The sequence below is a fragment of the Biomphalaria glabrata genome, chromosome 7, assembly GCF_947242115.1.
Source record: "Biomphalaria glabrata chromosome 7, xgBioGlab47.1, whole genome shotgun sequence".
Lineage (NCBI taxonomy): Eukaryota > Metazoa > Mollusca > Gastropoda > Planorbidae > Biomphalaria > Biomphalaria glabrata.
Genome location: NC_074717.1, coordinates 6,735,462 through 6,807,550, shown reverse-complemented (window position 1 = coordinate 6,807,550; position 72,089 = coordinate 6,735,462). Strand labels below are relative to the sequence as shown.

General features: G+C 36.4%; 4 protein-coding genes across 6 annotated transcripts; 3 read left to right on the top strand and 1 right to left on the bottom strand.

Moving 5' to 3' along the window:
* Positions 1–6,561: 6,561 nt before the first annotated feature.
* On the top strand, positions 6,562–11,591 carry LOC129927354 (basic phospholipase A2-like). The gene is made up of 4 exons (XM_056035952.1): positions 6,562–6,754; positions 8,418–8,592; positions 9,593–9,696; positions 11,115–11,591. Exons 1-4 carry the CDS (start codon positions 6,715–6,717, stop codon positions 11,234–11,236), a joined length of 441 nt encoding a protein of 146 aa, XP_055891927.1. The 5' UTR covers positions 6,562–6,714; the 3' UTR covers positions 11,237–11,591.
* A 13,404-nt stretch (positions 11,592–24,995) lies between these two features.
* LOC106077390 (basic phospholipase A2 PA-12A-like) lies at positions 24,996–31,865 on the top strand. Its single transcript, XM_056036314.1, has 4 exons — positions 24,996–25,153; positions 28,164–28,338; positions 29,359–29,462; positions 31,331–31,865. Exons 1-4 carry the CDS (start codon positions 25,114–25,116, stop codon positions 31,450–31,452), a joined length of 441 nt encoding a protein of 146 aa, XP_055892289.1. The 5' UTR covers positions 24,996–25,113; the 3' UTR covers positions 31,453–31,865.
* A 7,476-nt stretch (positions 31,866–39,341) lies between these two features.
* LOC106072631 (basic phospholipase A2 caudoxin-like) lies at positions 39,342–46,534 on the top strand. Its single transcript, XM_013233042.2, has 4 exons — positions 39,342–39,486; positions 41,931–42,114; positions 45,214–45,320; positions 46,304–46,534. The coding sequence occupies exons 1-4, from the start codon at positions 39,450–39,452 to the stop codon at positions 46,429–46,431; spliced, it is 456 nt and encodes a 151-aa protein (XP_013088496.1). The 5' UTR covers positions 39,342–39,449; the 3' UTR covers positions 46,432–46,534.
* Positions 46,535–54,256: 7,722 nt separating this feature from the next.
* Positions 54,257–66,213, bottom strand: LOC129927292 (uncharacterized). Of its 3 annotated transcripts, XM_056035668.1 has the most exons (5): positions 66,116–66,204; positions 63,217–63,359; positions 62,065–62,556; positions 61,083–61,199; positions 54,257–58,112 (listed from the first exon to the last, which is right to left on the bottom strand). In XM_056035668.1, exon 5 carries the CDS (start codon positions 57,965–57,967, stop codon positions 56,600–56,602), a length of 1,368 nt encoding a protein of 455 aa, XP_055891643.1. In that variant the 5' UTR covers positions 57,968–58,112; positions 61,083–61,199; positions 62,065–62,556; positions 63,217–63,359; positions 66,116–66,204; the 3' UTR covers positions 54,257–56,599. The 3 variants fall into 3 exon arrangements, with proteins under 3 accessions (XP_055891643.1, XP_055891642.1, XP_055891644.1); XM_056035667.1 differs by lacking the exon at positions 62,065–62,556; XM_056035669.1 differs by lacking the exons at positions 61,083–61,199; positions 62,065–62,556; positions 63,217–63,359 and having other exon boundaries at positions 66,116–66,213.
* Positions 66,214–72,089: the final 5,876 nt, after the last annotated feature.

Sequence of the window (72,089 nt, the reverse complement as noted above, 5' to 3'; positions counted from 1 at the left end):
CAAGGATTTAGCCGTTGTCTGCTACGAATCGATTTATATAAACTGTCATCTGTCCCTTGACTTTCATCGTAGGTGTTGCTGTTTGCGTAACAAAATTCCACCACTTTTCACGGTCAGCAGCTGTTCTTAGCAGGATATCAAGAGAGAGGCCGGTCCGTTCTTTTACGTTGTCATGCCAGCTTTACTTTGGTCAACCCTTTCTTCGTGCTCCCGCCACTGTACCTTGAAGAATGATTTTTGACAGTGAGTACATTCTTACAGCTCAGCTTTCGTCTCTTCACAGTATTGAGGAGTTCTTCCTTTATTTTTTTCATCCGGAATGTCGACCTGTAAAAATACAAACTCATTTGTAGATTTATATAAACTACAATTATGCATTAACAGTTAGTATAGTTTCCCTTTCAGACCTTGCGATCTATTGTGGAGCTGATTTAAAGGTGACCTATTTCTGTGGCCTATGGTTAACGAGGGTGTCATGTGGGCCAGCACAACGACCAACCGCCTTTACTTTTCCACGACTAATGTCAGGTACCTATTAGAGCTGGGTGGATTCAGGTGCGCCCAAAGATCCCGAAATTGAAAAATCCTCTTCACCATTACTCGAACCCATAATGAAGGGATTACAATGAGAACGATTCTTTTTCTTCTGGTGAACCATCTCGGAACGTGTCCTACACTCAAACTCCGGCGTGATTTGTTTTGCTGTTTGGCTGCTACCTCGGTTACAACGATGCCACGAGTATAACCAGGCAGTCCTGGCCTTTATTTCTTCCTCGTTCTCTTTGTTATGTTGGAGCGTTCAGATGACTAGACCAATATATGAGATGAACTGTTGGAGCGTTCAGATGACTAGACCAATATATGGGATGAACTGTTGGAGCGTTCAGATGACTAGACCAATATAGGAGATGAACTGTTGGAGCGTTCAGATGACTAGACCAATATATGGGATGAACTGTTGGAGCGTTCAGATGACTAGACCAATATAGGAGATGAACTGTTGGAGTGTTCAGATGACTAGACCAATACATGAGATGAACTGTTGGAGTGTTCAGATGACTAGACCAATATATGAGATGAACTGTTGGAGTGTTCAGATGACTAGACCAATACATGAGATGAACTGTTGGAGTGTTCAGATGACTAGACCAATACATGAAATGAACTGTTGGAGTGTTCAGATGACTGGACCAATACATGAGATGAACTGTTGGAGTGTTCAGATGACTGGACCAATACATGAGATGAACTGTTGGAGTGTTCAGATGACTGGACCAATACATGAGATGAACTGTTGGAGTGTTCACATGACTAGACCAATACATGAGATGAACTGTTGGAGCGTTCAGATGACTGGACCAATACATGAGATGAACTGCGCAGTGGCTTCAAAAGCATTGAGCTCTCCATATAGTTTTCTTTCTATTGTGGTGTTTTGGGGCCAGTGTCTTGTTCTGGCCTCTTGGTAAAGAATGCAGTTTTGAAGGACATGGTCAGCATTCTCTAGTGACACTCCACATGGGCAGATTTTCACTGATTCCGATTTCGATACATATGTTGTCTCATTCTGTTGTGTCCGGTCCTTTGTCGAAAGATTAGACTTTGGTGTCATTTATTTTATTCACAATTAGTTTCTTCTGGCCTTTATTGTTATGTTGAATTTTCCCCTTTGGTTTTTCTTATTTAAAAATTATTAGTTACAGCAGCCCCCTTCATGTATTCATATTTTAATTACTAATAATTAATCGACTATTTGGTTAATTGATTGATTTTTCTTTTGGGGTTCAATAAAAAAATCGTGTAAATTTTCAACTTGATCCTAGAATATGTGTGGGGGAAATAACGTGTACAGTTATCTAAGGGGACAAAACCCAACTATTTAGTTATATCTGTTAGGACTAAAGGAGCCCTTGTTGAAAACAAAACAATTAATTACCAGTGATTAATTGATTAATTGGAAAATCTGTTTGATTGATTCGTGTTTATTCAGGTACAATAAATAATTATGGACAATGTCAACGTGATCCAAGAATGGATTTCATAGAAATAACGTGGACACAATTGGGCGCAGACAGACAGACAGAGTGACTTTTTTATAAAAAAATCTTCCCCCCCCCCCTCAATGTTTATATTTGGAGTGTCGCTAAGTGTTAAACTTTTTCAAATCCTGTACTGTAGTTTGACATGGGGCGTAGGCACCAGCAACTCTAAATGTGTTTTATCAACAAACAGCACAGTGGCGTAGCAACTGTGGCGCGAAGGGGCTCATTGCGCCAGGGCCCACGACATTTGGGAGCCTATTGGAGCCTCTAAATAAAAAAACAAAAACAAAAATTTTGATTTTATTTAAATAGCCTATTTTTATCATCCTACAAGTCATTTCTGGATTGAATGTAATGACGCTAATACTTATGCACATACAGGCACTAGCGTATCCAGAACTTTGGAGTGGGGGGGGGGGGGCGATTTTTTTCCAAACACTAACGCCGAGAAAACCCTAACCCTATGCATAAACGTGCATACAGCTGCAGCATATATATATACATATGAGAATAAAATAGAGCAGTGTTTTTCAACCTTCGGCGAAAAAATAAAAAAGTCATCTTGAGGCCTTTCTCTTGCAAGCTTGGGGGTATGGCGGAGCGCTGTAAGATTCCCCAATAAGCGTTTTCTTGCATTTTTCACTTCAGATACTTATCCTTCTGACATCTACAACTCATTTTTTATCAGTGGGGTTCGGGGCTAAGACCCGACGCCAAAAGCAATTTCTTGCATTCTTCACTGCATAAACACATTTTCCATACATCTACAGCTCATTATTTATCAGTTCGGGGCGAGGCCCCGTAGCCAAAAGCGTTTTCTTGCATTCTTCACTGCAGAAACGCATTCTCCTGACATCTAGAGCTCATTATTTAATACATTGCAAATAAAACCGATTTGTTCCTTGAAAAGATAATATACCCCACATCTTTAGATTAAGGCTTTGAGGATTGACGCCGAAGAAAAAATTATTCGATAAATAATATTCAATAAAATTCAAGTATAAATTGTGAGTTCTAGTCCTAAACTTATTTAACTAGAAAAATATCAGATTGAGTAAAGGTTGTAAAAAGGCGACTAGGAAAAGATCATCTGGGTTTAGAGCTCATCTCAATCGTGACTCTTATACTGAAAAATTTCGTTTGAATTATAACTTTTCCAAAGCAAAATAATTAAAATAATTAAGATAAATTCATGTGAAATTACATAAACTCTGGAAAGGGGAGGGGGCGATAGAGTGAAAATGATTAATCCTCACTCCTTTTTATAATTTATGCTAATGATTGCATTTGGCATTAAAGAATAGGGTTGGGGCGACTCGATATAAGAATTTGATTTTATAGAATGTATAAATTATATTAGTGACAGATTTTTTTAAATTTTGTAATTTCTTAACTATAATACAAAAAGAAAAAGTATTGGTTTGTTCCATGGGGGGAAGGTGATGGCATGTATCGCCCCTCCCACCTGGTACAACCCTTTTTCATTTTATATTTACTAATGATAAAATTTGAGATTAGAGTGTGGTGCGACATAATATACAATGGGTTCACGTAGTTTATATTATATACATATCCAACTAATTTTGTTCACTAACTATGATTTCTCCATAAAAATAGGACCGCCCCCCCCCACACTCAGAGGGTTATCACCACCTACCCCACCAAATCGGCATAAATACCTGAAGGAGAGCGACATAATATAAAATTTATATATTAATTCAACTAATTTTGTTCACAAACTATGATTTCTCCGAAAAGTAGGACCCCCCCCCACACACACACACTCAAAGGTTTTAGGTGGGAAGGGCAGTAGAGGTATTCGCTCCCCACCCATTGGCCAACAGGGGAACGACATAATATAAAGATCAGTTAAAATACCAATAACAAGTTTTAATCATATAGATATTCAATTGATTCTGTTAGCAAGCTGTGATTTCTACATATAAATTGGACCGCCCCCCCCACTCGAAAGTTTATGGGTGGGGGCGGAATTGATGCCATCGCCCCCTCCCGACCCCACCATATCGACCAATATACTAGAGAAGGGGGGGCGAAATAATATTAAAATAGGTTGAAATATAAATAATTAGTATATATTATTAACATAAGTAATAAATTCGTATACAAATTGTGTAAATTCTATACTAAAATTCGTCCACCCCCCTCCCGGGGGAAGAGATTGGCGGAGTGGGGGGGGGGCGATCTCCCCTACCGCCCCCCCCCCTGGATCCGCCGGTGCATACAGGGTTACCAGACACAAGCACACGCAAAGGAGGACAGAGCCTTATCTTATCTTATCTTAAATAATACAGACGTTACTTCAAAAAAGAAGATGATTACGTCCTACGCGTCATGCATTTAGTCATGCATATTAACCAATGACTTAAATTCTGCCGTCACTGGTTTTCCTGGCTAGCTCAGGCAACCCATTCCATGCTCTAATAGCACTAGGGAAGAAGGAACATTTGTACAAATTTGTCCTAGCATATGGGACGAGGAATGTGCCTTTATCTTTGTGTCTTTCAGAGTATTTTATTAAATTTTGTTTTTGTATTTGAAGATTATGGTTCAGTGTTTTATGTATAATTGCTACTTTACTTTTAAGTCTTCTGTCCTAAAGGCTTTCTAAATTTAGTGATTTTACTAAAGGTGTTACTCTAGTCAAATGTGAATATTCATTTGTTATGAATCTCACTGCTCTATTTTGTGTCTGTTCCAGTTTCTTAATGTTTTCTTGAGTTGAGGGGTCCCAAACGGAGGATGCATATTCTATTATTGGCCGAACCAAGGTTAAATAAAATTTTAGTTTTATTTTCTTATTTGATTTATAGAAATTTCTTTTAATAAATCCTAATACTTTGTTTGATTTTTTTATAGTTTCATCAATATGTGGATTCCATGACAGTTTTTCATTTATTATAACACCTAGGTATTTTGCGTTTTTAGTCTGTGTTACTGGTTTGCCATGAATAAGATAAGTGGAATTAATTTGTTTTAGTTGTTTTGTTACTCTTAACAACTGACATTTTTCTGGGTGGAAAGACATGCTCCAATTTGATTCCCATTTCTGTAATTCATCTAATTCTCTTTGTAAAATATCTGTGTCTTGTGTTGTTTTTATTGTTCTATATATTATTCAATCGTCTGCAAAAAATTTGACTTTTGTTCCTGAAGTAATGCAATTTGGTAAATCATTTATGTAAATTAAAAATAGTAGTGGACCCAAGACTGTTCCTAGAGGTACACCTGAGTTTACTGTTATCGGTGTTGATTTAGAGCCATTTATTATTACAGTTTGTTCTCTCCCTATCAGAAAATCGTTAATCCACTGATGCAGTGGTCCATTAATGCCAAAATATTTTAATTTTTTAAGCAAACTATGGTGGTGAACTTTGTCAAAAGCCTTAGAAAAATCTAGTAAGATACCATCTATTTGTTCACTATTATCTAAACCTTTTGAAAAATCATTAATTAGTCCTTAAAAAGGAGGACAAACTATAAGTAAGACAAACTCACGTAGGAAATTTTAAAAACTAGATCTAAGACTAGTAAAGAAAAAGTAAAGTTTTCCTTTCAGACCTTGTGTTCTATATGGCAGATTCTGTGGCCTATGGTTAACGAGGGTGTCAGGTAGCCAGCACAACCACCAACCGCCTTTACTTTTCCCCAACTAATGCTATGTACCCATTAGAGCTGGGTGAACTCAGAGGCGCCCAAAGCTCCCGAAATTAAAAAACCACAGTCTTCACCAGGATTTGAACCCGGGACCCCTGGTTCAAAAGCCAAGCGCTTACCGCTCAGCCAGATCTAGGATTACACTGTATTAAATGAAACATTTCCGCCAATCGAAGACTGTAGAACTCCACAATATTTAGAATCGCAATTCTCAGACACAGCTTTTCCCAGTTGTACGTCATTAGCGCAGACGTGCGTATGAAACTCCATGCAGGGCATTTGTTCAGATTGTACATTATAAGAAAAAGTGCATCTCACTGGCGGATGTATTCTCCTCTTTTGGCGACTGCTTAACGCCTTTTCAACTTGATTACTACGCATCGAAATGCAAAATAAACACTAGCAATTAATCCAGAAGATAGGAAGGAATAAAGCCGATTGATGGATAATATCCAATTGCTGTGAAAAAGCCGGATATTTTTATACTTAAGTTCAATGCCTAACGGACAGAGGACAGGACCACGTAAAGGAGGACATGGCCTCCTTTTGCCGGACGTCTGGTAACCCTATGCTCATACTGGTATGACATATTCCGGGATAACTCGATTTGGTTTAGTGACAGTTAAGGTACCGGAAGGGGGTTCTCCATGGTAGTCCTGAACCCAGGCCTATGGGTAGCTTGTTACGCTATGGATTAATAGCAGCGTAAGCTATGTGCGTAGCAGAGTTTTCAATAAATGCGATTCTAACGTATTTCCTTATTTAAAGCATTCTTGGAAAACTTGGAGTAATGCCACCACTTATACACACACACTTGAACAACTTAAACTAACTCTAGTGGACACTATTTGTTGGGTTGTTTTGGCATAGCTTCTCCACGTCTTATCCACGTCTTCACTGTTATCCTCTGAAGGATTGTAAAACATTCTATTTGGATTCAGCCTTAACTCCGCAAGACACACACACATAGGCTGCAAGGTGTGACCAGTGATTGAAAATGTGGACCAGTCAAATGATTATTCTATTCGTATTAGCAGGTAATCTGGTACATCCGATCATGTACCTATATAGTATTAGAGCGATTTACATAAATCTAAATGGTTAATAAAAGTAGGTATAGGACTCAAGCATAAATGTAAAAGAAACTTTAATTAAAGAATGAGAATATAAGCATGCTTGTCTAAACCAGACAATGGAAGAAAAAGTCCTTCAAAGGAGAACAAGGCCTTACAAGAAGGACCCATAAAAAAAAGACAAATTATACTTAAAAATACTAGGTTTACAATACATTTTCTTTGGATTGAACGTGAGAAAAATGACTGCCACTTTCACTGGGTCAATCTGTTTCTTTCTTTTTACCACTGCGCGTTGATCAGTGAAAACGCCATTTCAAAGTTAGGGTCATGCGTGGGAATTAAAAAGTCACAGATCTCCACGAAGGAGTTTGTTTCGAAATTTATCTTTCTGACATTTTTAAAACATGACAATGCGAGAGATTCGATTCATGGATAATGTTTTATTGCAATAAACAACATTTTGACGCCTTAGGCTAATGCTTGCCGGACGAGGGACACGAATACAAATTGTCACCTTACTAGTTGTCTATCAGTGAGTTTGTCCGGAAGGTACGAAGGCATAGAAACCGATTGATGGATAATATCTAAATCGAAAAAGCAGGACATTTTTATACTTTAGTTAAGTCAATGCCTGGACAGGACCCCATGAAGGAGGACATGACCTCCTTTTGCCGGACGTCTATAGCCCTATGCTCATACCACTATGACATATTCCGGGATAACTCGATTTGGTTTTTATGACATTTCGAAACTTATTTTTCTGACAATATGAAAGATTTGAATTCGATTGATGGATAATAATGTTGACGCTTTAGCACTTTGGACAACGCTTGCCGGACGAGGGACACGAATAGAAAAAATGAAGAATTACTTTTTGCTGGATGTTTGGTTAATTACAGATTTTTTTTAAAACGGCGTCTTTATCAGGATCACATACAGCTCTACAAGTTCGAAGATCATCGGGCTCGAAGATAATGTCTTTATATTTATTTATAGATGACATCATGACGTACATTAAACCAATATTTTCTAGTCGTCGATTTAATTTAATTTCCACTGTTGGTCGTCTGCGCTTTTCTTCGCTTCTTCGTTTCAATCATTTCTAAAGCCTTGGTTTGAGTTTTTATTTATTTTTTTCAGCGTTCTGTCACTGCTACAATTTATTATAGCTTTTATATAGAGCTACTTTCATGCTTATAGCATGCTCAGAGCGCTTTGGTCCAATCTCATTTGTGGACCAGGGGGGGGGGGAGGGGGTATCTAGGAGCGCCTTTAGGCGCTCAGTTAACACAACTCTGCCCGAGTCGGGTGTCGAACCTCGAGCCCCCTTCTAGATAGCCAAGACAAGCCAAGTTCAAGCGCACTTAGCCTCTCGACCACGCTTCCCACAATTCAATAAGGAATCTAATGTTTATTTTCTTAAAATTGCAGGGTCATCCTTGTCATCTTTTTTGAATGATTCCCCATAACGAAACAAGCGTAACTCCCTACAGCTGTGTGACATCATACAGAGAAACACCAGACGTAACTGCTTGTCCTATAGTTTCTATGGCTGCTTCTGTGGTCTTAGAAGCTGGGGGAGTATTCAATAAGGAATCTAATGTTTATTTTCTTAAAATTGCAGGGTCATCCTTGTCATCTTTTTTGAATGATTCCCCATCACGAAACAAGCGTAACTCCCTACAGCTGTGTGACATCATACAGAGAAACACCAGACGTAACTGCTTGTCCTATAGTTTCTATGGCTGCTTCTGTGGTCTTAGAAGCTGGGGGAGTAACCCACTAGACTCTTCAGACAGGTATAAACCTCTCTTGTAAACAAATATTTTTCTCTTGTATCATAGAGGCTGATGACGTAGGTAACGGGCTTCAGTCATTAGCTTCTTAGCTGCGAGATCTGGGCTCTAGCAGAACAACAGTGACCTTCTAGTCCAGTGGTCTTCAACCTTTTTTGTCCCTTCTCGTATTTTTCTTTTTAAAAATCCGCCCTAACCCTCTCTAAGAAAACCACTTATAAAGAAGCGTGAGAAGGCAAATTTGAACAAAATGTCATTTGTTTTATTAATTTTTATGCTGTCAATAACAGTTATCCCGCATGGGAGACGACCACATGGCAAAGGCGATCTTCTTTGGCGAGCTTAGAGGAGGACGGCGTTACAGAGGTGCCCCCACGTAAGCGCTATAAAGATCCATTCAGGCGCCATTTCGCCCTCACTGGCATAGAGGAAAGTACCTAGCATCATTCTCTGGCTGCAGATGACCTCTGAGAGAGACAGTTGAAGAGCTCTCACAAAAGCTGCGGGACAAACATTTGAGACTCAAAGAAAAGCCATTATTGAAGACAGGCACAAAAGACGGAAAGAAAACTTAAGTAGACAGCCAGCAGACGGCTTTGTCTGCACGAAATTTGGGAAAATATGCAGCTCGCAACTGGGTTTGCGTATTATGTGAAACACTGCACTCAGCCTTAATCCTCGGAATCGAAGACATTGCCATTATTATCATTATACAAAAATTATGTCAAATAATTTGCAGTGGTCTCTTGAAACGTATGTGCTTTAGTTACCTAGGATTAAAATTGTTATATATATATAATATATATATATATAATATATATATATAATAAGGCTTGTCTTCGAGTCCGAAGATGAATGAGGAATGTAGTATTTCCAGTGGCTACGTGTGTAAAATTTTTATAATTTGTTAGAAAGATTATTTACTGAAAGTAATTAGCTGTCTAGTTCTTGCATTCATTCTTTCTTTCTAATTTGTATTTTACATTCTGTATTTCCCCAAAAGTTGTTGTCGCCAACATGACAATTGTTTCTCCAGTATTGGCAGATCTGGACTACCATTTCTTACCTACAGTTATCATTGTTCTGGTAATTCCTGCCAATGCACTGGTCAGTATCTCCATTTAAACATTTCATTTTTATTTAGATATTTAGCTGTCAAAATAAAAGATGGGTCTCGTGTAAATGGTGCATTCAACTTTAAGTTTGGAGCAAAGCTTATATGTTTTATCCTAAAGAGATTCTATAATTCACGGGTCGAAATGTATGTATTTTGGGAGGCTGGAGGCAGTACACTAAAAGAATGTGTTTGGAGATGTTATAATAAAATGTTTGATTTGTTTGTAAAATGTTTTACATGTTTCAGATGTTCCTTCAGAGTTAAAGATAGTTTACTTCCTAGTCCAAACCTCCCGCAGGACGACGGGCGATAGGAGCGGGAAAGGTTTGAACCTTGGACCATCGATAAATTCAAACCACAGTCCAGCGCGCAAACCGCACGACCAGGCAGCCAATATCTGAGCCACACGTAACGGCCAGGAGTCGGACTGTCCTGTTCTATGAAAGTAAACGTAAAGAAATCAAATGTGACACCCAAATTTTTTAAAAAAAACAGCATATTTCTTTTGACCTGCAAGTAGCATAAGTGACCTGAGACAAATTTTAAACAAAATAGAGGAAAAGAATTACCGCTATGGAGAATAGTTTCTGAGTACTGACAGCAGTGCCTGCATATGGCATATGCAAGCTAGGTAGCCGCCCAGGCCCTTAGATTGATTTGAATTCCATCACTTATTCTTTTGTTTTTGTTCAAATTCATTCTCTTTTGGAAGATTACATAAATCAAACAATCTGATTTTCGCTCAAGACTGAGATATTTTTTTTAGAGAAAAATAAAAGTGAAATATAGACGAAATCTCAAACAGAGCAGAACTCTATGGCTCCATGTCTACTAGCCTCGTTCTCAAACAGAGCAGAACTCTATGGCTCCATGTCTACTAGCCTCGCTCTCAAACATAGCAGAACTCTATGGCGCTTTGTCTCCTAGCCTTGCTTTAAGCCTCTACTATAATTCAAGGTTTAGATCTACTTATTAGTCAACATATGTTCGAAGACCATTGTTTTTTTTTTCCGTTAGGTGAAACGCCGAAACGTTATTTCTAGTCTGGTAATCATGAATTGTCTATGTAGTACATCCTTGATATGTGCGCTAACTGAATTTAACTTATTTGTTGATTTAGAAGTACATACAGGAAATATTTTTTTGGACTTAAATTTGTTTTGTTTTTTCTATTTAATTTGGGGCCACCCTATTCACTTCGCCTAGGGCCTCCAGTAACCAAAATCCGGCCCTTTTGAGAGTGACGAGGAGAGACAAGTAGGCCTAGGAGAAAAAGGAAGAGAGGGGAAGAGAAAGAAAGAGGAAATAGAAGAATGAAAGGGAGAAAGAAAGAGAAGCCACAAAAAGTAATTTTGTTATTTAAAGTATTTGGCCTTTAATTTGTTGGTTATTTCTGTCTTTCTTGCAGATTCTAACAGGAATTCGGCTCAATATAGGTCATGCCAGTGTGACGTCCAGTTTGGGCAGTGTCTGAGGAACGCCAACTATAACATACTTTACAATCTGTACCCCCAAAGTCGCTGTCGCTAACAAGTCACATACGCAAACATGTTACACAAACATACAGAAAAGTCCGCACATAAACACACATTATATTCTAATATAAGACATTATATACATACTCCTACACTCGCATAATTTTATAGCTCTACTGAGCTGTTTCATTGCATGATACACAAGTGACTGCTAATAAGCTTACAATATTCAGTTCACAATCACAATATTCAAATGTTATTTCTAGGGCACTTAAAAGAATTTAACTAACCACAATAAATATATATAGGCTAGTGATGAAGAATCGCTATTTTTTTTTCTTAATATTTCGTAATTCTCTTCTATCTTGAAGTATCGTCTGTAATTTATAAGATAAAATATGAAAGAGACATTTGTTTTTGTTTATTTTTTTTTCTTCTTTTTTTAAAATATGTGTGTGTGTGTGTGTGCAAATGTTATTGTGTCGGTGTTTAAATATGTGTGCTGTTATTTTTGAGAGTATGTGTGCTAGTGTGTAGTCTTAAATATTTTCCCACCACGACTAAGAAAGCGAAGTAAATGCTTATAGAATCGAGTTCTGAGTTAGATCAAAGTCATACAATCCTAAATTAATAGCTTTGATACTGCTTGCCAGCATCATGCGCAAGTATTGGAAGCTTCTAATTAGCCATTGCATGTTTAATTATTGGTCTAAGAAATGAACATGTATCGACCCCTTAGGTATATCTTTATGACTTTCAATGTACCTTCTTGTGAAGCATGTTTATTATGTTATGTTATGTCAACACAATATTGTGTTGCGACAGTATTTGCAAACACACCACCGTCAGTAGGCCTACAATGGTTGAGCTTGGTTCTGTTTCAGCGGATCATGAATTTGATCTTTATAGCAGGATTTAAGGGTTATTAACTCAGGTGAGGACATCTTATAGAGCAGTGATGCCCAACCTTATTCGGTCTGCGGGCCATTTTAATTTTCGGCATTCGTGTCGCGGGCCATATCACCAAAAAGAAAAAAAAAATACAATATGCTATTTTTAATAGTTTTATTTGTGGATCTACTTACATAAATTAATGTGATGCATGAAGTTTATCCAAAACCATCTTCTGAATATCTGGCTGCATAGATAAAACACCAACTCGGAGCACTAAATCTAGATGTTTATCAGTGAGGCCATTACGTAACTTGGTTTCCGGCCGTTTCATCATTGAAAAAGTTTGTTCATACAAATAAGTGCTTGAAAACATTGTGATCATCCTTAGTGCGTGTTTTCGAAGATTTGGAAACGCTTCAGCAAGTAACATGGAGTAGAAGTCAATGGTCTGCATCACTTGAAATTTGTCAAGCAGGGATGTCTGGTTTTGTAAGTCAATCAGTTCCAGTTGTAGATCTGTCGGGGTACTTGATACATCTGCAGCAAACGGATTTTCAAAAAGACGGATTTCATTTTTTAAATTCTGAAAATCCACAAATCTTTCACTGAAATTATCCATCAAGAGCCTCAGAAGTTGGATCATTCTTTCTTTTGGGAGAGACATATTTAGCTGCTTATCATTTTGTAGAGTGGTACAGGTAGGAAAGTGGACAAGATGCACCCTTTCCGCCTGTTGAATGTAGAGTTGCAATTTTGTTTGGAAAGCACATATGTCTACATACACATGCGAAATCAATGTGTCTTTCCCTTGGTAGTTTGGTGTTAAGTTTAAATGTTAAGTTCATTTAGATGTGATGTCGCATAAAATAGCCAAATCCCACAACCATGAAGGGTCGTTCAGTTGTTGCACTTGTTTTGATTAAAAAAAAACGTTTTAACACCTTTCCTCGACTTTACCAGACCCCCCCCCCCCTGCACTTCACTGTGAAATAGAACGTCTTCATATTAGGACTCTATTTCTGTCAGAAAATCTTTGAAAGTTCTGTGATTCAACGCTTTTGTGATTTGATGAAATGTACAGTACTGAGCACAATCATCACATGGTCCAGATTCAAAACCTTTCCACAGAGATTTTGTTGGTGAATGATGCAGTGAAGCCGCAGGGGTTCAGTTCCAATTGACTCAACAAATTTTTTAATAACTCTTGCTGTCAGTCCGCTGTGACATCCAACCATATTTCTAGCGCCATCAGTAGTCACTCCAACTAATTTATTCCAAAGAAGAGCAAGGTCCTCCATGATGGTTGACACTTCTTTGAACAGGTCTTCTCCAGTTGTTGTCCCATGCATGCTCCTCATAGCTGCTAACTCCTCTGTTATATCAAAGTTGCTGATTGTACTGCGAATAAATACCAAGAGTTGCGCAGTATCAGTTATGTCAGTGGACTCGTCAGCAGCAATAGAAAACATTTCGAATTCTGCTGCTCTGTCTTTTAATTGTGAATGAAGATTTACCCCCATATCTTCCACTCGCCTTGTAATTGTCATGCGAGAAAGGCTGACAACTTCTACTGCATTCTTCTTTTCAGGACACATTTCTTCCATCACTGCTAGCAAGCACTTTTTTACACATTCGCCATCTGAAAAAGGCTTCATTGCTATACTTAGGATGTGAGCAACTCTGTAGCTGGCCCTTATCGAAGACTCATTTTCTTGTCTCTTTTTGTTAAATATTCTTGTCAATCTCCCAATCTCTAGTCGTAACTGACAATCTTGTCTTCGCGGCTCAAACCAAGAATGCCACCATATGTGTTTATGTGTTTGGCTTCGTAATGCCTTTTAATGTTATGTTCTTTAAAAACAGCCACACTTTCTTTACAAATCAAACATGTTGACTTACTATCATATTCCACAAAAAAGTAAAGATCTGTCCACTTTTCTTGAAAGTTTCGACATTCAGAGTCCACTTTTCGTTTTTTAGGCTCTCCCTTTTCATTAAATCACAAACTTTCAACACTACGGTACCAATCGCTTTGACATCAAAAGAACACGACCCAAAACGATGCATCAATGATGCTCTGTGTTGCACACACAAGGTGTCAAGGACACGCCTAGCTCAAGGCAGTAGCCGAATTTTCCAAGAATTAAAAATAGCTGTCTAGTTTTATCGCCATTGAAAAAAACAACACTTGTGTTCTTACAATACAAACAAATATTTACTGTGAATATTAGAATACCAAACATAAAGATGAAATTCATCAAAGAATGAGTGAGAATCCTAACTTAAAGAGAATATTTATTCAACATTCTAATTTTTTAATTTAAAAAATCAAGTTTTTATTTTTTTTGTTAACATTTTTTAAATTTTTAATTGTTTTTTTTTACATTTTGTTCCCATGCGTTGGCGGGCCGGATAGAAGCACGTCGCGGGCCGGATCTGGCCCGCGGGCCGTAGTTTGGGCATCGCTGTTATAGAGAATCTGGAAACGTCAATTAAATGAAATAAAAACTGAGTAAGAATTCTTTAAGAACACGGACATATTACTAGAGAATAAAGTGGGCACTTTTAGTATGTGTAACATCATTGCTTGAAGATACACATTTTAGGTAGTTACTTTTTTCCTTTTTTTTAAATGTAATTGTCATTTGAAAGTTGATATTACAACAGTTACATACAATATTGTCATTGTCGCAGGATAAATATTTTTGAAATTACTGTCCATCAAACGCTTTGGTTAACTCCATTGCGGGATCAAACAATGTTTCAATCGTGAAGATTGTAGCAAGTCGCGAAATTGTTTCCTAGTCCATGGTGTTGAAGGTAATATATCCATTAGGAAGCATCTCATGACCATGGATCATGGACGTTAGATAGGAACACATGATGACGTTTTGTCTGCGGTTTGGTTCAATAGTTCAAGCAGGACTTTGAAAAATCCGATAATTCATTTGTGATGAAGTTCTATCTGCCGAATGTATGAAGCCGAATAAACTGAGACGTCTAAGCTATATGAAAAGGACGTCCAGTAATTATAATTTTTTTTGTTTTCAAACTAAATTCAGACGTAATTCTGGTGGCAAACACCATAATCCAAACATGTGGCCGTTAAGGCTTCTTATTCGGTAGCTCTCAACAATTAGTCGAGTTATGATTGGAGTCAAATTCGTTGAGTGCAATTTCCTTATCTAATGACACTGTTCACAGGACAATAGTCTGCTGATATTATTGATCATGCATATCAGGAAAGGATCTCTCTTCTCTTCCTCTTCCAATATTAAGCATCCAGCTTGATGACTTCAGAAAAGGTTGCAAGTTGTTCACTATTACAGGTTTAAGAGATTTTAATTAAAGACGGGCTTCTTGTAACAAAGTTTACCTTGAGAATTCCAGATCCGGTGGAACAGAGCCAAGCTCAATCTATGTACTGGCGTGTTTGCAAATACTGCCGAAACAGTATTGTGTAGCAACAGTATTGTGTAGCAACAGTATTGTGTAGCAATGTAGTTTACTGAATCAACGACTGTAAGGTAGCCCTACTTTTCAAATGATTACTTAAGTCTGCATTAACATAATAAACATGCTGCACAAAGAAAAGTAGAATACTCATATATTGTGTGTAGGACTATTTTCTAAGACGTTCATGTGTGAGGGGGACAATGATATTGGTAATTGAAATGCCAAAAAATATGAGTTTACGAGGGATAGGTTCATAAAGCCGGCTGTACAATTAGATGTGACAGATACTAAAATTCAAATGTTTAAAAAAAAAGGAGGGGGGGGGGCGGGCGAGTGTGTTTGGGTGGGCGATTTAAAGCGGGCCGTTCTAGTAAACGTAAAGTTCCCCTTTGAGACACTGTGGTCATTATGGCATGTGATGTAAAGGTCATCTGTTTCTGTGGTCTACGGTTAACGAGGGTGTCATGTGGCCAGAACAACGACCAACAGCCTTTTCTTTTCCCCATCTAATGTCAGGTACCCATTAGGGCTGGGTGGACTCTGGCGCCCAAGGATCCCGAAATTAAAAATCCCAGGATTCGAGCCCGGGAACGACGAACAACCTGGCAACTAGTGGCTACTACGAATCTGATCTGTTCATGTGCGCCATCTAGTGCTTCTACAACGCTCACTGTACATGCATTAAATACGGGGAAACAACTCGGGAGATATGATATTGTATTCATCTATATTTCGGTTTATTCAGAACTGTAAAATGCCAATTCTATGTAATAAATAGGATATATTCAATGATAAATTTATAGTTGTTAACTATATGAATGATACGTAGGACTGACTACTCAGTGACTACATCAGGGGTTCTTAACCTGTGGATCGCGACCCCCTTGGGGGCAGTGGCGTAGCAAGGTAGTCGCGGGCCCGGGTTCAAGTATACCTAAGTGGGCCCCCCTCCCCCACAATAAGAATAATTTAGTGTGTGAGAAAAACACGAGTAGTCTGAATGTAATTAGAAAACAACATTCCAGGGCAAGTGTTGTACCTTTTCATCTATATATATATATATATAATTCTCTTCATGTCTCAACAGTCTGGACACCAAGAAGTAAAGGAAAGATCACTCTTTTATTTCTGACTAGAGTTAGCCGGTGAAAAAAAAGAGCGGGGAAGGCGAACAAGTATTCTACTCTTTATTCTACTCTTTATTCACCGGTCACTAAATAGCTTGGCCGGACTTAATCATAGTGGGGCCCTATGCAAAATGGATTTCGCGGGGCCAAGTTTGGGTAGGGATACGGATAATAAGTGAAAATTAAGAGTTTGTATTAGAAAATAAATTCGTATTTGCATTTTATTTATTCTTTACTACGTACATAATTACTTTACGAAGCCATTATAGAATATCATAAAAATTCTACTTCCTACATTGATCACGTTTCATGGCAAGAATTACCAAATGTCTTAATCTATCTACAAGAATTGTTGACCTCAAGTAATTCTTCATTATTTTGAGGCGCGATAATCTTCTTTCACCAGATTCCACTTATTGCATAATGCCATTTTTTATCGCGCGTAGGATTGGCGTTTTCCATATTGAATGACACCCCAAAATGACAATTTTTGTCAATATATTTCATGAGATTTGTATGAGTTTTCAAAAGATTTTAATAATTTCCGGACATTTCGAGGTCAATCAGGAGGCCGTAGATAATCTGTTATAAGTTATAAAATGGTTTAATTTAATAATTTACACCTCGAATTAGCGCGGGTCCTATGAAAGTGCGGGGCCCACTGCAAAATAGCGGCGTATGCTAAGCCATGGGTCGACTACTATGTAATAATTCATTGAGTTTATTAGTGTTTTGTGTTTTAAATTGCAACGTAGTTAACAGACAGATTGAGTGAGTTAATATGATTTTTAATTTTGTAAAAATGGGACAAACTAGCAACAATTGTCACCACCAACGCATGAATACAGCTAGCCACCATAAAGGTAAACCTGACAAAATAAAGCAGGTCTATGTATCAAAGCAGTCTAGGTACACAGACTCAGGTTTCACGTTTTAACGTTTGGATTAGGACTAGTATATTTTGAGACTTTTATGGTAATATTTTCTAATCGCCTTTACGAAAGTACATTTATTTATTCCAGTTTGGTGACATGTAGGCCCCAATGCAATTAATCCATTTGAGCCATGGTTGGTACGCCACATGCAGACTGTGGGCCCCTAACGGTCGTGGGCCCGGGTTCATTGAACCCTTTCGCGCCCTAGGATGCTACGCCACTGCTTGGGGGGGGGGGGGGGGTCGATTGACGATTTGCCAGGGGTCGCCTTAGGACACCGAAAATGTGGATTTTTTTGTCTAATCCATTTGGCAGTTATTTTTTATAAAATTAATTTTCGAGCATAGAAAAGAAGGAGTTCAAACTTTTTAATTGTTGCATAATTGACATGTAAATATTTTAAACAGTTTAAAATGATGTAAATTAAAGCGTAACGAAACGTTACGCCTTTTTGGAATCCTTGTTTTTTTTAATAGTAATGTGACATAATTATAACAAAAATAAATTGTTTATTATATGCCATCGTTTTATAGTCCAATTTATTGAAGGCATAATTTAATGAAACCGCACGACCAGACAGCCATGAAGGAACAAACCTTGAAATGGATCTCGAACAAAAGAATGTTAAAGGGAAACTCCGATGGTTTTGACAATTTTTTAATATAATATGTGTTTGGATTTACAGATAATGAATATATTATTCTTTTTTTTTAAGTTGCAATAATAAATTAATAATTGATTTTTTTCTAACGCAATTTTTCTGCGCATTTAAAACGGTCAGATTTTCACCGGGTTTCTATGTGACGCCACACAAACCTATTAATGGACCTCATTCACCAATCGTAAACAAACACCCCTCAAGTCACGTGACAACCATCAGCTTAATCTAGACACCAACATGGAATCTATTGTTAGAAAACCACTCTTGCTTGTAAATTTTACTTTTTTTAACTTGTTAGAATATTGCGATGGGTATTAGTATACGACACTAGAAACGCTAAATTAGGTTTCTCTTATATTTTCAGAATATGCAGAAAAAAATGCAGATTACAAATATGTAATTTGATTTCCTCGGAGATAAATAGTTTTTAAAATATATATTTTTTAAGTTTTATTTCTTATTACCATATATTGTCATTGGAAATACGCCATTTTGGTTTTAAGGCTTAGTACTAGACTATCTCCCTTGAATTACTTGCCAACTTTTTTCTGTTGATGTTTTGTCTTTCTTTCTAGCAGCTATTAGATCTAATATTAAAATTCATTTAAAATGCAAACAATCTTTTGTACTTTGAAAAATAACTAAAAATCGAAATTAAAATCATGTAGTTAAAGTAATAACAACAGACAAAAAAATTAATAGAAAAATAAAAAAAAATAACTCTAAGCCTAACAAAATATCTTTTATTGGCAAAATAAAAGTAATTAAATAAATAGATACCGGTACCCTGACTTTAAATACATGAAAATAATGGACATAAAAATTGTTATTTAATGATGAAATTAATGACATGCAAAAGAAAAATGTGGTATCTTTTAAAAAATGGGTATATTTCTATGTATTTTTATGTCATAAAATACAAAGGCAAGAAAAAAAATCAAATAGCCAAATAGATCTAATCTGGATATATTGTAAGATGAAATATTAATCAACACTTAAAAATTTAGGCTAAATCATCATACTCCAAGCAGTGGATTTGGCAAAAAAACGGTTACATGTGGCCTCTTGTGGTACAACCACATCAAAGTGATTACCATTTGTATGCAATAGTGTTATGTTGCAGCATATATGGTTGTCTGTGTGAGATAGTATGTATGTGTTTGCATCATGAAATAAAGGTTTTAATAATAGCCATGAGTATTTTGTTTTGTTGTGGTTTGGTGAGAATGTATAGATGTCTCTTTGCAGTAGTGTAGCAGCTGCAAGCATTTCTGCAGATTTATCCCATGTTTTTTCATCAGCTCCATATGCTGCTGTTAAAAAAAATATGGTAGCTATAAGTACAAGTTCTTTATCCTTCTCTTATTATGTACGGTAACTTATAATCATATTGAATGAAAAACAATGCACAATATAAGAACAAGCAATATCTACAACAAGGTAGAGAAAGTAATGATAAGCTTGAAGAGTGGAAGGGAACTGCTTTTATAACAGATTCGGGAAATGTTACAATGGCATCACAGTTAGTAACCTTGTGATGGCTCCAAATAGGGATGGGGCGATGAAAATCAAAGGCTTTATCAAATCTCTTTAATGAGATGAAAGAGCTTCAAGATAAAAATACTATGTCACTACTTCTGTGGACCAAATAGGGGTGGGGGACTAGACTCTATGACAATCAGAGTGTATTTGTCATACATAACTACTTCTTGATGTAACTACTTATAGACTGCCGGCCGACACGATATGATCCAACCACGGGAGTTTTTGTCGTACATAACTATCTGTAGAAGCTGGCCGACATTATAGGATACAACCAAGAGAGTTTTGATCGTGACATGGTTTATGTTGCATCACGTTTCAGTCTTAGTCTCATCCGACTAGACCTCAGTTGAACTGCATGTCGGTGAAACGAACCGACAAAGAAAGCGAAGAAGGATAAATTTTGACCAAGTAAAACACCGTACCTTGCCCTTCTCCCTTTATGAGCATACCAGCGATCCTAGCAGTAGATGACCTAATATGACCACGGCGCCGGCGAAGCTCCGAGCAGGGGAAGGTGATTACATCACACCTAGTTCTGCCGTAAAGACAAAGATCGCGTGTGTCGGCCGGCGCAGCGAAGCTCCGAACAGGGGAAGGTGATTACATCACACCTAGTTCTGCCGTAAAGACAAAGATCGCGTGTGACGGCCGGCGCAGCGAGGGTTTAAAGGTACGTAAGAATAAATGGAGACAATCGCCACCTGTACGGTACGGCGGGAGAGAAAAACTTGATTTGGACTCCGTAACGGAATGTAATACATGGGCGCTAGTGGATCCATGTGAAGAGAAGGGTTGGTAGGTGGAGTCGCTACCCCCCCACACACACACACACACAACTACACATCTTATACAAATTTAGTGTAATAGGTGAGGAGTTTTTTTTTTAATGAACTCCGAAAGTAAAGATGCATAAATTATCGAAATAGTAGTGTATATGCTTCTTACCTGTTTCTTTATACATTGGCTTTTGTTCCCCACTTTACGCAAAGTAAATTTCAGATTGTGAAACATGATAGTTTAACAGGTGCTACGTAACGTTTAACAAAGACGTTTGTGATCTAGTTACACTCGACCTATCCTCCCTCCAAGAGATGTGGAGCCAGAGGTAGTGGTAAGAGTTATAAACACAGACATTAGTCCTATCTGATCATAAAACACACGCCAAAAAATCTCTGGTAGACAGTAGACTCCACTCAGAAGACCTCACGGCGAAAGAGAAAGGGACACTGATCTGTGTCAGCTTCATAAAATTCTTTCTCTTCGTGGTGTGATTTTACGAAAATAGAGAGCGCTCGAGATTCGTTAGAAATGTATAGCTCTAACTGTAGTCTTAATCATCAACAGATAAACATAAAAGTATTATTTCTTATAGTAATAAGTTTCCCGTACTAGATCTATATCATTTATTGTCATTGCTCTAAAAAGATCACTAAGTCATAATGCATAATTTTGTTCAAAAAAAAAAAAAAAAAAAATTAAACATAACATGTATATATAGATGCGTGTTTCATTTCATTTAATTCATGTATATTTGTTTTTTGTTTTTTTATTTTATCATTATTTCGCTTTGCTTGGTGAGTTAATATATTAATTATAGATCTAATTGTTAACATATATTTTTTAATTAATAATTTCATAAGTAGAAAAAAAAGAAGAAACAACAAGTTCATCAATTTATTAATAACATTTTATTTAGACCTTCATTTCAGTAAATACACTTAAAAAATCATAAGTTGACAGCATAAGAACAAAAACTCTCTTTAAAAAAAGTTATTGAAAGTTCAATATAGGTAAGGGAGATAAATATTGTTAACAAACAACACGGTGGTCGGCAAAGGTATCTGCGTATCTAAACTATTACCATTTAATCTACTCACTCACTGAATAACGGAAACCATACAGTAAAGTTTACATTCTCGTAAAAGAAATACATTTTTGTCTATGCAGTTAGATCTAGGATCTTGTAAGCAAAGAAAAAAATGCGTGTTAAAAGTAGATGTACAAACTTGACTAACCACGGCAGTGTGTATTTTCTCGCCAGACCACTCAACACACAACAAACACTATCGCTTGGTTGTCTTGTCATGACCAACTACACGTAGCCTCGACTAGCCTTACACTGACCAGTTTGTTTTAATCAGTCAGACACACGATCTATTTACTTCTTAGGACAGGAAGAGGCTTAGATGAAAATGTTACTTTTTTTCTCAAATTGCTTATCCTAATGCTTTTAGATCTCTCTTTCTCTCTCTATATATATATATCGGCTACATATAGCTGTAGCATAGCTCTGGACTAGGCCGTCACTAAGCCTAAGAGCCTGACAGCTACTGTAAGAAAGAAGCGATACGATTAGTTAAATCTGGTTTCCCTTTCAGTATTTTTTGAGGTAAGTGACGTTTGCCTAAGCCCTAACCTAAAAACTAAATGTCAAAGAACCCCCCCCCCTTTTTTTTTTTTTTGGAGATGTCAAAAATGTACTAATTTATTAAATATAAATGTTTCTAAGCATTTAAATAAAAAATGGTAAAATGTTTACTATTACAACTTTTTACGCAGAATTTAAATATGTCAATTGCTCAAATTTGAAAAACCATCGGAGTTTCCCTTTAAGAAAAGAAAATATATTTATAATAACCAGTTTCACAATATTGTTTAAGTTCAATAGTAAAAGCAGGAATTGAAAAGCCACAATGTAACGAAGTTCTATAAGCCGAATCTATGAAGCCGAAATAACTGTCGTATAAGTTTGTAAGATATAAATACGAAAAATTTTTTTTTTTAAGTAAATTAATGTAAGTCTTCTTATCTTATTTTATCTTATATAATACAGACGTTACTTCAAAAAAGAAGATGATTACGTCCTACGCGTCATGCATTCAGTCTTGCATATTAACCAATGACTTAAATTCTGCCAAGGCCCTGGTTTTCCTGGCTAGCTCAGGCAACCCATTCCATGCTCTAATAGCACTAGGAAAGAAAGAACATTTGTACAAATTTGTCCTAGCATATGGGACGAGGAATGTGCCTTTATCTTTGTGACTTTCTGAGTATTTTATTAAATTTTGTTTTTGTATTTGAAGATTATGATTCAGTGTTTTATGTATAATTGCTACTTTACTTTTGTGTCTTCTGTCCTGAAGGCTTTCTAAATTTAGTGATTTTACTAAAGGTGTTACTCTAGTCAAATGTGAATATTCATTTGTTATGAATCTCACTGTTCTATTTTGTGTCTGTTCCAGTTTCTTAATGTTTTCTTGAGTTCAGGGGTCCCAAACGGAGGATGCATATTCTATTATTGGCCGAACCAAGGTTAAATAACATTTTAGTTTTATGTTCTTATTTGATTTATTGAAATTTCTTTTAATAAATCCTAATGCTTTGATTTTTTTATAGTTTCAATATGTGGATTCCATGACAGTTTTTCATTTATTATAACACCTAGGTATTTTGCTTTTTAGTCTGTGTTACTGGTTTGCCATGAATAAGATAAGTGGAATTAATTTGTTTTAGTTGTTTTGTTACTCTTAACAACTGACATTTTTCTGGGTGGAAAGACATGCTCCAATTTGATTCCCATTTCTGTAATTCATCTAATTCTCTTTGTAAAATATCTGTGTCTTGTGTTGTTTTTATTGTTCTATATATTATGCAATCTTCTGCAAAATATCTGACTTTTGTTCCTGAAGTAATGCAATTTGGTAAATCATTTATGTAAATTAAAAATAGTAGTGGACCCTAGACTGTTCCTTGAGGTACACCTGAGTTTACTGTTATCGGTGTTGATTTAGAGCCATTTATTATTACAGTTTGTTCTCTCCCTATCAGAAAATCTTTAATCCACTTATGAAGTGGTCCATTAATGCCAAAGTATTTTAATTTTTTAAGCAAACTATGGTGGTGAACTTTGTCAAAAGCCTTAGAAAAATCTAGTAAGATACCATCTATTTGTTCACTATTATCTAAACCTTTTGAAAAATCATCAATTAGTCCTTAAAAAGGAGGACACACTATAAGTAAGACAAACTCACGTAGGAAATTTTAAAAACTAGATCTAAGACTAGTAAAGAAAAAGTAAAGTTTTCCTTTCAGACCTTGTGGTCTATAGGGCAGATTCTGTGGCCTATGGTTAACGAGGGTGTCAGGTAGCCAGCACAACGACCAACCGCCTTTACTTTTCCCCAACTAATGCTATGTAGCCTACCCATTAGAGCTGGGTGAACTCAGAGGCGCCCAAAGCTCCCGAAATTAACCCCCCCCCCAGTCTTCACCAGGATTCGAACCCGGGACCCCTGGTTCAAAAGCGAAGCGCTTACCGCTCAGCCAGATCTAGGATTACACTGTATTAAATGAAACATTTCAGGCAATCGAAGACTGTAGAACTCGACAATATTTAGAATCGCAATTCTCAGACACAGCTTTTCCCAGTTGTACGTCATTAGCGCATGCGCAGACGTGCGTATGAAACTCCATGCAGGGCATTTGTTCCGATGGTACATTATAAGAAAAAGTGCATCTCACTGGCGGATGTATTCCCATCCTTTGGCGACTGCTTAACGCCTTTTCAACTTGATTACTACGCATCGAAATGCAAAATAATCACTAGCAGGTCTTGGTGTATTTTGATGAAAACTGGTTTCTTTTAAACTTCCTTGAACAAACAAGCACCTGTTCAAAAAAGAGGTTATCAAAATTATTGTCACATTGCTTGTTGTCTACTAGTGAGTTTGGGCAATTAATCCAGAAGACAGGAAGGAATCAAGCCGATTGATGGATAATATCCAATTTCTGTGAAAAAGCCGGATATCTTTATACTTTAGGTCAATGCCTAACGGACAGAGGACAGGACTACGTAAAGGAGGACATGGCCTCCTTTTGCCGGACGTCTGGTAACCCTATGCTCATACCGGTATGACATATTCCGGGATAACTTGATTTGGTTTAGTGACATTTAATGTGCCGGAGGGGGGTTATCCGTGGTAGTCCTGAACCCAGGCCTATGGGTAGCTTGTTACGCTACGGATTAATAGCAGCGTAAGCTATGTGCGTAGCAGAGTTTTAAATAAATGCGATTCTAACGTATTTCCTTATTTATAGCATTCTTGGAAAACTTAAGTAACGACACCACTTATACACACACACTTGAACAACTTAAACTAACTCTAGTGGACACTATTTGGTGGGTGGTTGTGGCATAACTTTTCCACTTCTTCATTGTAATCATCTGTAGGATTGTAAAACATTTAATTTGGATTCAGTCTTATCTTCGCAGCAGATATATATATAGGCTGCAAGGTGCGACCAGTGAGTGAAAATGTGGACTAGTCAAATGATTGTTCTATTCGTATTAGCAGGTGATCTTATATGTTGTATCATTTAACTATATATTATTAGAGCGATTTACATAGATCTAAATGGTTAATAAAAGTAGGTATAGGACTCAAGCATAAATGGTAAAAAAAAACTTTAGTTAAAGAATGGGAATATAAGCATACTTGTAGGCCTACTATTAAGCCTGTTTGTTTAAGTTGTTTAAAGAATGGGACTATAAGAATACTTGTACTAATAAGCCTGTTTGTTTAAGTGGTTTTAATGGGCTAGGGTTACAAGAAAAGTTCGCGCTCTGAGGAGGACAAATCCCTTGAAAGGAAAACAAAGCCTTACAAGGGAGGACAAAGCCTTACAGAGGAGGACAAAGCCTTACTTCTTCTTCTTCTAGCCAGCTTTATTGCTGCTGAGCTGTGAGCTCTTTTGCTGACTGTGCCAAGGAAAAAAAGTGTGCTGTTTTCTTTAGTTGTTTAGCACTGCCGTACAGGGTGTTGGTTATGTTGGGCTGTAGTGGAAGTAGGGTCTGCCTAAGGTGGATTAGGAAGGGGCATTCAAAGAGGATATGGTGTACGGTTTCATAAAGGTGGGCGCAGTGTCTGCAAAGGGGTAGTTGTGTGGAGTTTATTTTGTTCAAATGATAATTTAAAGAGGTGTGTGTCCTGTTCTTAGTTGGAAAATTGTAGATTGTTCTTTGCGGGGGAGGAATACTGTCCAGTTTGCTAGGCATAGTCATTTCTTTGTACATGGCTCTGCCTGTGTTTCCTGATGCCCATTAGTTGAGCCACTCCTCTTTGTGATTGTTGACTAACATTGACCTTAGAATGAGGCAGCTTACAGGTCTGTCTGGTTGTTCCATAGATGAACCTGCCTTACAAAGGAGGACAAAGCTTTACCAAGGAGGACAAAGCCTTACCAAGGAGGACAAAGCCTTACCAAGGAGGACAAAGCTTTACCAAGGAGGACAAAGCTTGACCAAGGAGGACAAAGCTTTACCAAGGAGGACAAAGCTTTACCAAGGAGGACAAAACTTTACCAAGGAGGACAAAGCCTTACCAAGGAGGACAAAGCTTTACCAAGGAGGACAAAGCCTTACCAAGGAGGACAAAGCTTTACCAAGGAGGACAAAGCTTTACCAAGGAGGACAAAGCTTTACCAAGGAGGACAAAACTTTACCAAGGAGGACAAAGCCTTACCAATCAGGACAAAGCTTTACCAAGGAGGACAAAGCCTTACCAAGGAGGACAAAGCTTTATTTGTAAGTAGAAAAAAGCCTTGCCAAGGAGAGCAAAACCATAAAATGGAGGAAAAAGCCCTTCAAAGGAGAACAAAGCACTACAGGAAGGACCCATAAAAAAAGACAAACTTTCTTTAAAAATACTAGGTTTACAATACATTTTCTTTGCATTGGACGTGAGAAAAATGACTGTCACTTTCACTGGGTCAATCTGTTTCTTTCTTTTTACCACTGCGCGTTGATCAGTGAAAACGCCATTTTAACATTAGGGTCAAGCTTGGGAATTAAAAAGTCACAGATCTTGAGAAGCTCCAGTAACAGACATCTTTATGAATAGCTTTTGTTAAGGCCTCCGCGCGGTGTTGATTCTTGACAATATGTCTAGTGTGGATCTGACTGGAAGTAACGCTGAACTTAACTACTTCAGTAACACCGGCGAAAGGCCGAAACAATCAAATATGTAGTCGACGCTGATGTTGTTCTATAAAGATATTTAATAATCAAGAAGGGAATCGTCCGATGTCAGCTATGTCCGTAAATCCGTATCTATTCTATTGTACTCAAGTCTACTACTCTACAAGAAGCGTCTTCCTTTTAGCGTCGCTTAGAGCGTTCTTATTTTTTAAAGATCTGTCACGTCACTTGTCGCTAATTAAAACTTTCCCCTTATTCCCGAAACAAATAACTAATTCCTAATCATGTCATAACACTTTAAATAGAGAAGCACTTTCCACGAGGGAGTTTGTTTCGAACTTTATCTTTCTGCTAGTTTTAAAACATGACAATATGAAAGATTCGACTCATGGATAATGTGCCATTGCAATAAACAACATTTTGACGCTTTAGGTTAATGCTTGCCGGACGAGGGACACGAATAGGCTACAAAAAAAGAGGTTCTCAAAAATAGTGTCACCTTACTTGTTGTTTATCAGTAAGTTTGTGCAATGAATACAGAAGGTATGAAGGCATAAAAACCGATTAATGGATAATATCTAAATCGTAAAAGCCGGAAATTTTTATACTTTGGATCAATGCCTGGACAGGACCCCATGAAGGAGGACATGACCTTCTTTTGCCGGACGTCTGTAACTCAGCTCATAGTATAACTCATACCAGTATGACATATTCCGGAATAACTCGATTTGGTTTTTGTGACATTTCGAAACTTATCTTTCTGCAATTTTATAGAGCCTGACACTATGAAAGATTTGAATCCGATTGATGGATAATAATGTAATTGCAATAAACCACAAGTTCACACTTTGGCACTTTGGCAAGATTTTTTTTAAAACGGCGTCTTTATCGGGATCACAGTTGTAACCACGTACAGCTCTACAAGTTCGAAAATCATCTGGCTCGAAGATAATGTAATTACCATCATCATGATGTAATTAAGCCATTTTTTTTTCTAGTCGTCGATTTAATTTAATTTCCCCTGTTGGTTGTCTGCGCTTTTCTTCGCTTTCTTCGTTTCAATCGTTTCTAAAGATTAGGTTTGAGTTTTTATTTATTTTTTTTATCATCAGCGTTCTGTCACTGCTACAATTTATTATAGCTTTTTATACAGCGCTACTTTCATGCTTATGCTCAGAGCGCTTTGGTACAATCTCATTTGTGGACCAGTGGGGGGGGGGGGGTTATCTAGGAGTTGGTTTTTCGTGCTGCCTTTAGGCGCTCAGTTAAACACAACTCTGCCCGAGTCGGGTGTCGAACCTCGAGAGAAGTTCAAGCGCACTTAGCCTCTCAACCACGCTTCCCACAATTCAATAAGGAAACTAATGTTTATTTTCTTAAAATTGCAGGGTCATCCTTGTCGTCTTTTCTGAGTGATACCCCATCACGAAACAAACGTAACTCCCTACAGCTGTGTGACATCATACAGAGAAACACCAGACGTAACTGCCTGTCCTATACTTTCTATGGCTGCTTCTGTGGTCTTAGAAGCTGGGGGAGTAACCCAGTAGACTCTTCAGACAGGTATAAACCTCTCTTGTAAACAAATATTTTTCTCTTGTATTATAGAGGCTGATGACGTAGGTAACGGGCTTCAGGTCATTAGCTTCTTAGCTGAGAGATCCGGGCTCTAGCACAACAACAGTGACCTTCTAGTCCAGTGGTCTTCAACCTTTTTTGTCCTACCCCCTCCTTTCTCGTATTTTTTTTTTTTTAAATCCGCCAGCGCCCCCTCTCTAAGAAAACCACTTATAAAGAAGCGTGAGAAGACAAATTTGAACAAAATGTCATTTATTTTTTTATTTCAATTCTGTCAATAACACTTATCCCGCATGGGAAACGACCACATGGCAAAGGCGATCTTCTTTGGCGAGCTTAGAGGAGGACGGCGTTACAGAGGTGTCCCCCATCCCGTAAGCGCTATTAAGATCCACTCGGGCACCATTTCGCCCTCACTGGCATAGAGGAAAGTACTTAACATCATTCTCTGGCAGCCGATGACGTCTGAGAGAGACAGTTGGAGAGCTCTCACAAAAGCTGCGGGACAAACCTTTGAGACTCAAAGAAAAGCCTTTATTGAAGACAAGCGCAAAAGACGGAAAGAAGACTTAAGTGGACCGACAGCAGACAACGGCTTTGTCTGTACGAAATTCGGGAAAATATGCAGGTCGCAGCTGGTTTTTGCGTATTATGTGAAACACTGCACTCAGCCTTAATCCTCGGAATCGAAGACATTGCCATTATTATCATTATACAAAAAATTATGTCAAATAATTAGCAGTGGTTACACACAAAAATTAATATGTCTCTTGAAACGTATGTGCTTTAGTTACCTAGGATTAAAATTGTTTTATATATACATATATAATAAGGCTTGTCTTCGAGTCCGAAGATTAATGAGGAATGCAGTATTTCCCGTGGATACGTGTGTACAATTTTTATAATTTGTTAGAAAGATTATTTACTGAAAGTAATTAGCTGTCTAGTTCTTGCATTCATTCTTTCTTTCTAATTTGTATTTTACATTCTGTATTTCCCCAACAGTTGTTGTCGCCAACATGACAATTGTTTCTCCAGTATAGGCAGATCTGGACTACCCTTTCTTACCTACAGTTATCATTGTTCTGGTAATTTCTGCCAATGCACTGGTCAGTATCTCCATTTAAACATTTCATTTTTATTTAGATCTTTAGCTATCAAAATAAAAGATGGGTCTTGTGTAAATGGTGCATTCAACTTTAAGTTTGCAGCTGTTCTACGGAAGGAGTAAAGCTTATATGTTTTATCCTAAAGAGCTTCTATAATTCACGGGTCGAAATGTATGTATTTTGGGAGGCTGGAGGCAGTACACTGCAAGAATGTGTTGGGAGATGTTATAATACAATGTTTGATTTGATGGTTTGTTGGTGCCGCTCCCGTTCCTTAGGTAAATGCAAAAAAAGTGTAGAACTGTGGGCCGTTCAACTGCCAGAGGCTTATTGGTGTGGGCGAAAGTTGCTTGCCTCATTGATTACATATTTGCCGGACCCAATGTTTGTAAAATGTTTTACATGTTTCGGATGTTCCTTCAGAGTTAAAGATAGTTTACTTCCTAGTCCAAACCTCCCGCAGGACGACGGGGGATGGGAGCGGGCAGGGTTTGAACCCTGGACCATCGATAAATTCAAACCACAGTCCAGCGCGCAAACCGCACGACCAGGCAGCCAATACCTGAGCCACACGTAACGGCCAGGAGTTGGACTGTCCTGTTCTATGAAAGTAAACGTAAAGAAATCAAATGTGACACCCACATTTAAAAAAAAACAGCATATTTCTTTTGACCTGCAAGTAGCACAGGTGACCAGAGACAAATTTAAACAAAAAAAATAGAGGAAAAGGATTACCACTATGGAGAATAGTTTCTGAGTATTGACAGGCGACAGCAGTGCCTGCGTAGGTCACAGGCAAACTAGGTAGCCGCCCAGGGCCTTAGATTGATTTTAACTTCTTCATTTTTTTTTTATTTTTTTTTATTCAAATTCATTCTTTTCTGGAAGATTACATAAATCAAACAATCTGATTTTCGGTCAAGACTTAGATAATTTTTTTTAGAGAAAATAAAGTTAAAAAACATGGATAAAATCTCAAACAGAGCAGAACTCTATGGTGCTTTGTCTACTAGCCTCGTTCTCAAACATAGCAAAACACTATGGCGCTTTGTCTACTAGCCTCGTTCTCAAACATAGCAGAACTCTATGGCGCTTTGTCTACTAGCCTCGTTCTCAAACATAGCAGAACTCTATGGCGCTTTGTCTACTAGCCTCGTTCTCAAACATAGCAGAACTCTATGGCGCTTTGTCTACTAGCCTTGTTTGTAAAATGTTTTACATGTTTCGGATGTTCCTTCAGAGTGGAAGATAATTACTTCCTAGTCCAATCCTCCTGCATAACGACGGGGATGGGAGAGGGAAAGGTTTGAACCCGGGACCATCGATAAACCTGAACGACAGTCCCGAGCGCAAACCGCACGCACGACCAGGCAGCCATCACGCACGACCAGGCAGCCTTGCTTTAAGCCTCTACTATAATTCAAGGTTTAGATCTACTTATTAGGATACATATGTTCGAAGACCATTGTTTTTTCCTTTTGGTGAAACGCCGAAACGTTATTTCTAGTCTGATAATGATGAATTGTCTATGTTGTACATCCTTGATATGTGCGCTAACTGAATTTAACTTATTTGTTGATTTAGAAATACATACAGGACAGGAAATATTTTTTTTTTTGCCTTAATTTTTTTGTTTTTTTTCTATTTAATTTGGGGCTACCCTGTTCACTTCGCCTAGGGCCTCCAGTAACCTAAATCCGGCCCTTTTGAGAGTGACGAGGAGAGACAAGTAGGCCTAGGAGAAAAAGGAAGAGAGGGGAAGAGAAAGAAAGAGGAAATAGAAGAATGAAAGTGAAGCCACAAAAAGTAATTTTGTTATTTAAATTATTTGGCCGTTAATTTGTTGGTTATTTCTTTCTTTCTTGCAGATTCTAACAGGAATTCGGCTCAATATAGGTCATGCCAGTGTGACGTCCAATTAGGGCGGTGTCTGAGGAACGCCAACTATAACATACTTTACAATCTATACCAGCGAAGACGCTGTCGCTAACAAGTCACAAACGCATACACGTTAAACTAACACACAGAAATATCCTCACATAAACACACATATTATACGACATTCTCTCTCTCTCTCTCTCTCTCACACACACACACACACACATCCAAACGACCTTTTCATATGATATAGGCCTATATATATGCTTAGTCCTACATGCGCATAGTTGTATAGGTCTACTGTGTTGTTTCATTGCATGATACACAACTGACTGCTAATAAGCTTTCAACTTTCAGTTCATAATATTCAAATGTTATTAATTAAAGAATTTAAACTAAGCACAATAAATGTATATATAGGCTAGTGATGAAGAATCGCTATGTGTTCTTAACATTACTTCAACTCTCTTCTATTTTGAAGTATCGTCTGTAATTTATAAGATACGATAAAACATGAAAGTGACATTTGTTTTTGTTTATTTTTGTCTTCTTTATTTCTTTTTAAATATGTGTGTGTGTGCAAATGTTATTGTGTCAGAGTGTAAATATGTGTGCTGGTATTTGTGTGTGTATGTGTGCTAGTGTGTAATCTTAAATATTTGCCCATCACTACTAAGAAAGCGAATTAAATGCTTATAGAATCGAGTTCTGAGTTAGATCAAACTAATTCAATCTGATATTCATAGCTTAGCTAGGCTTGCTTGCATCATGCGTAAGTAATTGGAGCTTCTAACATACCATTGTGGAATACATTTAATCATTGGGCTACTGCAGTGTTTCTCAAAAATTTAATGTAACGACCCCATAGTTATATGTTTATGACTTTCATTTTATTTTCTTGTGCAGCATGCTTATTATGCTAATGCAGACTTAAGCGACCATTTTAAAAGTGGGCTATCGTGCAGTCTTTGATACAGTAAACTACATTGATACACACTATGGTTTCGACAGTATTTGCAAACACACCACCGTCAGTACAAAGGTTAAGCTTGTTTCTGTTTCATCGGATCAGGAATTTAATCTTTATAGCAGGATTTAAAATTGAAAGGGTATTACTCAAATTTGGAAATCTTTTTTTGAGAATCTTGAAGCGTCATTTCAACAAAATAAAAAGTGGGGGAGAAATATTTTAGGACACGGACATATTATCAGAGAATAAAGAGTGCACTTTAAGTATGTGTGGAGGCGCGGTGGCTGAGCGGTAAAGCGTTTGGCTTCCGAACCGAGGTCCGGGGTTCGAATCCTGGAATTCTTAATTTCCGGATCTTCGGCTGCCTCTGAGTCCACCCAGTTTTAATTGGTACCTAACATTAGTTGGGGAAAGTAAAGGCGGTTGGTCGTTGTGATGGCCACATGATACACTCGTTAACCGTGGGCCACAGAAATAGATGACCTTTACATCATCTGCCCCAAAGATCGCAAGGTCTGAAAGGGAAACTTAATTTACTTAGTATGTGTAACATCATTGCTTGAAGATAGACATTTTTGTTAGTTACTTTTTTTCCCTTTTTAATTTCTTCCCTAGTGCTATTAGTGCATGGAATGGGTTGCCTGAATCAGCCAGGAAAACCAATGACTTGGCAGAGTATAAGACATTGATTAAGATGCACGACTAGATTGACTTATTTTTTCAAGTTTAATGTTTCTATTTTATAATATACTTTAAGATTGGCTAAAGGCGCTTTGACACCTCAACTCAAGAAGATAATGAGAAAATGGAACAGACACAAATTAGAGCAGTGGGATTCATAACTAACGAATATTCCCATTTCAGTCGAGTAACACCTTTTGTAAAATCACTAAATTTAGAAAGCCTTCAGGACAGAAGACTCTAAAGTAAAGTTGCAATTATACATAAAACACTGAACCATAATCTTTAAATTCAAAAGAAGAATCTAATAAAATACTCAGAAAGACACAAAGATAAAGGTACATTCCTTGTTCCATATGCTAGGTTCATTGAAAAGAGAGCAGTTTCAGTAATCTGTATATAGAATTCTCTACGTCGACCAACCATGCGGGACTCCACGCGCACACGCCTACTTTTAACCCTCCTCCCGCCCTCTCCAGCCTGCACCCACGACTTCCACTCTCTCTCCAGGCATGCGCACACAGTCGTTTGCCCAAACCCAGCCCATTTGGAAACTTGAGTCTTTTAGGAAGTGTTCACCCGTCACTAAATAGCGGCGTGTTCTACGCCACGGGTCGGCTAGTTCACTTTTATTGGATATAATAAGAATCAGGAAGTTTGGGAAACACTGGACTAAGGCGTCACTAAGAGATATGTGAAGGTGGTCAAGGTTTTTAAAATCAATCCAATTAATTAACCCTAATAGTTGTTTTTTTTTTTTAATGTTCTATTTGTAAATCAAATTTTGATTTTGTGATAGTTTTTCATTCCGGGATTGGGTTAGTTGTGCTTTTAGATAGATTTCGTTCTTTAAATCTTTTGTTAGCCTCAAGAAGAGTGTAAGGCTACAAGCCATAGACACAAGAATTGAAAAAATATTGCGTGAATCTAGTGGCGTCACTATTGTTGGTGACGGTGTCACCTGGTGCGGTCCGTACATTACACACCTTCTATAGGAACGCCACTTCGTGCATCACTTGTAGTACCCCAATATCTTACAAAAACAACTGAAGAAGATGAAGTAAGAACTAGCTAAATTAGAACGCGATTAGCTCTATACAAAATAGTGTGGTGGTTCGGTGGCTGGGGTGGTAAAGCATTTGTCCTCCAAATCGAAAGGTTTTGATTTGAATCCCGGGGAAGCCTTTTGGATTTTCTAGGGCGTCTCTGAATGCTCCCAACTCTAATGGGTACCTGATATTTGTTAGAGAGATAAATGTCACATGACACTCCTTAACCGTCGGCCTTAGAAACAGATGACGATGCAGCATCTGACATATAGATTGCAAGGACTAAAATAGGTGCTTGTAATAAATAGCACTACAGATAGGTTAATAATTTATTTAAACGTTCTTATCAGGGTATGGCTTTAAACTAGTCTACAAACACATGCTAGTTGTTAAGTTGAAGGTCATGTTTATGTAAATAGTTTTCTCAGAAAGTGGCTTTAAATGTGAATCGTAAAATGTAGGGTACAGCTGGTACTAGTGATATATGTGGATATAAGTTGACATAATTTATTATATATGTGTGTGTGTGTGTGTGTGTGTGTGTATGTGTGTGTGTGTGTGTGTGTGTGTGTGTGCGTGAAGAAGAAGAAGAGAGACCCATCTAGTACTTTATAGTGTTCACAATTAATGTTGTTGCTTGTAAATAGTTAAATAATGTGGTTACCGCAATACTAAGAACTACAATTTAAGGTGGACAACCGTTTTAGTTATAAATTAAAATGATTTTTATAAAAGCAGACAATTTAGCAATAACGTATATAAATAATAAAATGCCTAATTTAAACAATAATAAAATGCCTAATATAAACAATCATTTTATAACTCTATTTAATGATATAGATGCGTTGTGTCAAATGATTATTGCATCATTTACATTTTTTTTAAAGTAACTAGATATGAGTAGATTGGCACAAAGTATAAATCATGTCAACATGTCCCATTTTTAATTAACCTCTTGCTATGTTTCTCGAGTCATATCTCAAATCTGTGAGCACTCTAGCTTTCTAGTTGCTCAATTCAGGAACCAGCACCAGCTTTCACAAGACGGGCTAAGATTTAAACAATGGAAGAAATCTCATCAATTCTCTAATATTGTTTCTTTTAAATCATTAATTAATGTCGTATAATTTTAGTTAATTTATTTTATTATAAGTATGTATTATAAAATGTAAAAAGTTTTGGAATTTTAAAAAATACAGAGGCAGACAGCACAAAAAGAGGCAAAGAAAAGAGGCCTTGAACCCCAAGTATTCCCATGATGAAAAAGCTTAGGGAAAAGCACATATACTGAAGTTTCCTCACACACAAAAAAGTTGCTCAATGCAGTATCATCTGAAAGCCTATAATAAAATATGTCGAATTTGTTTCTTCAATCAAACTTTAATGACAATGTTAGTCGAATTTGTTTCTTCAATCAAACTTTAATGACAATGTTAGTCGAATTTGTTTCTTCAATCAAACTTTAATGACAATGTTAGTCGAATTTGTTTCTTCAATCAAACTTTAATGACAATGTTAGTCGAATTTGTTTCTTCAATCAAACTTTAATGAAAATGTTAGTCGAATTTGTTTCTTCAATCAAACTTTAATGACAATGTTAGTCGAATTTGTTTCTTCAATCAAACTTTAATGACAAAGTTAGTCGAATTTGTTTCTTCAATCAAACTTTAATGACAAAGTTAGTCGAATTTGTTTCTTCAATCAAACTTTAATGACAAAGTTAGTCGAATTTGTTTCTTCAATCAAACTTTAATGACAAAGTTAGTCGAATTTGTTTCTTCAATCAAACTTTAATGACAAAGTTAGTCGAATTTGTTTCTTCAATCAAACTTTAATGACAATGTTAGTCGAATTTGCTTCTTCAATCAAACTTTAATGACAATGTTAGTCGAATTTGTTTCTTCAATCAAACTTTAATGACAAAGTTAGTCGAATTTGTTTCTTCAATCAAACTTTAATGACAATCAGAGTGTCATTATAAAACTAGCTCACGATGTTTAAGTCACCAAACGCCAGGAACTATTCACGTCCATATCAAAGTAGGTCATTCGCTTCAAAAGAATGTTGTTATGGGAAGCACATGCACAGATGTATCTGAACCTGCCAGTCACCAACGCACACACACACACACACACACACACAGCGGCGCCACTAGGGGAGTTCGGTGGATGAGGATCACACCGGGTGTGGTATTAAGTTTCTAAATCGGCCCTGTCATTTATCCCAAAATACGGCTCACACCCATGGGTGTAGCTAGTTGTGAGGTACTAAGTTTCTAAATCGGCCCTGTCATTTATCCCAAAATACGGCTCACACACAGGGGCGTAGCTAGGAATTCGCCATCATCTGAGGCCCGCGTGGCTTGACCTCTTTTGGGGGCCTTACATTTTGCGTAATATTTAATATTTAAATTAAAATACACTCATTTGGAGCCCCCCTCTGATGGGGGCCCGGGCGATTTTCAAATTCTCCCTCTTCCTACCCCCACCCTAGCTACGCCACTGCTCACACCAGAGGCGTAGCTAGTCACGTGCAGGTGATCGGTATCAAACTTTCCTCAAATTTCTATTTAGATCTTATTCCCCGGTTGTTCAGTTAAAAAAAAAAAACAAAATAAAATATTCTAGCCTGAACTACATTGTAGATCTGCCTGAAGACATCACAGATTAAGAATATAATTTGTCCCTCGAGGATCTGAAACACTTTTTGGTTCTTCCGTCAAGTCCAAAAAAGGCGAGAAGGTTTGAAGAAATTGTAGGTAGGCCAATCGCTGGTGGAAAAAAATCAAAGTTTATTAGACCAAGAACTCTGCACTCTATCCAGAAGAAATGAAGAAAATAATTGTAGATAAAATAAATGAGAAATGGACGAGCTCCCATCCAAATCACAAGAAAGATGACGCTTACTATAAGCTATCCCGACAAGACCAACGTCTAATCTTTCGACTCAGGACCGGACACAACAGAATGCGACAACACATGTTCCGGAAGCTCAAAATTGGAACCAGTGAAATCTGCCCATGTGGAGTATCACCAGAGAATGCCGACCACGTCCTCCAAAACTGCTCTCTCTACCAAGAGGCCCGTATAAGACATTGGCCCCAAATCACCCCAATAGAAAGAAAACTATATGGAGAGCTCCCTGATTTGGAAACCACTGCGCAGTTCATCTCATGTATTGGTCTAGTCATATGAACACTCCAACATAACAATGAGAACGATGAAGAAGAAGAAGAAGAAGACCAAGAACTACATCTGCATTGAAATCCAAAGACGAGTTTAATTAGTGGAGGAAGTTATGACCAAAGATTGAAAACCAAGAGAATGCAGAGATCACACTCAGTCATCATTTGCTTAGAGGGTACTTGAAGTTTACGAGCAGGAAACAGTGTCGACAGCAAAGCTCAAGATTTAATTAAACTAGAAGGGGGGGGGGGGGAGTGGACAGACTCTAGAACTAAGAAGAGAATCTTGGAAAGCATTCTTTTTTCTCTAAAAGCAGAATCTGACATTCTGGCAGAATTTTAATTTTCTCACCACCCATGGGGTTTAGAAGTAGACTGTCAAGGATTGTCAAGTCTAGACTGAGCATTTAAACTAAAAGCAAGTATAATTTAAAGACATTTTAAAATACTAGTTGGATAGGATGCCACTGAAGCCAGTATTACCTTTCTCAAAAGCCTGCGCTCAGATTTAGGTATGAGTGCAGAACCGCAAGATGCCAGGCCAAAGAGATGTGGGCCTACATTCTATCTGACACACAAGAAAGATCTTCTTATGAAAATATATTTTTTTTTTAGGCCGGATCGTTCATGAAATAATCACCCGATTAAAAAAATACAACTTTATAATGTGGTAGTTACATATAAATTTATGTTGCATTCCCAACTATTGAATTGAAATCAATCTCGAATGGGCTCCTATGGACATGTATAAAAACGAATTTCGCCAGGAACAAAATTTAAAATGGTTTGTCAGTTTCCTCAGTAGCCCCCGAACGTCGGAAACAAGAACCTGCTAAGCCCTTGTGTCCTATAAGAAATCAAAATCGGTTAGAAGATTAAGTTCCAAACATCGTCATTTTGTCTGACAAAGAGAGGTAAGTGTAACTACATGCGAACGAAGTTTCTTTAAGACTAATATTGAACAAGAAATACTGGGGACCAACGATGACACATTTACGACTCATTAGTTTGGTAATGTCGTCCTTTGCACAAGAGTTGCTCAAAAAAAAAAAGATCTCGCTAATGATTGTTGATACTTTTTGCTAACAAAAGAGTACATAAGATTTATTTGTAATATATTTTTGGTCTAATTTTATTATCATTTTTCGCATTACAAATACTATAACAATAAATACACGATATTTTTAAAAAATAATTTTTTTTTTTTTTTTTTTTTTTTTTGCTGATTTTTTTTTTTTTTTGATTTAATTTTGGAGGACATTATAAGGAGCTGACGAACCGGGCATCATGAGCCCTAGCTACGCCACTGGCTCACACATTTGGGTTATATAATGGGCATTCATTAGTACCTATACTCAAACTATGATTGTTAAATTTAATAATATATCGAAAACTGAACGCATGCATGCTTTGATGGACACACCGTAATGCTGTTCAACTAGTAGGTAGGCTGTTTAATGTTAGGCACTTACTAAGCAAAGAAGACGGACTTTGATTTGCGACATTTAGTGACACAACAGTTAGTGACCAAGGATGGAAGAATGAATAAGACCGTTAACTAGTTTGCCTATTCCTAAAGCCGGCCAACAGATCTACTGACAAACTTCCATGCTAAATTCAGATTTAAGTAGATTTTAGTCAGAGTTCTTACATATTGTAAGAAAAAATGGTAATGTCGACGCCGAGATTGTTATCTTTCCATGTTTCTTTAAGTACAACGTTTCGTTTCATGGAAATGTACATTGATAATAAATTTAGCCTTAGCTGACAGAATAGAGCAATTGGTTGCATGCGCCTCAGAACGAGACAGCTGGAGGTCACTCACAAAGGTCGCGGGATACACATTTAAGACCAAAAGAAAATCCGCTGCCGAGGACAGACGCAGACGGGGAAAAGAAAATCTTAATCGATCATCGGCGGACAATGGTTATGCTAGTCCTAGGGGTGGCAAAATATATAGGTCACAGCTGATGCTGCGTAGCGACGGGAAATACTGCACTCCTCATTAATCTTCGGACTCGAAAACAAGCCTTATTACTAATGAGTTAAGACAAAAACACAGAAAAATACAGAAAGCACTAGATCACAAATTGACGTGATGAAGGCCACAGCTTCTATTTTTATTCGACACATGTAAAGTACACAATAGGATCTATCTATAAATATGTGCGTGTGTAAGAAGAAGCGAAATTCCACACTGGGACGGTCGGAGCTAAGAGAACAAAATGAGAGGCTTGTTTCTTATCGCACTGACCCTCATAGGTGAGTTGGTTTAAAGTATAGATACGTAAGATAAAGAGTTAGACTTGTTGTTCTTGGTCAGTGATGTCCGAACTACGGTCCTCGGGCCATATCCGGTCAGTGTCTCGTTGATATCCGGTCCCTCGAAGTCGCAGAGGAGGATCTGTTCCATTGGAATTAAGAATTATATTATTTTTTTTATTTCTTTGGATTTTTTAAAATATTTTTTTTTATATAATTGTTTTATTTATTTATTTGCCGCCCATAACACAGGTATACAAAATAAATGTGGCCCTTTCTCTAGACCGAAAAATGTTAAGCGGCACTGTTAAAGCGTAGTCAGGCGCTTATAACCACTTCAAGCAATAACAATTTATATAACTATTATTGTTTAGTCAGACATTGATCGTGGCTTTTTTCCCCACCTCTGGCAATACAATTGTACATACCTAGTATTGGTAAGGCACACATCGATGATGCTTTTTTAAAACTTTAATTCTGTCCTAATCACCTTAAAAGCTATATCCCAAAAATTTGAATTGAATTTTGTGTATAAGATCAGGCTAATTCGAGATTTTGATACACCGCCAAAAAAAAAAAATGATATCTATAAATAGCTAGCTTTTTTTGTGTATCATGTCACGATTTTTTGTTTTCCGTGAAAGGGTTCAAATAAAATTATAAATATATAGACTTGTGTACATGGCTACTCCACGTGTGTAGAGTCGTGATTAGGTTGTATTTAAGCAGTACGTACTAGCTAAGAAGTACTAATTAAGTCCAACATTAGCAGACATGAAGTTTGTTACGCCATATAAAGATAAGAAATGCACTTCTATAACTATCCAGCTATGCCTGCTCGGTATATGGAAACTACGGATGATATAAAACTACGCATAAAAATACAACACTAGTAGGCCTATATAGCTCCTCCTTCGTGGCCGAAGATGGGCAGATTTATCCTTTCCTGTATACTCCAATCCTCGCTTTAAAAAGCAGGTCGTATACGTGGCATGAGTGGTTTAGGTCAGTTGCCGATAGGCCTGCTTCTTCTCTCAGCTTTTTGTAGGTTCGGCGCTCTTTCGCCCTGGCCACTCTTCCTGCTTCAAATCTTGAGACTCCGAGACTCACAGCTTCACGCCATGAGGAGCGATCGAGAGCTAGTGCTTCCCAGCCGTGAATGTCGATATCGCATTCCTTGAAGGAGCTCTCGAGAGTGTCTTTGTAGCGCTTGTACTACGGCTTCATAAGCAACATGATGTAGAGAAATCATTGATGCTTCTCAAATATTAATCCATACGGAAAATGTATGACATGCTTTCTGAAGACATACATCAATTCTCAATCAGGACTTCAGAGAAACTAACTTACTAAAGTCTTCCCATCATTCCAGTACATTAGCATATCTCACAGTGTCTTCTTTAGTTATCTTTTAAAAGAGATATGATACTTTTTTTGCACTTCAGAATCAAGTTTTCAAAGCTCTTCCGTTAAAAACACAAACTAATTTCACTCTGGTGGATGCGGACTTTTGCTCTATGACTTGCAACTTATTTAAAATGGCCGACTAAACAAATGGTAACCAAGGAGATAAGAAACTAAAATCAGCTGATACGCAATGAGATAAAGTTGAAATTAGAACAATTTTTTTTTTAAGTTGGCAACTTGAAGTTCAAGGTAGTGACCTTGACATTGGTTAGCTTATCCTGAAAATCTCAAATAATTATATTAAAAAATTGAACTGCTTAAGAGCAGTGGCGTAGTTAGGTTGGGGGGGGGGGGGGGAGAGAATTTGAAAATCCCCCTGGGCCCTCACTAGAGGGGGGGGGGCTCCCTATGAGTGTTCGAAATTTATTTTACATAGAATATTAAATATTACGCAAAATGCAGAGGCCCCCAAATAGGCCAAGCCTCCCGGCTCCCAAATGATGGCAAATTCTTAGCTACACCACTGGCTTAAAGTTTTAAAATGATTGACAAAATACATTAAAAAATGAAGATAATTACGTTCTAGTCATCCCCCTTGAAAGAGGGCAAGAACAGTTGGGGCCTCAAATGCGTATACCAGTCGGACAGAATCTCCTTAAAGATTATCTTAATTTTAGAAGATATCTAATTTTTAACTGTGACAATTCATGCCCCAGACTCAATTAGATTTAAAGTTGTATTAACTCTTTCAGTGCGAGGGTTACTCTCAGTAAGCAACCTCGCTAGCGCTGCTGGTGGAAATCTTTTTTTCTTTTAAAATAAAATCAAATATGTTTAATTATAATATAAAATAAATAAAAAAAAGGTTACGTTCGTTTTAGTAACCATAACCACACTGCAGAGGAAAACTAGATCAAAATAATTCGCACGGAAAGAGTTAATCTACATTTACAACAAAATACCAAAATGTGTAATAAACACTTCAAAAGAAACCTGACAATTAAATATCTATATATTAATTTGTATATACATTTAAGGTATTCATTGGGGATCTTCTCTGGGAAACGAGTTAGAGGCTCCGGAACGTGGCAAAAGAAACGCTCACCAGCTGTGTACCCTCATTTTTAGATACACGAGGAGGGGCTGCCTGGCCTACTCAGCTTATGGATGCTTCTGTGGACTGAGAAGCTGGGGCAGTGACCCAGTGGATGGGTCGGACAGGTAGGCTTAGCAATGCTGGAATGCTTGTAACAGGTGACTGAGTGTTAAAGCGCTATACTTCCTAACCGAGGATTCCGGGTTCGAATCCAGGTGAAGACTGGGATTTTTAATTTCGGGATCATTTGGGCGCCTCTGAGTCTACCCAGCTCTAATAAGTAACTGACATTAGTTGGTGAAAAGTAAAGGTCGTCTGTCGTTGTGTCTGGCCAAATGACAGCAGTAAAACCGTGGGCTACAGAAACAGATGACCTTTACATCATCTGCCCCATAGATAGCAGTCTTTTTTTTTATAACGGGTAAAGATGGACATTCAGTGTAATAATGGGAAGCGTGGTCGAGAGGCTAAGTACGCTTGAACTTGGCTTGGCTTGGCTACCTAATACACCCGACACCCGACTCGGGAAGGGTTGCTTTTTACTAAGCACCTAAAGGCAGCACGAAAAACCACACTGGTCCACAAATGAGATTGGACCAAAGCGCTCTGAGCATGCTATAAGCTTGAAAGTAGCGCTATATAAAAGCTATAATAATAATAAAAAACCCGATCCTTATACTTTTAGTCACTAATAAATATCCATCTCGCTGGCTCTGCATTCCATGGAGAGTCCTGGCTTACTCTAACACATCATTCCATTCAGATCTCTCTTAAGCCTTTTATCTCCATATTTGAATTCCACACTACTACGTCAGGGATATCCACCATTTTGAATGGGGAGGTGTGGGGGGCTGTCACAACTTGATGTATTGATGTTTGATCACTTAAATACATTTATAGGTCGCACGAGAAAATCTCTGAGCCCTTAGAGAGAGAAAGTGAAATGTAGAAGAGTTATGACTTGGGCTCATTACAGAGCGTTGTTGACGGTCGTTGACTTGTAGCACCAAACTGCTGGTAGACAACTAAACCGCTGTAGGCGTATTATATTTTAACTTGTAAAACTTGAAATACCTTCTTTGTGAACTAAACTAAATGTAACTCTTTACAATATAAACAAATCTAACAGAGAAGAACTGAAATAAAGGTAGTAGACTTTAGTAATAATCTATCAAATAGTCATTTCGAACAAAAATCTAACTCACTGTAAAAACACGTCTTTTCACTCTGGCAATCTGGTGTCGTCTGGTCTCCCCAAGACAGCATACGACAGTGCCGCTTATCTTGCATCAATCATAATGCAAAGCCACAAGAGCTAACTTCTTCTCACCGTCACCATAGAAACACACACACACACTCCATAACACGTGGTAAACGTCTGTATGTTCCTTGGATTTATTGGACTTCATATTATTTCACTATTGAGGAGATTGAAAATCATTCATATTGTAAGGATGACAATTATATCTTAATCCTACTGTAAAAAAAAATTTTTGTGAAAATGTTTGACATATTTCGGATCTTTCTTCAGAGTTGAAGATATGTTACTTCCTAGTCCAAGCCTCCCGCAGGAAGACGGGGGAATGGCAGCGGACAGGGTATGGACTCAGGACAATCGAGAAGTCCGAACGACAGTCCAGCGCAAATACCGCACTACCAGGCAGCCTAGCTGCTTATGGCTAAAATGGTTTCTATTATGTGTTAATCATTTTATACAGTAAACATTGTCTGCTGGCGTGGGCTTTACGTAGTGCATTTTAATTTTTGTCGTGGCCGTGTTTATTAAGTAGAACTCTAAATAGAACACCCACTGTTGGTTTCAAGCAGTCAGAACAAGACGCCTCCACGATCACATGACCAAGATATCATGTAACTGGGACGCATCCATTTCTGATACATTTGTCAAGGGCTGCGTCGCCGAAAAAACAAATCGTTGGATCTATGGAAGTGATCCTCTGCAGATTCATTGCGCACTGTGAGCAAACGTTTTGTAGGGCCGGATAGTACCGGGTCACGGGTCAGATAAGACCCGCGGTCCGTAGTTTGGGTATTCCTGCTCTACATCATTAAGTCATACTATTCATGGTCTGCTTTTGAGACGTCAGTGAGGTCTGTTGCTTGGGAATCCCTGCTCTACATCATTAAGTCATGCTATTTGTGGTCCGCCGTTAGGACGTCAGTGTTGTCTTTAGTTTAGGAATCCCTGCTCTACACAAAGTCATGCTATTCGTATCCGTTGGTAGGACGAACTTTTTGTCTTTGCTGGTATATTATTTTTAATCCTCTATTTTCATAATTCAACGTCTTCTGTTCTTAAGATAGTGGAGTATTGCAGATAAATGTGTTTGTTATACATATCTGTTTAAGTATATTGTTGGCAATTTTTGGTCATAAAGCGACAAAGGCTAATCTCACGTAAAGCCTTTTTCTTGTGGCCTTATAGATCCCTATTTTGGAAGGGCGAGTGCCCTCCCTTCTCTTTACACAACATATAAGAGAAGTCTGTGTTGTTGTTTTTTTGCTCTGTTATTTTTGTCTGTTATTGTTTTGTGCACTAGTAAAATGTTTGGAGAATATTTACTGTGTATTTGTGTATGTCGAATTTGAAAACATTATAACATTATTGGAGCTACATGGTACCAAAACAGAACAGATGACTATTTGAAAGTGTTTTATGCGCTGACTCAATGTTCAATGTGCAGTTCATGAGCTGAGGATGTTCATCTTTTTTTTTACAAGTAGAAGAGGAGCGTGATGGTTGAGTGGTGAAGCGCTTGTGTTCCCAACCGAGAGTTCGAATCCTGGGGACTGGGATTTTGAACTTTTTGATTTTCAAGACGCCTATGAGTCTAGACAACTCTGGTGCATGGCATGCGCTGGGAAGGTAAAGACGTTTGGTCGTTGTGCTGGCCACGGCGCCCTCGTTAACCGTTTGACAATGAGGCAGATGAGCTTTACATCGTCTGCCACATGGATCACAGGATCTCCAAGGATTAAGGCTAATTTTTGTTTTTGAAAACTAATGATCAGTTTTTGAAGGACGAATCCCAAAAACGTAGGGGTCATTGTCGAAGGCAATGTCTTCATCTTGCAATAGACAAGTCAGACAATCCGTAATAAAATAACAACTTTATATTTATATTGCACATGTTATTTACACCATGGAAGTTGTTGTTATACAATGTTCTTTTATCCACAATATTTGTGTTTATTTTTTGGTGAAGCTGCTGTAAACAACACGATAGATGCTTCGGAAACCTCGGAGTTCGTAACGTTCCGCTGGTGACCTACAGTTACGATTGCAATGGACCAGCGTCTTGTTACTGTACCAGTAAGTTACAACATGATGTATGATTGTTTGTACTCTATACTCATATCACTGAATATGTTTCTATGTGTGTGTCTGTTTGCAGATGTTTCATTGTGTCTATGTGTGACATGCCACAGTTTTAACTCTTCGCTATGGCGTTGTATAATAAAGAAAAAAAATCATTAAGTAGGTCAAAGGTTAAATACTATATCCACATTTAGTATGGTAGGGTGGAGGGGTGGATCTTCTCTGCAACGAAACCTAATGGAGTAAGCTATAGACCATAATCCTTTGTGAACGAAGATAAGCACTACAGTAGAACGTCGAGTATCCGGATTAATTGGGACTGGCTCAGTTCGGATAATCGATCGTCTGGATAACCGAATGCGGAATATTATGAACAGTTCATTTCACCAATACGTAATCATACAATTCAAGCAAAATACACTGGGGGAAAAGCTTTATACGTAGTAGCTTACCAATACAACTTACATACCGTACCGTACTATATAAAAAAAATATAAGGGAATTTGAATATTTGACGTTTCTGAATACTGACGTCTGGGTAAACGACTTTCTATTTTATTTGTATTCTATGTAGGCAGAGCCATTATTTGGGGGCCCGGGGCTTTGACCTCTCTGGGGGCCCCTGTATTTTGCTTAATATTTAATGTTAAAAAAAAAACACTAATTTTGCCCCCCCCCTTTTGAAGTGTAGGTCCGGGGTGATTTTCAAATTCTCCCCTCCTTCCCCCCACCCTAGTTACGCCTCTGAGGCAGAGATGATCACAATCTCATTATCTAGGTACGCAAAGATTGCTGTAGAATTCATTCGGGTAATAACTGCATTAGGGTTAATCCATCTAGGAGAAAACATATCCGAGGGAGGGGTGGTGGTGGTAGGTGGTGACATTATCTAAAGAGTAAAGAGTTATCCATATATTTACTTAGCAAGTAGTTTGAAATTCTAATTTATTTATTTCTAATGTCAATTTCACCCCCAGATGAAGACAGGTCCTCAGTTAAGTATAAATCGTGTCTGTGTGACATTGAGCTGGCGTCGTGTCTAAAGCGGAACAAAGACTCGTACAACAGAAGGTATTTCTGGTATAGACGAAGTAACTGCGAGTGAGCATCCAATCGCCAAGAAGCAACAAATGGTTTAGAACGTAACCACATAATATATATGAAACAACTGTCTGACATCTAGACCTAATAAAAGTGATTTGTGTGTAGCGATGTTGGTGTGTTACTTTTGTGTATGTGTCTCATTTTCTCTGTAATTCCAAACTATATCCAACTTAAGTCTTGCATGAAGCAATGCTCGATGAATTGATAAATTAAGAACACAAATTATATAATTTTAATTAAACAAGTTCAGTGTTGACTTAACTTTCGCGTGGGATACATTCCCCGTGTTATGAAGTGTGTTTGTGTGTTTGTGTGTTTCTATGGTGACAGTGAGAACTTAGGGAGTGGATGGTGGCTATGCATTTTGAAGGATGCAAAATAAGCAGTATTGTCGCAAGTTGTCTTGGGTACGCCAGACGACTCCAGATGCCAAGGAAAAAGATGTGTTTTTGTAGTAAGCTAGATTTTGTTCAAAATATAAGTTTATTTCATTTCATCTCAAGTTAAATTTGTCTATATTTGTCTATATTGTAATAAAAGTTCTATTTACTTTTATTCAAAGAGACGTCATTCAAGATAGTTCAGTTTTCTAAGTTCAGATATATTACGCCTCTAGCAGTTTAGTTGTCTACCAGCAGTTCGGTGCTACAAGTCAAGTGAGCATCCATGTAGATGTGATACATCAGTGTGTCTGGCTTATGTATATTTATTATAGCTTTTATATAGCGCTACTTTCAAGCTTTTAGCATGCTCCGAGCGCTATGGTCCAATCTCATTTGTGGAACAGTGGGGGGAAGGGGGGGAATCTGGGAGAAGGTAAACACAGTAAACACGACTCTGCTCGAGTCGGGTGTCGAACCTCGAGAGCCCTTCATAGGTAGCCAAGCCAAGTGTAAATAGCCACGCTTTCCACTTTTTGTTTTGCTCATTTTATTTTTCATTTCAGCACCCAGAAATTCACATGTCTGCAAAGTTGAGACGGACTTTTTAATTTTATATACGTACAGTTAACACTAGGTTTGGATATAAACAGTATCGCAGGACATTCCCTGACACTTTAAACCCCTGAATTGTTATTTCTCTTTCTTTTAACCTTTAACAGCTGTCTCTTTTAGAACACTTCTTTAATGTTTAGTCATGTTTATATATAAGTGTCAAAAACACTAAACCATAATCTTCAAATACAAAAACAAAATCTAATAAAATACTCTGAAAGACACAAAGATAAAGGCACATTCCTCGTCCCATATGCTAGGACAAATTTGTACAAATACTCCTTCTTCCCTAGTGCTATTAGAGCATGGAATGGGTTGCCTGAGCTAGCCAGGAAAACCAGTGACTTGGCAGAATTTAAGTCATTGGTTAACATGCATGACTAGATGCATGACGCGTAGGACGTAATCATCTTCATTTTTTTTTTTTGAAGTAACGCCTGTATTTTATAAGATAAGATGAGTACTGTTAAAGTATAACAAGAATTAATAAGTGATGTTGTAAACCAGTTCTTCCTGACTTAATATATTTTCCACTTGTGTACTAGTGTGATTTTCACAGACAGGTCTCTGCTATCTGATAGACACTGCAAGATTAACGAGCCATCAAATTCTGTCAAAACTTTGATTATGTATTATTAGATATTTTTAAATGTCTAGGTAGATTAAGTATACGTTTAATTACAATGTGTGTGTGTATCAAAGAATAGTTATGCTTTATTTTTGTTTTATAATTATACTAGTCCCGAAGTTCAGCCAACAGACATACCATACACACTCGGTTGTACATAAATTAATAAACAATGTGTATGGTGATTTAAAATAAAAATAAATTTAATACAACGATATTTATACAATGATATTGAAATTAATGACGTGAATGATAAGTAATCAGAAATAAATATAAAGATAAAAAGTCATAAATATATTCATAATAATTACTTAAATAATATTCATACATTAATCGCCTTGCTAAGATGTTACATCACAACGATGAAAAGTCACTGACAAGGACTTCAACAACTGCAACAAATCCCTAATTCGTAACAAAGATTCGCCTCATCAGCATATACTGAATACACTGTTAACATCAATTTTGGTAGCAGCATACAAGGACTGTCATTAACTTCGGACCAACAAGACTGACAAAAATGCCGACCACTATGTCCAGGGTAATACTAGAACCCACAGTATCGATATGTAACGCCAACACAGAAACCCTATAGAAATAAATAACAGAGACTCTAATGCCTAATCTGAAACTACAAATACGAACGAATCCGTATAAAAAAAAATAGCATTACAATATAGAATAACACTCACCCTAAACAGGGGTCAAATGGTCCAATCAAGAACAGACCCAAGGTAATATTGCTTAGGTTGGTCAAAGGAAAAAAAAATTTTTTTGACCTCAAAAAGTACAGTTTCATAGTAGTTTGTTTTCTTACGTAACAAATCTTCATACCCTGTCCCTTTTTTCCCCCATTGTAACAAATCGTAACAAATTTGTATACCGCCAACTGCACCCTTAGTCGTTACATAAAATCGGAAATGTCCCCAACGTACTTAAATGTTAACCTTTAATTAAGACCTTGTATTAAATAACTGAAATATATTATAACATAACATTATATCTCGTCAGCCCCACTGGAGTAGGTGCTGCCTACTGTAAGACTCCATAGTTCCTTATCCTTGGCCATCCGTTCCACCCTGTTCCAGGCGTAACCCAACGAGGTGTCCGCCACTAGTTCAGCTTAGTTGTTTCCTTTCGGCTTCGGCGCCTTCTACTTTCCAAACAAAGAGTTATCTTTCTTTTGTGGACTTTCTGTGGCGATTTTCCAACATGTATTTACTAGTGGCAGGCCCTACTACTTTTTACTCACTTGGGAAAGGCAGGCTGATGTCTTTTGACCTCATTGGTGGAGCTCAAGATAGTATAGTCTAAGGAAGCTATTTTTTAAAATTTCATTATGAAAACAACTTTAACAAGCGAAATATAAAAATATTGAAACAAGAAAATCATATCCAAGGGAATAAACTCCGCACTTGCAACCATATCAATAATGTAGAAGTTACCTCCCGTGTGGAATCTCAAAATAATTATCAATAATTAATTGACTAATTGCTTAATTTTTTAATTGTTTCATGTTCTGTAAGGTACAATATAAGATAAGATAAGATGAAGTTCAAGCGTACTTAGCCTCTCGACCACGCTTGCCACTATCTAAATAGAAACTGTTATTAGCAACAAGATCTACCTTAGACTTACCGCATGATGCTGGGAGGTAAATCAAAACCCGTTCAAAAGATGTTAAAACTATTCTTAGCTTCTTTTAAAATAGAGTCAATGTAGATATGAAATGTGTGTCTCCGAATCTTATAATTTTAGTTAAACACACAAATCGTGAAATTCGTGGCCATCTTATCTTATAAGATCTACAGATATAGATTTTAAAAAATGTCCATGTCTTCCTTGAATCGTGATTGTTAATTCGAGACTTAAACATTGTTTCTCCAGGATGATTCAGGCAACTGGCTTGGAGCTATATTCTATTGATACTAAGAAACAATGAGCAATTATATGAATTTTTCCCAGCATATAAAATAATAATAATATTAAAATACACACATTTTTGTCCTAAATCTTATGTTATGAAAGTGTTCTAAGAAAGTTTATTTGTGGCCTAAAAAAGAATTTAAAAAAAATATGTTGCCAAATTTGTGTTGTCATCATGTGAAACAAAGTGTTATTCGTAAACGGAAACTTAAGAGATAAAACTTAGAATATAAAATTTTTAAAAGCGTAGAAACACAGGTTTGAACGACTTCATTGGTTCTTGTATATCTTTAATCAGAGTACAAGTGTTTCTTGTTCCCTAGTGCCATAATGACATACTATACAAATGGGTTCAAATATCAATATGGAGCTTATATTATATAGATATTTAACTAATTTTGATTTTAAAAAAAACTATGATTTCTCCATAAAAATAGGACCGTCCCCCCCCCCACACACACACTCATGGGGCTAGAGTGAGGAGGGCAGTAGAGGTAGTCACCTCCCACCTCACCGAATCGGCCAGGATACCAGAAGGGTAGCGACAAAACATGAAAATGATATTGTAATTTAACTAATTTCGTTCACAAACTATGATTTCTCTATAAAATTAGGACCGCACCCCCCACTCCAAGGGTTTGGGTGGGTAGGGCAGTAGATGTGTTTGCACCCCCAGCATTTGGCTAACAGAGGAACGACATATTGTGAGTGCTGGTAATAGTACCGATAGCAAGTTTTAATCATGTAGATATTCAATTGATTCTGTTAACAAGCTAAGGTTTCCACCAATAAATTGGACCGCCCCCCACTCGAAAGTTTATGGTGGTGGGGGTGGGGGCGGGATTGATGCTATGGCCACCTTCCCATCCCACAAAATCGGCCAACATACTAGAGGGGGGGGTGAAATAATCTAAAAATGGGTTGAAATATAAATAATTAGTATATTATACTAACATACTAATACATTCGTATACAAATTGTGTGATTTCTTTACTAAAATTCGTTTGGCCGCCCTTCGGGTGGAGGGGCAGCCGAGGGAGGGGTGATCGCCACTACCGCACCCCCTGGATCCGCCAGTGTTGTGTCCTGGGGTTGAGAAGACGGATGCAAAGTATTTATTTAGAATGTTAGCTTTAGTTTCATTATCATTATGAGTTATCTTCTCCCTTTCATTGATTTACTCCTGTTTCCATTTTTTTCTTAGATTTAATGTATGGCTATAGATATATATTATTTTTCTTAGATATTTACTTTGTTTATGCATTCACTCTGCAGCTATCTGCTTAATTTTTGGGTTATGTGTTGTAATTGTAAGATGCTTTTTATTGACAAGTTCAGCCTTAGTTTCCTTAAGTTTTTAAAAATACTTTTTTTCTTCTATCTGCTCAGTATCTAACTTTTTTTTTCCTAAACTTTATTTTGTTCGATGTTCAATGTATGTCCCGAAGCCTTGGTAAGAGCTCTTTTTTTTTTTCAGAGGTCACCTGTTGCCGGCTACCTTTCTCTATGCCATTGAGGTCAAAAGGGAGCTTGAGTTGATCTTAACACCGATTACGAGAGCAGTCCTCCTTTAACCAGCCTAATAAGTTCGCATTTGGTATGTGGCCGTCCCCCAATAGTACTTCTATATTGTCCTCACCAGCCTCCAGTAGAACATGTTTATTTGTTTATTTGTAATGCGGACCTGCCGGCGTATTACCAGAATTACATACGAAACTGTCGTGATACAAAGTGCTGCTCAAAATGTGATCTTAAATCTAGCAATTTTCTGTAGTTAGATAACTATGGCCTAGAAAATCGCTTGGGGTAAGCGTGCCTTATACGTACTGAAAAAAAAAGTTGTGTAAAAAAAAATTAGTTAATGTTAAGGTAAAAGGTGTGTGTCTGAGGTGCTACTTGGCAATGTCAACTTTAGTCAATTGTAAATCCAGAAACAATAACTACAATGACTTTATTTATTTTTTTATTACTATCTTTAATATAAACTTTTATAATGATACAAAAAATTTAAAAAAGCATTCAAGCAAGTTACAATTGATATAGCATAAGAATAAAAACATAAAGATATAAATATGTCATCAAAAATATTACGTCATTAAATACAGTTTGTCAAAAGAAAAAAAAAATATAAACCAAAAAAAAAGTTATTAAAGTTAGAAAACCCTGTACGTATAAATACTGCTGGTAGTGCGGTATGCGCGCTGGACTGTCGTTCAGACTTCTCCATGGTCCCGGGCTCATACTCGTCCCTCTGCCATCCCCCGCCCTCCAACGGGAGGCTCGGACTTGAAAGTAAACATGTAAAAAATTTTATAAAACATCTCGTTTGAAAAAAATTAATTTAAAAAAAATCAATTTTAAGCTCTGGATAAAATAAATTAAAACGTCAAAGCAAAAATCTTTTAAAAAAAGTATTTTAAAAAAGTTTCGTTTTGTCTGACTGCTCACATCCCTACGCCTTCAATTGTTTATAGTTCATCATATATGCTCAATTACTGCTATCGGCACTGCCAACTTTCGTTAAAAATTCTTCAAGGAACTAGGTTACAACGATGTAACCCAGAGTAACACAACTGATTTTTACTCTTTAGCACAACTCGATTCTCTCGCTGACTACCAAATATTGTCTCTGCCCAATTATAATGTATTGTATCTTATCTAATTCAAAAATATATAGAATATATGTATGTAATAGTTTGTATTTTCTTTAATTTAATTTTTTTTTCCTTTATAGTTTTTTTTTTTTTTTTACTATTCTAAAAGAAAAAAAAATGTATTTAATGATTTGATTTAAAATTTGATTTTAAAAAGATGAATTAGAATATAACATATTACATTATGATACCACGAATTCGGTATTATATAATAAATACTTACAAAAATAAAAAAAAATGCATAGAAAAGGTTTTGATAAAATGAAATTATAATTATTACAAGTGTCTAAATAAAGTATAAAACGACAATTTTACTAGTCGTTGCAGTTTTAAAAACAAAAAAAAACTACAAAAGCATGTATAACTCAATGTTACAAAAAGAAAAACGTAATTAAAAAATTAAACAAAAACTTTCTTTGCAAACCTGACTTCTCCGATGGGCTCAATCTAAAGGCTTGTTTAAAGTCTAGATCGAATCATTCTCATGTCAGTCTATCCTAGAAGTTTACCCTCACAGTTAATCCTATCAGTTATAAGTAGCTATTGTGAATGGAAATAAATGTTGCATTCCCTCAGCATTTATGCATTTAGAATTCTGTTTTTACAATACCTCTATTCAACTCGTGACTTCGTGGATACTTCTGGGCACTAGCGGATCCAGAACATTGAAGTGGGGGGGGGGCGATTTTTTTGCCAAACTCTATTCCTAATGGTTAGTAAACCCTAACCCTACGCATAAACGTGCGAAAAAAACACAAAAAGCAGTCATGTTAAGGCCTTTCTCTTAATAGCTCGGGGGTCTGGGGGAGCGCTGTAAGCCTCCCAAGTGGGATTCGGGGCAAAGCCCCGACGCCAAAAAAGTTTTCTTGCGTCTTTCACTGCATAAACGCATTCTCCTGACGTCTATAGCTAATTATTATTAGTGGAGTTCGTGGCGAAGCCCCGACGCCAAAAGCGTTTTCTGCATTTTTCACTGAAGAAACGCATTCTCCTGACATATACAGCCTTTCACTTGATAGCTTGTGGGTCTGGGGGAGCGCTGTAAGACTCCCAAGTGGGGTTCGGGGCAAAGCCCCGACGCCAAAAGAGTTTTCTTGCATTTTTCACTGAAGAAACATATTCCTGACATTTACAGCTCATTATTATCAGTAGGGTTCGGGGTGACGCCCCGACGCCAAAAGCGTTTTCTTGCATTATTCACTGCAGAAACGCATTCTCCTAACATCTACAGCTCATTATTATTCATCAGTGGGGTTTGAGGTGAAGTTATAAGCGTTTTCTTGCATTTTTCACTGCAGAAACGCATTCTCCTGACATCTATAGCTCATTATTCATCCTATTAAAAATGACCTTTTGAAAAATGTTTTATTTGAAAATTATTTTATTATGAATATATAGGCTCTTACCACATTGCAAATAAACGATTTGAAGATACCCCACATATTTGGATTAATGCTTTGAGGATCGCCGCCGAAAAAAAAATATTCGAAATATAATATTTAAAAAAGAAGCTCATTTGTAAGTGACATATTTTGTTGGATGAGATAGGCATGTTTGTAACTTTGTTTTGTTACAGAACTATAATTCAAAGTTCTAAACAAAAATTTTGGAAGTGGGAGGAGAAATTAAGATTCTACTCTAATTTTTTTTTTTTTTTTTTTTTGCACTTTTAGGATTCAAACATAAATTGTGAGCTATTGTCCCAAATTTATTTAACTAGAAAAATATCATATTGAGTAAAAGTGGGAAAAAGGCGACTAGGAAAAGAATACTTGGGTTCAGAACTCATCTCAATCGTTACTCTTATATTGAAAAATTTCGTATGAATCCTAAATTTTCCAAAGCAAAGTCTTTCTTAAAAATTTTTGTGAAATTACATAAACTACAAAAAGAAAAAGTAATGGTTTGTCCCATGGGCGGAAGGCGATTGCATGTATCGCCCCTCCCACCTGGTACAACTCTTTTTCATTTTATATTTACTAATGATAAAATTTGAGATTAGAGTGTGGTGCGACATAATATACAATGGGTTCACGTAGTATATATTATATACATATTCAACTAATTTTGTTCACAAACTATGATTTCTCCTTAAAAATAGGACCGCACCCCCCCCCCACTCAGAGGGCTAGAGTGGGAAGGGCAGTAGATGCAATCACTTCCCACCCTTACCCCACTGAATCGTCCAAGATATCAACCAGAAGGGGAGCGACATAATATAAATACTATATTTTAGTTGATCTAAATTGTTCACCAGCTATGATTTCCCCTAAAAGTAGGACCGCCCCCCACACACACACTCAAAGGGTTTAGGTGGGAAGGGCAGTAGAGATATTCGCCTCCCACCCCACCCACCCAATTGGCCAACAGGGGAACGACATAATATAAAGATTGGTTAAAACAGTGATGCCCAACCTAATCCGACCTGCGGGCCATTTTAATTTCCGACACTCGTGTCGCGGGTCACATAACCGCAACGGTACAAACACGAAATGAAATCGACCTGTAACAATTTGATTACAAAATTAAGGATCTAGCACTTACATTAATTAATGGGATATCTACAAGTTATCTTTTTTTACTTCGGAAAATAGCTTAAACTTAAAATGTAAGCAACAGTTAGCTAGCTGACGACTTTTTTTTTTTTGTCTCTTTTTGTTAAATTTTCCCATAAATCCTTCTATCTCTAAGCAGTAACTTAACTTTTTCTTATTAGCGGCTCAAACCAAGAATGCCTTCATATCTGTTTTATAATGCTACTTATATGTTGTTGTGTTTTTAAGCTACTTTCTTTACAAATCAAATATGTTGGCTTATGATCATGTTCCACTAAAAGTAAAAGCTTCGTTCAACTTTTCCTGGTAGATTCTACATTCAGAGTTCACTTGTATTTTCTTTCCATTTCATAAAAGTACCATTGTTAAATGTCATGGTAACAAATTCATCAGAGATAAAGTCAGGACCCTAATGTTCGTAAGATACTTTTTTCAACCTTTTTTTGTTTTTAAATGGGAGAAGGGATTTTCTACACTTTGTGCCGACGTTTCGGCGGGCCGGATAGAACCACGTCGCGGTCCGGATCTGGCCAGCGGGTCGTATTTTGGGCATCACTGGATTAAAACATCAATAACAAGTTTTAATCATATAGATATTTATTATATTCTGCTAGCGAGCTGTGATTTCTACAAATAATTTGGACCGCCCCCCCACTCGAAATTTATATGGGGAGGGGGGGGGCGGAAATGATGCCATCGCCCCCTCCCGACCCCACCAAATCGGCCAACACACTAGAGGGGGGAAGGGGAAAATAATCTAAAAATAGGTTAAAATATAAATAATTAGTATATTTTATTAACATAAGTAATAAATTCGTATACAAATTGTGTGAATTCTTTACTAAAATTCGTCCGCTCCCCCCCCCCCTTTCAAGGGGGGGGGGGTGATCGCCCCTACCGCACTCCCCCCCCCCCATCCCCCGGATCCGCCAGTGTTTCTGGGTGGCAAAAACCTTTTGGGTGGAACCTGGATACGAATCTCGAAAAACGTCTCTAACGATTTTCCCTAGAAATTTGGCAATTGATGTATATCGTTGGAAAAGAATTGCTAGCTCATTGACCACACTGAAAAAAACTCTAGATTGCCGTTATAATTTTTCAATTTTGAAAAACCTAGAGAACGAAAAAATATCTACCTTAAAGTTGTATAAAGGAAGCGTCTTTTTTTTTAAGTATCTTTAATGTGTTGTTTTTTTTTCTTGTTTTTTGTGATTCTTTGTAACAGCACTTTACTTTCTTTTTTTTTTTGTTCATTTTATTGTTCATCCTCCTATACACGAGACTTACACGAACACCTTACCAATGTATCCATTTATGGCGATAAAGTTTGTGTGATCAAGTGAATCATTGGAAATTTTATTTATTAAAGGATCAAGTCATTCAAAATGAGTAAACCTAAAGAAGGATGTAATCAAAAGGAGAACTCTGAAAAGCGATCTTTAGGATCATAAGTAAATTTACTTAAGTCTGACAAGAGATCTTTAGAATCAAAAGAACTAGTCAACAAATCAACCATATTACAGTTTTCCTCTCTTAGTCGAGTAACATGATCTGAAGTGGCAGAGGTTGGGCAGATTTCAGTTGCTTTAGAAGAAAAAGATTGTTCAGAATTTGAATTCGAGAATCTTGATTTATCGTCTTGACAAAAATTGCCAACGTCTTTGTTCACTTCATATTGGTCGGACATGTCTGTTATTCTGTCTGATTGAACGCTTGCCGAAGTACTTTCAAAATCTGCTGGGCTTTCTGAACTGTCGTCAACGTTGTTGTGAATAGGTTTTTCAATAACTTTTTTATTAACAGACGAATCACTAAGTTCTGAACTTGTACGTATAAACGTGGAAGATACAGTATTTTTAACGTTAGAACTGTCAGCATATACAGTAGAGCCATTAAAATACGAGAAGCTTTCAGAATCTGGAGATGTATCAATCTTTACGATATCGTCATATTCCACAGTCGTTATTTGAGTCCTAAGGTTAAGATCGTTTACTGAAGGATTTGAATTACAATCATCTTTTTTAATGTTTTTAAATGGCATTACCGTATCTGAACTATGACAAACATTTTTATCCATTGTTTTATGTGACGTACTATTGGCGACGCTAGTGTATTTAGAATTCTCCTTTTGTGCTGATGTCCTGAGATTTGGCACATCCTGAAAAAACTCCAATTTTCTTTTTTTGTTAGGAGGAAAGTTGTTTTCGTTTTCATCAACACTAGAATGTCCTTCGACTCCAACTGACTCTGTGACTTCTTTTTCAAAATCTTTTGAAATGGTTTGTAGACATTTGATAAAACTATTTTTACAGCTTATAATCAGCTTGGAATTTTTGCGTTTTAGTTTTTTAAAAAATAAAGCACATAATGTAGGCAAGGTTTCACACGTGTTCAAAAGAGTGTGAAATTCTGTTAGTAGAAATAATTTCTGCTTTTCCCTATTCCTCCATAACTTGGCTTGCTCTTTCACTTGTTCAGGTAACTTATCTATAGATTTCAAATGTTCCTCAAGAACCAAGTATTTCTTTACTAAAAACTCTTTTCTGTCTTTAGGATTTTTTGTTGGGTTTTTCCAAGCTTGTTCCACCTTCTCATCCCACCATTCAGGTTTGTTTTGTTTATTCCATAATTTCTTACTTTTTCCCAATGACACAATATTGGATAAAAGACGAACTGTAATTATAAGCCATTCTTTTACATTTTTAATGGAATCTCTTTCGGAAAAAAGGGTGTCCGAAGTAGAGAAAAGCTTATCCCGCCGAGAGTGCCTGATACTCATTTTGTTGGCTACAAAAAAAATTACCAATGAAAGTCTATAAGGCAACTGCGATGTTGTTGGTTTTTTTTTTAGTTATTTATGAATATGTTGTATCCAATATTTCTTTAAAAGGTTTATTGATATATGGTGGAATGTTATTTCCGCTCTGAAATGAAATAAAAATAAAAAGAATGCAATTAAGTTTAAGGTTGAAAAATGCATTTGAATGTATAATAAAATATTATTTTAAAGAGACAAAATTAAAATGATCAAATTTTAAAGAAAAAGTTTACGGCTAAAAACTGAATGATATAAATTTTTATTTTAAAGCGACTTATCAAATCCTTGTTGCTATGCTATTTCTTCAAGGTTTTCGAATGAGAACTACTTTGATATCAAAATTAGAGTCTGGAGTTAACAACATTTTTAGTTTTCCTAACACACGCACTCCTTTGTGCCCTGTGTGCCTTACTGAAGTTTGAAATAAGAAATAAAAACTAGAGCTCCAGATGCATATGTTGATAATATTTAGTTTTGACATAACCCTAAATGTATAATACAAATAAGAGAGCAAATCAACATGTACTCGAAAATGAAAATCCCTATGAAGTCTGTTCATACGTGTCAAAAATATCTATGTAGTTGTATAGTAAAAATGTTCTAATCTAATAGCCCCGCTTTCATCAATATTTGACATTTTGATATTTTATTTATTTTGTGTACTAGCTTCTCTCCCCTGTCGCTTCGTCGTAATTTTTCATTTGACGTCAGACTTTTCTTCTTGATCGTTTGGAGATTCACTCCATCTTGTGCTGTAGAGCCAAGCTGTATCTTTTGAGTCCCTGAATTATACTTATGATGATGTTACTGGACAGCCTTATCATTTGCCTTGGTATACATTCTTAAAGGATTATTTGATCTTTGTTTAGGGGGAGTTTTATTTTACACTGTAAAGTTATTTTAATATGGATTCGGTCGCATTCGTATTTTGTAATTAGATTAGCAGATTAGAGGATTAGAAGAATCAGTTATTAGTCTTTCTATAGGATCTCAGGTTTCAGGACTGAGGTTTCAAGTTTCGAGTCTCAGGTTTCGTTTCAAGTATCAAGTTCCAAATTTCAGATTCCAGATTTCAACTTTCTACAATCAGTCTTGGTGTTACATTGTGACATTGTGAGTTTTGATGCTGCCCTGAACTCTGGTTGTATTTATTGTTGGTGAGCATTTCTAACATATATGTATTATATAAACATTTGCACACTAGCGCGTTAGTGCAACACCGCTTATGTTTACGTAATAAATGGAGTTCCTAATATGTCTTCCCCAAAGACATAAATAAATATAGACTGGAAGTAGGAAGTTATTTTTATTTGGGGGAAGTCAAATATGTTTTATGTACTATATCTATGTGAAAAAACAATGGCGGCAATTGAGCTATAAATTCTAGGACTAACATTTCAGCCTATATATAACTATGATCTTTAGTTTTGAAAAGTACAAAATTGCCATATTCCAAATAGTTGCAAGTTATTTATAAACTTAAAAATATATAGGTAAGTGCTTAGTTATTAAAAAAGCTTGATGGTTTCCTTGGAGACTTGTTTTGTATTTATGGCTATGGCCAATGTTGTTTCAACGTATATTCGAATTGTTTATATCAGGATTTGATTATCTAGATATATTTAGATATACATAATTATTATAAAAAAGTGTAGTTATACATTGGGTATTATGTGAGGTCGACTGAGAATAATAATCACGTACCTACATTGTGAACAATGACATTAAATATGATTAAAAAATCAAATACAATCACGTAACAATGAGACATTATGATTATGAGTAGATTCGGTAGAGCTAGATTGTGCTCTCATGTTCGCTGTCGGATAGGTCGATTTCTACACTACAAACAACAAGGAATAACTTTTTTTAGGTTATTAATCCGTTCGTTAGCAGTTCTAAATATTTATCGAGCAGTAGTATATCTTCGAGTAGTTATAAAGTTACACAGTAGGTAGATAAATTTAGAAATTTAGATCTACAATCATACAATGTAACAATGAGAATGTCTACATCATAATATAATTATATTATAGAATTATTATATTATAATATAATTATATCATGTATATCTAGTCAATTCTATAGGCTAGTCTATATAAAATATATTGATATATTCTTTAGATCTATATTATTACAGTAGATATATAGAGTCTACTATAGATATATCTATATAGGGCCTACTCTATAATATAGTATACAATTTAAAAAAGTAAGTAGATCTAGTAAGTCATAATCTAGATCTAGAATCTGAGGATAGTGATGGTTAGTACAATATAAATTATTCTAGATACTATTGTATATATGTATTACTTCAGCAATATATATATAATTTATAATATCTATACATAGATCTAATTTTGATTTAGCTTGTATAAATAAATGTACCTGTACATATATATATATTATATATAGATAGTATAAAGTATATAGTCGTATTAAAGATCTACAATAATAAACTAGATATAAATAAACATTATAGATTAAGTACATAATATAATAAAAGATAATGACTTACTCAACATTATCAAGAAATGATATGTAAATTCTTTTTGTTTTTAGATTTCCCCAAAATATCAAAATCAGGTTGAAATGGGTAAAGGCAATGGAAAGGGGAGAAGGATGGTTCCCTGATGCATATGATTTTGTTGACAGTACACATTTTGATGAAAGTAATAATTTGAAACCTATGGCGATTCCTACTTTATTCAATATGGTAATTTGTAATTAAATCTCATATAATGTATTAACTGTTTAAATTTTAAAGTATGGCTTTGTCAATTAAATATTATTATTTACCCAAATGGATTTTTTAAAATTATAATAAAAGTCTTTTTAGTACTGTATAAATTTTGTTATTGGACTAAATTATCTATTTCTGTCTCTAGAGAGAAAATGTTAATCTTTCAACTTGCAATAACAATGCACAGAGCTCTACTGTGACGAATTCAGTTAATTGTGTATGGGTGTTCTAAAAGAGGTAAAAAATAGCATAATAAAAAGTTTTTTTTTCTAAATAAGTAACAATTTTTTATAAATTTCAATGAAATGCTTAATTAAGTAATAATTTATTTACCCAGTTATCACATAAGTTTCCAATTTCTGACTCTAGATTGAAAATGTCAACCCTTCAACTTACAGAATCAATGCAGAGAGCTCTTCGTCCACAAATTCTGATAATGGTGTGGGAGGTCTAAAAGAGGTACAATGTCTTATATGAAATTTCTACTGAATATTATTGATATTATAAGCATTTTTATCAATTCTTTTTTATGAAGTTGGTATTTGTTTTATACTAATTGTAATAATTAGTGTTAATAAAAATTTACTATTACGTTTTATATTGATTTTGTAAATTGTTTTAATTGTTATTTTGCTAAGGATCATAACTATGCAGCTTCATGCCCGAGAATACTGAAGCGTAAACTTGATTGTGCAGAGAATAAAGTTGTAAAACTGAGGAAACAGTTGAAAAGTTGTAAGCAGCTTCAGACATATTATAAAGGAAGAGTCAAATCATTACAAAAGGAATTAAAAGAAAAAAAGCTCCTTACAAAAGAACTGACAAGTAGACTTGAAATGTTTAATGGTAACTATATCATAAATATTCCAATAATTTTCAGAATCATAAAAATGATATTGATACATTTTTTTTTATCTATTTACAGTTAATTATATATATGTATATAAATATAATTTAATTTATATTTTCTTATATTTCAGAACTTCCATTGCACTTATTTGTTAAATCCAAAGGAAATAAACCATACAGTGATGAACAGATTTCATTTGCCTTAACTTTACACTACTATGAGCCCAAGGCTTATGAGTACCTGACCACGAAATTTCATCTTCCCTCAACTAGAACATTAAGAAGGTATATGTGTTGAGCATGCTTAGATATTTAAAACATATGCTTTACCAAAATCAACAATACCTTGATAAGAAAATAAATGATTATAACATTATTTTTTAATTTACAACAGTGCTAAACTTTGATGAATCTTAAAATTGTATATATTTTAGTTATATTATGAGCAGTTGGGTAAAATATTTACTTTTCCTTTTTCCTCAGGAGAATATCCAAAATTGATGGCTCTCCAGAAATAAACCGATGCATAATGGAAGCATTGAAGCAACTTGTGATAGACAATCCAGAGTATACACAAATGTGGCTTGCATGTTAGACGCAATGTCTTTAAAAAAACACATTTGCTATGATGCACATAACAAAATTATGACTGGGTTTGTGAATCTTGGACACCAACATGATAAAGAAGAATTGGAAGCAACAGAAGCCCTTGTTGTGCTTATAGTTGGTTTAAGGGGAAATTGGAAAGCTCCTATTGCCTATTATTTCACTAATTGCATTGGTGCAGTCACACAAAAGCAAATACTGCTAGATATTTTATCAGAGCTCCACAACATTAGAATGAAAGTATGATCATTAACAATGGATGGACATCCTGTTAACTTCTCGACATGTGAGCTTTTGGGATGTAAATTGAAAAATGTTCAATCCCTTGAAACAGCTTTCACAGATCCTGCATCTGGAAATAGAATTAATGTATTTTTGGATCCATGCCATATGATCAAACTTACAAGAAATGTTTTAGCAATGTCTGAAAACATTTTTTCCAATGATGGACTCATCAGCTGGAGACATATAGTAAATTTAAACTCTCTCCAAGAAAATTGTGGTTTATCTATTGCAAACAAACTGACTTCAAGACATACACAGTTTAAAAACCAGAAAATGAAAGTAGCTCTAGCTGTGCAAGTGATAAGTACTTCAGTAGCTGACGCTTTGCAATACTTACATGAAACTGGGCAAAATGGATATGACTTTTCAGAAGTGCTGCCAACCGTTACATTTTTAAGAGTAGGAACAATAATTATAATAATTTTATTCTGATTTGAGTAGTCTTTTAACTTAGTCTTCTTACTTTACATGTTTAAATGTAGTTGATATATTATTTTAAACAATTATATTCAATTTTTAACTAGAACTATTGGTTGGGTATTTCAAATTATAAATGAGAGCCATATTTTTAAGTAATATATGTAATGTTGTTTCTAGAACATTATAAATGATACTCATGGTATCCAGAAATGGCATTAATGATTTTTAATTTACAATTATAATTAACACTTGTAAATATACTATAATAAATATTCATTTTACTTCATTTTTTATAACATGGACTCACTGTTTGATGTATTAAACTCTAGAAATCTGCACAATAAAGGTTTCAAGTCACCATTAAATGCAGAGAACTGGCCAGAAAAGCTCCATTTTCTTGAAGCTACAAAAACATATTTGCTGTCTTTGAGATCTTCTGATGGTCGCTTTCTTTACCAAACAAAAGAGTAATTATATATATGTAGTGTAATATAATAAATATTTTTATGAAACATAATGTAAACTTTTAAAGATATTTTAAAAAATCATTAATGATTATAAATTTGTTACTTTTTATATTGGCATTTTTTTTGTTTATAAAAAATTGTTCATGTATTATTCTATTTTTTTATTCAGACACACTGCAATAACCGGCTTCTTAATAAATATTGAAAGCCTGATTGCTCTTGTACCACAACTTCTTATGGTTCAGCAATTTGTTCTAACGTACAAATTTTCACAAGACCATCTGGAGCTATTGTTCAATGCAGTAAGAAGAGCTGGTAAGTTAAATGAAAATAAAAATCACAACTATATTTTCTGTATATTTCCATTGTTGGTACATAATTTTATTTGTTAAAAAATAATTAATTGTAATTTTTATTTCTGTAGGTGGCTGGAACAACAACCCTAATGTTAAACAATTTCAAGCTACATTTAAGAAAATCCTTGTTCGATGTGGGGTTCAACCTGGAAAAACAGGCAATGTATCTTTACTGGACAGTTCAGACCTCACAACTCCACCATTGGCAAATTCAGAAATTGTGATGAGTGAAGCCCTATTTGCAGATGACCAGTCTTTTTTGTCTGAACACGATTACTGTTCAAATTTCAACATTAATTATAAATACACAATTGAACAGATTGTTTCATACATAGCTGGTTGGGTTGTTAGAAAAGCCATGAATGTAGTTAATTGTTCCACATGTAGAGTATCATTAGTATGTGTTGAAAAGCCCACAGATTTTTCTTTAAGTTATCATTTACTAAATATAAAAAACAAAGGTGGGCTAATAATTCCCTCAAATGGTACTGTATCTGTACTATTATCTGCTGAGAAAGCTATTAGGCATCGTATGAAAATAAATAGTGTTAAAATGTGTAGATATGAGGAAGTGTTATATATTGTTAAAAAAGATTTAGGCACAACAGACATCTTTGAATTGGGAGGACACATATTAGAAATTCAATCAGGGATTGATAACCATTATTTTAATTTAATTACAGTGCTTGTCAACATTTATTTCAATATGAGACAGCATCATATTGCAAAAATGTACAATATTCAGCAGCATGCCACTGTTGTGAGGCAAAAGTTGTCAAAACTTATTTTAGTTTAAGGTCAATAATTCCTGCTATATTTTTGTTACAGACATGTCATTAATAAATAATCATATTGTTCATTATGGTAACATACTTAAAAATATAGGCTTAATTCAAATAACACATATACTATTTAAAAAACAACAGCAGAAAATGTTAATCCCTCTAGCTGTGCAAGTAATGTCTTTGTTTAAAACTGACATCTTGTGGTTTTTTCATTCTACAACTACCAATAGGCCTATCAGAGATTTTCTTCACTGAAGAAATATGTAACAAGTTTGTTAAGTGAAAGTAATGACTGCTTCCAATATCATTTTGTTTATGTGTACATGTTTAAAGAGAAACCCTTGATAAATCTAAGAATTGTAATTTTTAATGACAAGCTTGTGTAACTTGAAATTTTTAAATATTTATTGCTTATTCTTCATTATGGGAAAATGCTCCAATACTAAAGTGATATTAATAGTTGATAGTGTACTTATCTTATCTTATATATTACAGACCTTACTTCATTATGGTCTTCCCTTTAAAACAATAGTTTGTTATCTGTGAAATGCGAATGTTCTACATGGTTTCAGAGTAAAACTTATAAAAGCTGTCCAGACAAAGGTTTTTATTAATCTAATAATTGCTTTTTTATAATTTTGAGCAACTAATCTTGAACTAGAATGCAAAACATCGATCTGTATCAAGCGTTTTTAGGATTTCAACAACATAGACCGTTAGCTGGTGCCGACAGTAAACAAAAAGCCGAATGGCTGGAATGTGGATACGTCAACAAGACCGTGAAGTTTACAAAACTCTAAATATTACAAATAGATTTAGAATTTATAGCACATCAGAGAAAGCAGGAAGAAGGAAAAAGTTTTGATAACTTTCTTAAAGACCTAAAGCTTCTCATTATGAACTGTGAGTATGACAATCCACATGATATAGATTCTACTTATTGATTTGATCATCAGCGGAGTCATACACGAAAAGATACAATTAAGACTACTTGATAAGGGGCAGAAGTTGACGCTTAGCAAGGCTATTTAAATTATAAAATAATGCTAGGACAAATTTGTACAAATACTCCTACTTCCCTAGTGCTATTAGAGCATGGAATGGGTTGCCTGAGCTAGCCAGGAAAAGCAGTGACTAGGCAGAATTTAAGTCATTGGTTAATATGCATGACGCGTAGGGCATAAACATCTTCTTTTTTTAAAGTAACGTCTGTATTATATAAGATAAGATTGTTTTCATTGAGAAAAAAAAATCCTAGATCGAAATATTTCATGTTGATTTTAATCATCTTATGTACATTTAAATGGATTGATTACCTAGATCTTTCTTAGTTTCTAGATTAGGTATCTAAAAATTGCAAAATAATAATTATGAGACGAGAGTACTCTTATTTTTGATGTTCCATTAGGCTACTAGATCTAGATCTAAAATTTAATTATATGTTACACAGGTTCACAGGTTAGGATTGAAAAAAAAAAGACAATAGGCCTACTTCTTTTAACTATTTTACAAAACAACACCTTGATCCATCTTTCTAAAACATTTTCACATTTTTTGTTGTTTTAAAAAGTCTAGATAAATAATATATAAATACATACATTCAACAACATTTCTTATTCCAACTGAACTAGTTTACATTTTTTTTTTTAATGTATTTAAAGCACTTAGACAGGGTTCGACCTGGTTTGTTTTTTTTTGTTTTAATTTTCTGGGGAAAAAATCTATATTTGTATTTTGAATTTTCCGAAATTATCTAGATATATCTCTATATAATATATGGCAGGAGGAAGAACTTTCAAACTGAACGGTGCCCTGCATATTTTCGTGAAAAGCTGACACTAGTTTTCTTAACTTATTTGGGCAGCCGATTCTCTCTAGTACAGCAAACAGACGGCTTCTGCTAACAAGGTCAAAGGCCTTGGTCAAATCAATAAATGCTATGAAGAGGGGCTGCTTTTGTTCTCTGCTCTTCTCCTGTAGCTGCCGCAGAGAGAAAATCATATCTGTTGTAGATCTACCTGCCCTAAAGCCACACTGCGACTCTGGATAAACACGATCTGCCAGGATCTGTAATCACTTTAGTAATACTCTAGCAAAAGCCTTTCCGACTATGCTAAGCAGTGAGATGCCTCTTTAATTGTTACAATCAGAGCGGTCGCCTTTATTTTTATAAATTGTAACTATGTTGGAGTCTTTCAATTCCTGGGGGACCATTCCTTGTTCCCAGCACAAGCTTAGCAGTTCATGGAGTGGTTTGATTAGGGCATGTTTTCCAGCCTGAATGACTTCAGCAGGAATGCCATATCCTCCGGGTGTTTTCCCATGTGCAAGCATGTCAATGGCAATGCTCAGCTCCTTTACTGAGGGCGTTTCGTCTAATTCCGTCAAAACTGGAAGTGATGGGAAGTTGGAAACAGCATTTCATGGAGTGGTTTGATTAGGGCATGTTTTCCAGCCTGAATGACTTCAGCAGGAATGCCATATCCTCCGGGTGTTTTCCCATGTGCAAGCATGTCAATGGCAATGCTCAGCTCCTTTACTGAGGGCGTTTCGTCTAATTCCGTCAAAACTGGAAGTGATGGGAAGTTGGAAACAGCATTTGGTGAGATGGCGTTTTCAATCTGATAGAGTTCTGCATAGTGTTCTACCCATCGTTCCATTTGCAGCGCACGATCGCTGAAGATTGAGCCATCTTTTGACTTGAGCGGAGCACACTTGCTGGTGTGAGGTCCAAAAGCTTTTCTCATGCCCTCATATAGTCCTCTTATGTTACCACAGTCGGCACAAGATTGAATATCTTCGCATGGCTCCTGCCAGTATTTGTTAGCACATTGTCTCGCTACTCTTTGGGCATTGTTACGTGCAGCTCTGAGCCTTTTTAAGTTGCTTGGGGTGGGATCCTTCTTGTAGATTAGCATGGCTGCTCTCTTGTTCGTAGTGGCAGTTTCCATTTCTGGTAGACTAGCTTCAAACCAGTCTTTGCTTTTCTTGGTTTTGTTTCCAAAGACCAGTGATGATGTTTGGTAGATTGTATCACGCATAAACGTCCAGCTTTTTTCTACCTCAGTCACAGAGAAGTTTTTAAAAGCTTCCTCTAATTTGTTCTCAAATTCGGTGCTAAGATCAGGATTTTTTGCTAGTAGTATTCAGGCGTGATTTTCTTTTTCCCTGTGATGTGTGGATCTTAGTTGGCAGCAGTCTTGTCCGGCAGGACACTAAAGTATGATCAGTATCACAATCCGCGCTTTGGTAGCTACGTGTCAGCAGTATATTTCCAATGTCCTTTTTTCGTGTCAGTATCATATCCAGCTGGTGCTATTGCCCAGACCTAGGGTGCCTCCATGAGACACAGTGCTGTGGTTTTGTTCTGAAGTATGTGTTGGTAATGCAGAGCTTATGGTATGTGCAGAATTCAAGCAGTCTTTGTCCGTTCTCATTCATCTTTCCGATTCCAAAAAGCCCAAGGCAGTCTGGCCATGTAGTGTGATCTGATCCTACTCTGGCATTGAAGTCACCTAGAAGGATCATATGTTCTTTTTGAGGAATGTTTGCAATGGCTTCTTTGAGGTCTTCGTAGAACTTGTCTTTGTCCTCCTGAAGCGAGCATAGTGTGGGGGCATAGGCACTAATGCTGTCATCATACTTATGCTTAGTAGCCGTTCCGAGCCACCAACTGGAGGGACTATCATGGGAAGAAGACTGTTCTTGACAGCAAAGCCCACACCATGTATTCGAGTCTCATCCTGTGCTTTCCCTTTCCAAAAGAAAGTGTAGTCAGTCTCGCGGAGCATGCCGTTTTCGGCCAGTCGGGTTTCTTGCAGGGCTGCAATGTCAATATGTAGCCTTTTTAGCTCGTTGTTTATAACTGCCGTCTTCCTTGCGTCGTCGATCTGCCTAAGATCATCAGTAAGACCAGGACACATTGTCCTGACATTCCAAGTGGCCAGTCGCATGACAGGGATTTTCTTTTTCAGTTTAATTTTTCTTCTTTTGTTGCTTGGTGCAAGTTTCCAGCCTACTTGTCGTTTTAAACTAAGCTCTAAGCACCCATTAGAGCAGGCAGGCTGTGGCGGATCAGCACCTAACTGACTGGGGGCTGCCCAGGTTGAGGCGGGCGGTAGCTGATCAGTGAGGCGCGAAGACCTCTCCCACCGTCAGAGACAACCCGTGGCGTCCATACATTACGCCAATCAAGTTGGACTTATAACCCGTAACTGTTGTCTCCCGTGTTGTTTTAGCCGCTTTGCAGCAGCACCAGAGTTTCCTCTCCGGGGCGCATTCCTGGGCCTTGGATAAAGAGGTCATGGGTGGCCCATGCGTCATGATCCCTCTTTCGACCTTGCTGATGTGATCCAAAGGAACGCATCGCATTACATTTGGCACCAACTCAGTTGCAGAAGCTGCCGGAGGGAATTTCATAGCTGATACTCCCAACGCCTAAGGGGCTTCACTCCTGATTTCTCCTCGAGGTTGTCTCCTGAAGCCTCAGTACCGCAAAGCAGCGGGAGTTTGAAATCAGAGTACCCCTCTCCTAGATGAACTGCCTTACTAGGCTGACGAGCTCCATCTGCCCAAAGCTCCCGGTTTTGTGGCGCCAGGTATCCGCCTTCACCCCTTCACCTGTTAGTAAGAGCAGTTTCTATATAATAGAATTCTCTTATTCCCTAAACACGTTTTTAGCTCTCTACGGATGGCTGCGCGCTGGACTGTCAAACCCTGCCCGCTCCTATCCCATTCGGGAGGTTTGGACTAGGAAGTAAACTATCGTCAACTGTGAAGGAACATCCGTAACATGTAAAACATTTTACAAACACTAAATAGCAGAGCCGGACTTAAGCATTGTGGGGCCCTATTTGAAACGGATTTCGCGGGGCCAAGTTTGGGTAGGGAAGTTTAAGTGAAATTTAAGAGTTTGAATTAGAAAATCAGTCACTTAATTCCTTCTTCCCCCCTAGGGGGGGGGATTTCATTTTCGGGGGGGGGGGGTTGAACCCAAAACACCCCTGGCAACGCCCATGAATAGACTATATTTATATTTCAAACTCACTCCCCCCCGAAATGAAATCCCCCCCCAGGGGGAAAGAAGGAATTAAGTGAATGATTTTTAGCGGCCCCCGTAAGGGGAAAAAGCCGCTATTAGGTTTGTGCGAAATGTCCGTCTGTCTGTCTGTCCGTCTGTCACACTCAGATCTCGAAAACTAGAAGAGATATGAAAAATATTATTTCATCATTAAACGCGGCTTGAAATGTTTAGGTGCAACGGCTACTTTTGGTTTTCTAAAAGCAAACCGTTTAATTTATAAAATTAATTATGCAAGCGATTTTTTCAAAAAAATACACCAATTCTAAAACAATTACGTAAATGTAAGGGAGGTAATGTTACAATATGCTAACAAAGATGAATAATTTCTGTGTATTTTCAGTATCACTAAGTCAAATATATTTATAAAATGTACAGGAAATGTTTACAACAAATATAAATAATAGTTAAGGATTTTTTTCCAGTCAACTAGCTGCTAAAGTAAAAAGAAAACTTTTCTTTTTGTTTATAAAGGCTAATAATGCACTTTGTATGTAAATATCACGTACATTTTTTTAAATGGACTTTTTATGCAGCGACTTTCGTGCAGTAGCGTAACGTCACAACATGTCATGGTGCTAAACTAATTCCTTAAACTTTTTAAAAAATCAGATTTTATTTACTTTTTGTTTAGTACCCCCATCCGAATAAAAAAAAAGATTATTTTTGTGCGTTTTATCTGTTGGTCGGTTTGTCCGTCACAATTAGATTAACGAATAACACTAGAGGCTCTTCTAACATACATTAGATTTTATTTCCATGCTTAAACATTGCAAGAAACACATGATCTTTAATATATTGTTCCGTTTTTTTTTATGTAAATAGCATATAAATGCTAAATAAAAATATCTATACTGATTTTTATTTCATTAACTATTAAGTTGTTCCGGATATTGTTTTATAAAAAATAAATTATGTCAAATGATTGTTTGAAATCGCATAATTGACTAATATTACACTTACATTCTTTGACACTACGTCCCTATAGTTTATTTATCAATATCAATTGTTCCGAATTTTTAACTTAAAACAAATTTATGTCAAATAATTTTATTTTTTTCAAAAATATCGACAATAGGTTATTCAGGATTTTAAGTAAGAAAGTAATTTACTAGAAACGATTATTGAAAATCACTTTTTAGACTTATTTTACAGTTAATTTTCTTGCCGAAACATTATAAAAGTTGTTAAATCGGTAAAGAATGTTCCGGATTTTTTTTCGAAAAAGAAATCGACCTTGATTACCATAATTTTCTTACAAATCGTCGCCAAAAATGATCCGAAGTTAATTTGAAAAATCTAATAACGCTAATAAATGTTTGAAATCCGTCTTCTAATAAATAAAACACATAATTTTCTCATTTACGAAAATTGGTTGTTCCGGATTTTTTATGAAAATAGTTTAACTCTATTTATCTAAAATCGCACTTCTCTCTTACACTACATTTAACTTTCTAGATAAAACGATAGAAAATCTAATTATCGTTAATATTATGCTCCGATTTTTAAGGAAAACAACTTCCTAACACCAAAGTATGGTTTGAAAAAATCTCCATAAGGCTATGGTACATCTAATTTTCATAACAGACCATGTCACAAATTTAATTAACGGCATTAGATTAATCTGGAATTTTATTTTCTCTCACTATAAATATATTAACATCCGGAACAATCTATTATAGTAACTTAAAACTAATGCGATGTTTCGGAAGAGAAATTAAATTTTAATCAGGTTTTCAATAGCTTTTATTCTTTTTTTTCTCGCTATTAACATGATGGACAGACAGACTGACAGACAAAACAAAAAAAAGCGTCTTTAATCCTTTTATACATATATATGTCTATGAACACTCGACAAGCTGCTACAAGATGACATTTTTTAGTCTAACTAGGCCGTGTGACGTATTGGATTTTTTTCCTTTGACGTCATATGGAGTTAATTCTTCAAATGAAATGCTAAAAGAAATCACTCGGTGCACCAATGTCTATAAACCCTCAACAAGCTGCTCGTATAGATGATATTTTTTAGTCTAACTAGGCCGTGTGACGTATTTGATTTTTTTCCGTTGACGTCATATGGAATAAATTCTTTAAAGGCTAAAACAACTCGGTATAGTAATGTTTATTAAACCTCGTAATGTGACTCGCATTTTAAAAAAGACATAATAGCTAGATTTAGATCTAATCTAGATTTTTTACACCAGATCTAGATTTTTTTTACACTAGAGCTAGATTTTTTACACTAGATCTAGATTTTTTTTTTCTTACACTAGAGCTAGATTTTTAAAACTAGATTTAGATTTAAGTTCTAATTAAAATCATTATAGAATCTAAATCTAGAATTTCTTGGTCTAGTTTAGAATGTTTGTTGTTTTACATGTTTCAGATGTTCCTTTAGAGTTGCAGTCCAAACCTCCTGTAGGACGACGGGGAATGGGAGCGGGCAGGGTTTGATCCTGGGACCATCGATGAATCCAAACGACAGTCCAGCG

Bases quoted from the DNA above. Each gene is read 5' to 3' on its own strand.
- LOC129927354 (XM_056035952.1), top strand. From the start codon at position 6,715: ATGTGGACCAGTCAAATGATTATTCTATTCGTATTAGCAG. The intron at 6,755-8,417 runs GTAATCTGGTAC...TTAAAATTGCAG, and splicing joins TATTCTATTCGTATTAGCAG to GGTCATCCTTGTCATCTTTT. The intron at 9,697-11,114 runs GTCAGTATCTCC...TCTTTCTTGCAG, and splicing joins TAATTCCTGCCAATGCACTG to ATTCTAACAGGAATTCGGCT.
- LOC106077390 (XM_056036314.1), top strand. From the start codon at position 25,114: ATGTGGACTAGTCAAATGATTGTTCTATTCGTATTAGCAG. The intron at 25,154-28,163 runs GTGATCTTATAT...TTAAAATTGCAG, and splicing joins TGTTCTATTCGTATTAGCAG to GGTCATCCTTGTCGTCTTTT. The intron at 29,463-31,330 runs GTCAGTATCTCC...TCTTTCTTGCAG, and splicing joins TAATTTCTGCCAATGCACTG to ATTCTAACAGGAATTCGGCT.
- LOC106072631 (XM_013233042.2), top strand. From the start codon at position 39,450: ATGAGAGGCTTGTTTCTTATCGCACTGACCCTCATAG. The intron at 39,487-41,930 runs GTGAGTTGGTTT...TATACATTTAAG, and splicing joins TATCGCACTGACCCTCATAG to GTATTCATTGGGGATCTTCT. The intron at 42,115-45,213 runs GTAGGCTTAGCA...TTTTTGGTGAAG, and splicing joins CCAGTGGATGGGTCGGACAG to CTGCTGTAAACAACACGATA.
- LOC129927292 (XM_056035669.1), bottom strand. From the start codon at position 57,967: ATGAGTATCAGGCACTCTCGGCGGGATAAGCTTTTCTCTACTTCGGAC.